The sequence below is a fragment of the Protopterus annectens genome, chromosome 8.part0 (genome assembly GCF_019279795.1).
Source record: "Protopterus annectens isolate FY-2018-M chromosome 8.part0, PAN1.0, whole genome shotgun sequence".
NCBI classification, from domain to species: domain Eukaryota; kingdom Metazoa; phylum Chordata; order Ceratodontiformes; family Protopteridae; genus Protopterus; species Protopterus annectens.
Genome location: NC_056741.1, coordinates 789,426,965 through 789,499,053, shown reverse-complemented (window position 1 = coordinate 789,499,053; position 72,089 = coordinate 789,426,965).

The window sequence follows — 72,089 nt, the reverse complement described above, 5'->3', positions numbered from 1 at the left end:
TACGTAGGACTTGAGATTATCATTTCCTAAGTACTCCATTAAACGGCCAAGACATTTCTGCTTGCTTCAAACCCTCATGGAGCATTACCAGGCCAGCAAACTTAGGCATTGATACTTTAGGTCCCCTTTCCACCTGCAGCTATGAAAATACATGCACTGTTCCCACTGCTACAGTTAATCACAGGTGTGATTCAAAAAGGTGCATGGATGCACCACCCATAGTGATCACACCATTCAGCACTGTGGGCTATACGTTCCCTCTCAATGACACTCCTAGTAGATGCAGGTTATGGGTATCCTACCAGAACAACAAAAACAACAGCAACAATAATGTATCATACTACAATATATATGTGTGTGTGTGTGTGTGTGTGTGTGTGTGTGTGTGTGTGTATATATATATATATATATATATATATATATATATATATATATATATGTATGTACACAATATATCATACTACAACTTATAAAGTGCAATATTCTAAGCAATCACAATGTGAAGTCACAGTCTTGCAATACCTGCTAGTATAATATTGTCTAATGTCTTCCTATCCAATTGTGGTAATCTATTGTGTTGTTAATATTTTAATTATTACTGTATGTGCATTAGTCTTACTTTCATTCAAACTATGCGTTTATTGTTATGTCTTGCACAAAGATCAAAGCAACGTAATTTCTTTTAGCTTGCACTGCTGTGTATATCTGATCGACAATAAAGTTTACTTTGACTTTGAAACTATATGTACTGTGTGACTGTCCTCTCAGCAGACAAAGCTATACTATGTAAATGCCTGCTGAGTTATGTCCACTAGACTGATGTAACCCTCCCTTGGAGAACACAATAGGATATATGGCAGCATATTCCAGATGCATACAATTATACCGAACTTAACACATAAGGGATATCAGCAGTCAGTTAATACACACAGTCCTCAGTCTTAAAGTGGGTGTAGGTGTCCCATGTAATACAACACATATCAAAACTTTCAGTGTGGTACTTAAACTTCTCATTACAGAATTTGCAAGTGTCTTACTATGTCACAGCCCCCTGTACATGTCTATATACCCCAGACAGAATTCACCTGTTGTAAGCTATACTCAGAAACCCAACCACTTCCCCAAAATTATTAAATATAGGTCAACAAGCAGCATATACCTACTGTACATGTACACATTTCCACAAGTATAAAGGCACTCTGCTGCTTGCTCAAGAGCAAATTCTGTCACACAACAAGCAAGCTAATAATCACAGCTGATTATTTCAAGGCTTCCAGCACAGTCATTATGCTAATGAGCCAATTTAGACCAAATACCTCTGAACTGCACTTTATCTGCAATGTACCCATGACCAAGGCTGTACAACTAGACTCATTTGACATCATGCATTTGTACGAGTACATACAAAGACCAATAAATATGCATGGGTTGTCAGTGACCTCAGAAGTAACACATTCACTACAGCTGAAAAGTTGACGTAATTTTTGGCAGAAATTAAGCAAATATATAATAAAAACATTGAAAACTAAAAGACAAGAATGGAAATAGAACTAAATGCTAAACCACAGTTAAGCTTGGAGAGATAGTACTACTACTTGTCTTTCGGCTTTTCCCGGTTAGGGGTCGCCACAGTGGAACTCCGGTCTGCTAATGATTGACAGTTTATTTTTACGTGCTGAGTTGCCAGCCCTAACGCACAACCTTCAACGAAGGTACGCCCATTCACACATATCTCCACGCAGAAGACGCTCTAGCTGAGAGTCGAACCGGTCAGCGTCTTACTGTGAGTGGGTGGTGTTAGCACAGTACAGGGTTTGATTCTGACCACTAGTAATTGGCTGGGCTTGTAATAATCTATAAGCTGATACCCTAGTATTTACTTATGAACCTATGAGCATAGGTGGTTGTAGCATGATGCATGTAGTCTGTGTTGTAACTGCTACTATATCTCTACGTTTAGACTAATACTGCTTGGCACTACTGTCCACAACTGACATTGTTATACCTTTAACTTACTACTCTTCCCCATAGGGTATTTTAACATAATACAACTTGAATAAGTTGTGTAACATTGACTTTAATACAGATATTCATATACTTACTCGTGCATATGCATGTTTACAGCTGTTTCACAACAAATACTTATATATAATATATTTCATTTCATCATGATACTGTGATTGTACCAGTGTGAATGCATACTTTTATTTGTTTATTTGTTATGCTTTTATGTAATGTGGATCAATTTACACAATGCTGTGTATCATTTTCTAATACTGCACTGTCAAAGATTTAATAATGTTTAATTTATTTATGCCAAATTACGTTGTATATTGCATTATATTGTAGCAATGACTCTTTTCCCCTAGACCTCCACTGAATGGGTTCCTACGCCCAGTATATAAGTTAGATAGTCTTAAGCCTAGCTACAGGTCTTTGCATATTATATGGCCCACATCTTTCTAGAATAAGTCAGAGTGAAGACCTCATGGAGGCTTGTAACTTTTTAAAATATTTACAGTAGTTGTGCTGTATATTGATGAATACCAGAATACTACATGGTGTCAGAAATGAAGAAGCATACTCAGTCTGGAGAGTTTTGTGGTTACAAGTGCAGTACTATAATTCACAGCTAGAAAAATGATCCACCTGCAACTGTTAAGAATTGTCTTGCCGCAAAGCAGTATAGCAGAAAACTAAAATGTTGGGATCCAGTTAGTTAATTTTTCCTCACTTTGAGTAGAATAGTCAAAAAGCCTGAAAAGATAAATTGTGCCACAGTTCTGCTTGCTGCTGGGGAATACATTTTGATGGTATTTAAGTAATTACCTTTCTACATGAGGAAGACAGAACAGGGTAATTACAGAGACGTTCAGGAATTATTGAAGCCTAGAAGTACCTTACTATTATTTAACCTTTTGGCCTTTACAGGCAGATATTTCTACAGAGATTATCGATGCTTATATGACTGACCTAAAAAAATCAGTCCAAAATCAGAATTTGGTGACTTGAATGATTCAGTAATAAGAGGCTGAATGTACTATAATATGGTATAAAGCAAATAACGGTCTAATTAACCTTTATTTTGGGAACTTTAACTATCTTTTAATAAACATGGACATCTATACCGCTAGTGTAGGAAATGTTACAAAATTTCTGGACTTAAGAAATAAAAATTCCCCTTGAGCAACTGGTAACTCAGCCTCATAGAAGACGTTCTTTATCTGATTCTTACAAATATGGCCGCCTGTTGCACTACTTCTCTGGTATCTCCTTCCCCAGTGAAGTCTGACCATAAACTTATGACATTCTCGTTTGAACTCCACAAAGTTCCTACAGCTAACCCCCACTGAATTTAAGGACTACAAACATGCTGACCTCAACCTAATATGTGATGATATATCACAATTCACTTATGACTTCACCCCCCTGACCTTAATACAGCAAACATATTCATTAAAGAATTGTACACCCATTTAGAAAAATGTAAAATGGTAGCAAGTCTTTACCAGAACCAAGTATCATGGGATATTCCAAACCAAACCACCCTGAAAAAAACTGGCAGATCCACTAAACGAGCTCATGAACTTAGGCTCTCCTCTTTAACCAAGGATAATAATAAATCCTTCTTTGGCTATATTCAAAAACAAACAAAAAATAGACTATCCTACACTGATCAGAACATATTCATAATCTGTCCTCCTATTTTGACCCAACTGACATTGCCAATATATCTGTGAATAAATTTAGTACCAACTTCATCCCTGAGACTTCTAGTCAAAGTTCCAAAATGTCTGAATCCCTAATTCTACCAATAGTTCCTAATGGCCATTTACTGAACGTGCTGACCAAGACCAAAAATATTTCCTCCACTGCTTAAGTAGTAATGTCTGGTTTAACACAGTTGATATGGACATACTTTGCTTTTTAAATTTATTTTAATTTTTTTTTTCATTCATTAAGTGGCTTACTGAACTGATCATCAATGACCCTTTTCTGCCACAACCTGGGCCTCAAACGCAAAGGTAAATGCAATATATATATATATATAACCTTAGTGCAGCCATACAACCAGCACCTACCCAGAGAAAATCCATATAGACACAGGGAGAGCATGCAATTTTACACAGGCAGTTACCAAGGATGAAGACTGAGCCCCAGACCTGAGTGCCATGAACTTACTAATTAGCCACCACTTTATGTTGTTTCATCATGTGGGACTAACATTTCTAAGTTTACTTGTGGCAGCAGCTATCATATCTGTAGTCTTATTAAGAGATGCTTCCACTTGCCTCTACAGCTCTCTGATACGTGTCTTTTCTTACTGTGAATTTTTCACATTTTTTTCTAAAAGGATATTCATAATGTCCTGTGGCTAGGTGATCACTTAACTGTTCATTGATGATGTGTTACATTCACAATTTTCCCTTTCAGTTTTCTGATCTAATTAAGAAATATGTGAATATTCTTTTCAACATTTGAGCTCAAACTCACCTCATAGTTAAGTCCGGATGATTTAAATAGAAAAGTAGTTTCTGTATTTTATTTGATATAGACTTGTTTTGTGGGTAGAGTGATGTCTGTAAGCTAAATAGAACCTCTTTTTTTCTATTGTATGTCTTCTTAATGTGAGTCAGCTTTACCTACCTGTATATCTGTGGTTTATAGAGCATGCATTCATGAATAGAGAAGTTACTGTCATAGTACACACTGCTAGCAACCCCGCAGATTCATCTGGGGCATTGAAGATACTATCCTAGTTTGTTTTTATAACTGTGCTATTTAGTATGTCATGGTTTCCACTGGTAAAGTGTAGGAAAGAATGTGTATTCTTAAAATACTTTTATTTTACTCTTAGATGAAAGCTGATGGTATCATTAGGTATGCTGATTATAGAGAATATGACACTAAACCCTCACCCTTGCTGCTTGACTTTGAGTCCTCTTTCTGCTGTAAACATCAACATTCATTGCCAGTACTTATAGGTTTCTGACACCATGGTTAATCTGGCATTCTGCATCCCTGTTACATGCTAGACAAAGTTTTTGGAGTTATGTATGTGTTAATTGAAGATGCTGTTTGTGATCATGTTAGGGACTATTGGTGTAACTACCTTGGATGGTTTTATTACTTTAAACTAACTACGCGAACCTAATCCCAGTGCATGTCTCAGGTTTAGCTAAAATAATGTAATTTTCTATGCACGCTAGTTAAAAATTATGTCGTTTTGTATTCACTCATAAAGTTGCTGGTCAGCTTCACTGTAATGGAATAGCACTGGCTATTTATTTCATCCCTGTTATCTTCAAGGCTTTGCTCTACTGTGGCTTTGCATGTGTATGTCTAGTATGTGTAATGCTAGGCATCACCAGCTCTTAACCCTAGTGGATTCTGTTCTTGTTAAAATGGAATAATATTATCTTCAGTTCTGAATTTGTAATTATCTCTCAGATATTACTGCTAATCCTTAAACCAATTTATTTCCTTACTTTTAGTGTCAGTCTTGCACTGTCCTGCTGTTACTGCTGGAGACAGACACCACCCCATTGTCCAGTCTTATGTAGTTCAGTCTGTTTCTTGCTAGTTGTATTTTTGGAAGTTTGCATTTGATATGGGTTGTCTGAATCATCACCTCCCTTTTTCCCATTTTTTACATGGAGTTATGGTGTCACATCAGCATTAGTCAATACAACCAAATCACCTACAGACAATATTTACACTAACAGGTGAATAGCCCTTTGGTGTAGGTGACAAATAAAGCAGGATGGAATCAGCTATTATCCAGCTGTTCTATCCCAAGAGAAGGTGTGAGGACTCGCTCTGGAACTCCGCATTTCTACTGAAGGTGAGAATAGAGGAGCACACCACCACTGTTCGAGTGATGCTACTGTATCAGTATCATGCAGATCCTGAAGTCAGAACCTTGTGTGGTAGTTTGTACCTGAGTGTCAAGCTTCTTGTTGAACTATCATGCAAGCACAGACTGAAGTTTGCACCCTGGATTTTAGTTGAGTTCTGGAAGGTCACAGCTAATTTTGGGGGCCTGAGTAAAAAAATGTATTGATATAAATAATATAAAATAAAATCTCTCAGTGGGACCTACGGCATGGGTCTCTGTAAGTTGCACTATTATGGAATCTGTTGTTAAGACCAAATTTTTACCATAAAAAAGAAAAAGTTTAACATCTACTGACAGAACGGTAATAGACAGGGATTATGCTTTATGGGATGTTGGATACTAAGTGAGCTATAACCACATGGTGAAAGGCATTTGCAGGACTGGTTACTGTGTTGTTTTTGAAGTTTTCTTTTTTTCTCTTGTTTTTTTAACGAGTGCTTGCATTTAAAATCAAGAATCAGTCTTCATAAACTAAATGTTTTAGAGGTTTGGAAAAACATACCTCCGTCTCACAGAAACATTATATCAATGCTTAAACTGTGTCTGCTTAAGCTGTTCAGAAGTACGTTACCCTCAGTACAATGTGACAAACTATACCCTCATACCCTCATGTCACAGAAACACCAGCAGCAATGTGTATTAGTGCTTCCTTCTTACTGTAAAAAGTAAAAGTGTTACCCTGGCTATAAGGTAAAAAAAGGTATAAAAAGAACAAACACCCCTGCTGGCGGTTACAGAAAGGACCCTGCAAGATTAAGTGGTGATGCAATGACTATGTGGTACAGTTTTGTACGAGTCTCCCCTGAAAAGGCTGCAGTTTGTAATCAGTGGCATCCAAAGTCGTGACTCCCCACCCAGCAGAAAAAGGAAAAGGAATTACAGTCCCCAGGCACATTGGTTGTGGCATTATCATTACCACAGAAATGTAGGAAACATTTTGCCGAAACATCAGACAGCTAATTTCACTATTAATTTGCTTGCCGGAGATGGAGGTTGAGATCAGTCCTATGGAGGTGAAAGAAAGAAAAAGATGTAGGTAATCTGTCTTTTTCTTAAATGGAAAGGGATTTAAGCCCATTGAAAGAGCTGAAGAAATTCCCTGACAATCCGGATATCTTGTGAACATATAAGCCATATAAATTCCTTTTAGCAAAGATGTGTAAGTTTAAAGACTATGAGTCCAGCCTTGTCTAATGTTGAAAATCTATCACTCTTCTTATGCGTCATTTATATGAAGCATTTGGAGAGCTGTCTGTGAAATCACTAAGTACAGTGTTACAACGGAGTGGAAAATGGAAAACGTATATTACAAATGAGGACCGAAGTGTGCAGGAGTACCAATAAAAATACTTGTGCATATCTGTGCGGAAGTGCTCATCTGAATAAACATGAGGTATACTTAGCTGATAGGCATGACTATGCAAAATGTAATGATCAGGAAGTCAGGAAAATACATACAAACTGTGCATGCCTACTTCATAAACTGCACAGTGTGTATTGATATAGTTCCCATTAAATATATTTAAAATGTAAAGAAGATCACTGATAAATGCCAGAGTGTGTGTGCATGTGTGTGTGTGTTTGTGTGTGTGTGTGTGTGTGTGTGTGTGTGTGTGTGTGTGTGTGTGTGTGTGTGTGTGTGTGTGTGAGTGTGTGTGTGTGAGTGTGAGTGCGTGTGTGCACATGTGTGTGTGTGTGTGTGTGTGTGTGTGTGTGTGCGCGCGCACATGTGTGTACATGTGTCTTAGTGGATCAAATGAAACAGAAAACAAAAACACACAATAGCACTTTTCTTGGCTGCCTTGGTGCAGCCTAATCCACTTCTCACCTATAATGGCTGTTGCACAAAGCCAGTTTATGTATCTGTTGCTTTTTTATTTTTTATATACATAATTTATTCACATCCAGAGCACTATGGTGGGATTACATCTGTCAAGTATTTTTCACATTTTTCTATTCAAAAGCTGCCTCTAGTCCTGTTGGTCTACAGACTATGATCACTTAACATTTGTTAAACTGTGTGTCAGCTGACAGGTGCTTGACTTTTCAAAAGACCTGCAGTCATGGCTGAACAGCTTGGGAAATAAATTCTAGAGTACCTTAATAGATTATCAATTGACTTTATAGATGACCATGATCAATATGTGTCAATAGTACTTTGGCATGGAAGTGTGACTTAAACAGTGAACTTTTGTCACAGTACTCATACCTTTTTCTGGGGGACCCACTCAACCTTGTTAATTCTAAATCCATGCATTAAAGCTATCTGTTTATTTCCTCTGCATTAAAGCTATCTGCTTTTCAGCACTCTTCAGAAATACAATCTGGACTTTCTTTACTTACTTCTCATTGGTCACTGATGATTTACTTGATATGAGTTAACCACCCATGTACATGAAAAATAGAATTTTCCAGAGGCTGTTAAGCAACAGTATGCAATATTACCACTTTGCAGTACAACGTCATTTGGAAATTCTTCAGAAGTTAGCATCCCATCAAGCCTTTACTGTACTGTCCCCTCATTTAAATTTCATAAATTACAGCAGGCAGGATCAGCCTTAAGCATACTAGTCACAAAGGGTGCCATGCAGCAACTGGGTGCATTTATTGCTTCTTTTTGTTTTAATTTTAGTCTTCGAATAGGACTGGGGTGATCTGTATTAAGTCATTCTGTCACTTATTGTTCCATTGCACCCTCACCACTGTGGTACTGTTAAATTATTTTTTCAGTTGTCACAAGCAGTAACTAATTCCAGTCCTCTAGCAACCAATTCAACAGGATATAGTCCAAAAAAATAATTTACCTTCTGCAGTCTGCATGCATTCCCCTCTCCCAACCAAGTAACGCAACTAGTCTCTGGCTTGTGTGCAGAAATGGGGATTAACTTCCAAAAGTGTAAGAGTGAATTATAAACAATATGACTGCTTCATTAGGCAGCAGACAGACCATCATAACGTAGGTACTCGTCTCTTTTTCCACTGTCACCAATATGTGATTACAGACTCTGTGATGGGAGTCATGAAAGCTGAGTTTGAGAAGTCAGAAATGAATACTGAGAAATAGATAGCTGTGTAGGTCTACTGATCACTGATAATTCTGCGATTGTGAAGTAATTTTCAACTTGCACCATTACAACAAACTTGCCGGTTCACCAGTATTCCATTTTTTGTATAACGTGCCATTTTCTGCATGTGTTTTGCATAGTTTCTTTTTATTTATTTATTTACTTATTTGACATTTGTATACCGGGGTGGTCTTAGTGGGTCTACAGAACCTGTTTTTAGCAGAGGCCCAGGGAGAAAAGCTCCACATACAGTAGAATACAAATACAGTATAATCCAATACAATACAAATTACATTAGAAATACTATACAAAAATAAGTTGAAAGAACAAACTATGTTACAAGATGTTGCAATATATTACTACATATCTAGACAATTTTATAGAGTTAAAACATTACACACAATAATAGTCACTCTCACCATACACAATGTAATAGTGTCCAAAAAATAGTACGTAGGTAGTGCAATATGTGACATTGACTGTTATAGTACATGAAAGATATAATGTTAGTTTCAGTTAGGAAAATAATAGTCAGAAACTTAGTGATGCAGAAAGATAGTGAGAGACAGTTAAGAAGAATAGAAGCAATAAAGCCTGAGCAGTAGCTTAAGGATATGGTATAGAAGCAGAGGAGGAGTTAGAAGAGCCTTAGCATCTTGCATCTGTGAGGGACTAAAATGTAACAGAAGAGGACGATGAGGCTAGTGTGGAAGAAGAGGAAGATCTGAGCATTAAGCAGGCTTTATGCAGGAGCAGAGCCATGTATTTTTGAGATGATTTTTTTAAAGAGCCTTTGAAATGAGTTAGGCCAGGCATAGACCTGGTAGCTGGAGGTAGTGAATTCCAATGTATAGAGACAGATTATGAATACAGAGACTGACCTGGTTTTCTTCTGGGTTTTGAGATAGCTAAGAGATTTTTGTCTTCTGACCGTAGGGATCGAGTTTTTGTGTAAGGTGTGACTAGATTGGCTAGTGCAGGGCAGGCAGTAGGCTTGAAAATAAGGTTGTGCAAGGTGAATAGCTGAATAAAGGCAAGCTGGTTGGGGAGTTCAAGCCAGTTTAATTCTGGGAGTGGTTTACAGTGGTATGTGTGATATTTAGAGTTTGTGGCAAACTTTGCAACTTTGTTGTAGCTCTGTTCCATCCTCCTTAGGGTAGAAGTTTGTAAGTTAGTTAAGATAGGGGCACCATAAAGAAGGGAGGGAAGTAAAAAATTTTTTGCAAGAGTAGTTTTGGTTGCTGCAGTAAAGAAATGTTTGTTTCTATATAAGAGTCCCAGTTTTTGATGAGTTTTCTTTACACTTTGCTGTATATGGCAGTCAAATGAAAGTTTATTGTTAATGATAACACCTAGAAGTTCGGTTTCCTGCACTATTTCTATGACAATATTGTCAGATGCAAGATGTTGAAATGATAAGTAACAGGGGAGGTGTTTTTGGGATGAAAGAGTACTAGTTTTGTCTTCTTTGGATTAGGAAAGAGTTGGGCATTTCTTAGCCAGGATTCGACTGCAGTAAAGGATTATTGAGTTTTTAAAAGTAGTTCTGGTACCGCTTGAGCAGTGCAGATTATGGTGGAATCATCAGCTTATTGAATGAGGGTCCCAGGGAGAAAGGCAGTGTGGAGGTTGTTTGTGAAAATGTTGAAGAGCAGGGGTCCTAGAATGGAGCCTTGAGGGACTCCAGTAGGGTTGTGGAGAAAGGGTGAGAGTTCATTGGACCATTTCACTGCTTGTTTATGATCCTTGAGGTAGCTCTGAAACCATTTTACTTTGTTATGTGAGAAGCCTAAGTTAGACAGTGTGTTCAAAAGTAAGGGATGAGACACTATGTCAAAGACCTTGGAGAGATCAAGGAATACTGAGGCTGTATAGCATCCTGCATCTTTGGCCTTGTTCACAGTGTCTGTAAAAGATAATAGGGCTGTACCTGTACTGTGACTAGGTCAGACGCCATGTTGTATTTTGGATAAAAGATTGTTTTGCAATAGATATTGCACTACCTGCTGATGGATACCTCTCTCAAGAATTCTGGATATGGGTGACAAGATGGATATAGGACAGAAATTGGATGGATCAAAAGAGTTGCCTCCTTTGTGGATGGGGGTGATGTGAGATTGTTTCCATATGGTAGGTACATTCTGACTCAGACAAAGACCAATTTATAAGGATACTGATTTGGTATGTTACTGAGTTTAAAGCCAGTTTGAGGTAGTGTGGTGGAAGATTGTCAGCTGAGGTAGAGCAGGGTTTTAGTTTTTGTAGCAGTTTCTTAATGGTGTCAGTGGGTATGGGATGAAATGAGAATGGGGTTTGTTTGACATTTTTTTGAGTGGGGAGGTAATAATGACAGGGTTAGAAGTAGTTGATGGTCTGGGGTTGGTGTCTGAATAGGTTGAAGGGCGTGGGGGGGGGGGGGCTCCAGCATTAGGAGTGTTAGTTAGTAGGTCCAAAATTGATTTTATGAAGGGCTTGTTAAAGTTTTCGGCTATTTGTGATGGAGGGGTATCATGTGATAGGGTGTGGTCTCCATTTCTTCCAGGGTTAAGTAGAGAAGATATACTGTGCCAAACTTTACTGGGGTTGATTTTATGCTGGAGTTGAAGCTGGGAATAATCTGACTTCTTATTTCTGTTGATTAGTTTTGTGACTTTGTTATGTCGTGTTTTGAAATTAACATGATTTTGTTCATTTTTGTTTTGTTTCCAGGTTGACCAGGCTAGGTCCCGTTGTTTCATCAGGTGTTTACATTCCTCAGAGAGCCATGGTGCTGAGTTCTTTTTGATTCTTTTCATTCGAATGGAAGCTGGTGTATTAAGTATGTGAAGGAAGGTGTTACTATAGCAATAACCCACGCCTGGGTGTGGGTAATGCGGGATTTAACCACGGTTGGCATGGTTTGGACCAAACAAAGACAACCGTGGTTAAATCCCGCATTACCCACACCCAGAAGTGGGTTATTGCTATTATACAATGACATTATTTAAGAAAATAAATAATTACTTTTCTTAAATAATGGCATTGTATAATGCCTCTTTGCTGCCCTTCCGCAGCTGTCTGGTATTCCGCAGCAGTTCTGATGTACTGCGCATTCCTACGCAGTACATCAGAGCTGTGGGCAAAAGCAACGGAGAACGCAAGATCTCCATTGCTTTTTACTGTTTTGCTATGTTAAATGGGTTTAACATAGCGAGACAGCTTTAAAATAAGCAACGGAGATCTCTGTTACTTATTTTAAAGCTGTCTCACTATGTTAAACCCATTTAATATAGCGAGACAGGTTTAAAAAAAAAAGCAACGGAGATCGCAAGATCTCCGTTGCTTTTTACACACTGTGTCGCTATGTTAAAGGAGTTTAACATAGCGAGACAGCTTTAAAAAAAGCAACGGAGATCTGCGTTGCTTTTTTTAAACCTGTGACGCTATGTTAAACTCTTTTAACATAGCGAGACAGTGTTTTATACTAACGGAAAAAGTCCGGGCGACCGGACCTTTTTCCGTTAGTATATTGAAGGATTTACAATGGGCACGCTGGTTGGGCTGGCCAATCAGCGTGCACGTTTTAGAGGAAGAATTGTATAATAAAGTATAGTACAGCATCATTAAGGGGTGTCCAGTCTATTTCCTGTAGGAGACTGTTGAATTTATGCTGACAAAAATTAGAAGCCTGCCCCGGATGGTTTATCACTATAAACAACCAGTGAGGTAGCATGTTCATGCATACAAAGACAAGGTGTCTGAAGTCTAAATACTTGACTCAGGTCACAGCATCTAATTTTATAGTTTGGGCTTTTCAATGTCTTTCCAGGGATATATTACACTGATAAGAGTGAAATATTCTGAGTGTTAATGTAGCTTTTCCTTCAGAGGTAAAATGCCTATGAGTGTGGGTGAGTAAGTGGGGGTGTGGATATCCTTCCAGCAGATTCAACACTACAAAACAATACACACTAGATTTAACAAATTAAGTTATTAGCTCAAGTCTTGGAAATTGTCTTACATAGATTTAACTCAGTGTGTTTGTTTCTTGTATACTTTTGACAACTGCAGGTTTAATTCAGCTGTGCAAGTTCTTTAGGTAGTGGGATGTGATAACTTTGCAGCAGCAGTCAGACTTACATATGCTTGTTTCAAGAGATTTAACTCAGTGTATTTGTTTCTTGTGCACTTTTGCCAACTGCAGGTGAAACTCAGCTGTGTAAGTTCTTTAGGTAGTGGGATATGATAACTTTGCAGCAGCAGTCAGACTTACATATGCTTGTTTTAATAGATTTAACTCAGTGTATTTGTTTCATGTGTACTTTTGCCAACTGCAGGTGAAACTCAGCTGTGCAAGTTCTTTAGGTAGTGGGATATGATAACTTTGCAGCAGCAGTCAGACTTACATATGTTTGTTTTAATAGATTTAACTCAGTGTATTTGTTTCTTGTGCACTTTTGCCAACTGCAGGTGAAACTCAGCTGTGCAAGTTCTTTAGGTAGTGGGATATGATAACTTTGCAGCAGCAGTCAGACTTACATATGCTTGTTTCAATAGATTTAACTCAGTGTATTTGTTTCTTGTGCACTTTTGCCAACTGCAGGTGAAACTCAGATGTGCATGTTCTTTAGGTAGTGGGATATGATAACTTTGCAGCAGCGGTCAGACTTACATATGCTTGTTTCAATAGATTTAACTCAGTGTATTTGTTTCTTGTGCACTTTTGCCAACTGCAGGTTTAATTCAGCTGTGCATGTTCTTTAGGTACAGATATGTATATATGTGTGTGTGTGTGTGTGTGTGTGTGTGTGTGTGTGTGTGTGTGTGTGTGTGTGTGTGTGTGTATGAGTGTATGAGTGTATGTCACTACATTCTACATTGTGCACTCATATATGAAAACTTCATAAGATCACCTAATAGAAAAACATTGAAAAAAACACAAAACAGTATTGTTTGCCAGTCCGGAGAGGGTTAAGTCCCCATGCAGCCCCATATGCCTTGCTAATTATATCTACCAGCTCTGAGATTGCTATAGAGTAGGGAAAGGGCAAACTGTCTGATCCTCACTGTTTATAATCAAGTGCAAAAACAGTCAGCAATGTTCAGTCACCTTGGCCATTTTCTTTTCAATGTAACCACCTCAGCGACACCCACTTTTATATGAAAAGGCTCACCCAGACTCTGCTACAGTTTGCTGTGAGGAAAAGGTTAGTTTGGTTTTTATTTGTTGTATTTTGTATTACTTTATTGCTTTTTTCTATTTTGTATACTGTGATTTGTTTTTTACACTGTTTTACTTGTATTCTGCTTTCAACTGCATATTAAAACTTGAAAAGAGACCACAGCTCTGTCTCTTGTGAGTCAGACAGAAATTAGAACAGGTCAGTTAAGGATTCACACATAAGTTAGAACAGGTCAGTTAAGGTTAATCATCTGTGAACTGAGGGGGTGGAGCTAGGGACTAAACCTTCTATTTAAGGGGTAAAACAAAACATTCCAGAGCTTTACTGGAAAGGCTCACCCAGACTCTGCTACAGTTTGCTGTGAGGAAAAGGTTAGTTTGCTTTTTATTTGTTGTATTTGTATTACTTTATTGCCTTTTTCTATTTTGTATACTGTGATTTGTTTTCTTTACACTGTGTTTTACTTGTATTCTGCTTTTAACTGCATATTAAAACTTGAAAAGAGACCACAGCTCTGTCTCTTGTGAGTCAGACACCACTTTCTTTCTAGTTGCCTGCCCCTTATGTTAATTTGATCATATATCTCATTTCCTCTCTGCTTTTACTGGCAGGTGTAAGTAAGCACAAAATTATCATTTTGTGAAATCACTCCCCTTCAACTATTTATGTTCATTGACCATCCTACTGTATTCCATAGTACCAGAATACAAAAGTGACCACCCCTTTCAATCTATCTTGCTGTTTTAAAAATAGTGACTCTCCACTAAAACTTAACTTTTTAGACAGGTAAAACTTAAGTTACCTACTTTCACATCTAACTCCTCTAGTGCACACTGCAGTGTTTAGGACAAACCATTTATTTTCATCTTACATTTAAGCATATATTGCAAGACCACCAGTTATTGGACAACCCACATTCTGCCTCTCAGTAGTTATCTTGGGATTAGTGCTTCTGTTTTTTCCTGGTGAAAGAAGGAGTACAGTTACATTATTTCCTGGAGACAGCTGATTACCAGAAAGCTTAATAAGTGCTTTATAGGTGACAGCTTGGAATATGTGCTTATATTCTGACCCTGGTGAGAGTAGGAGCAGAGGGGATTGATTCCTGACTCTTTCTGGTTTGAGAGTGAGTGTCTGCACTTAATGTACCTGATTGGTCTGGTTGCTATTCAAGGCATCTACCACAAAAAGGCTACAAGCCTGCAGAACTTTGCATCATATGGGACAAGACTGTGGATCATCAAACAGGCTGTGGCCTGCTTCTCTTCTTGGGATTGGTGCCAACAGTTTGCTTCTGGTGAGAGAAGAAGCAAAGGAGTATTGTATCCCAACAGAGTGAAGCTGTGCTGATACCAGCATTAGTAGTAGCCAGACAGTAGCCATTCACGTGACTCCCCTCTTTTCATAATTTTTGACAAGGTAATTATTTGTTTTCAGTAAGTACTGCTTGATTTCTTTCTAACTTCAGAATATCTGTCTAAATACTGCATTCTTAAATTTTCAGGGTCTACATATTAGTTTCCCCTCAAGTGTTTGGCAGTACACTGTACAGACTCAGACACATTGAGTGGCATTTTTCCTGTAAAAGGAATATATAAGGAAACAGCGCCAGTGCTTAGTAATAATGACCATCCCTCCTGGCATGTCTAAAGGTCAGTTCCCTGTGCTTTCTCCTATTAACCTGGTGAACGTGGGCATTCTGAGGCAGTGTAACAACTGCCTCATGTACACAGACAACCCTCTTCTCTTACCTCCCAACACTCAGACTTGTGAGAGATACACATATATCCAAATTGGAAGCCATGCACTCTTAAACCAAGAACAGAATAGCTGGTCAAGAGGAGAAGGTCAACACCTGCACCACACCACATGCAACACATAGCCCTCCAGAACACCCACCATCACAGCTCTCACATAAAAACACAAACCACACACCCACCTTCGCAGAGGCTTTCAATAGAAATCTATCCAAACAGCAGAGACCTCCAAGGCAGAAATGCATTCAACCACCACAACACAGCACAAACCACAAGACACATAGCTCACCTACACTGTGTGCCTCTCAACCTAAGCTCCTAAGGCAAAACAGCTTGCCCAATGCAGTAATCATAGGTGACTCGATAGTGAGGCGCAGTGATGTCCCACTCACTAGGTTGAATAAGGAGAAGGTAGCAATCAGCTGTTTATCAGATGCCAGAATCTGACACATAACACATGCACTCAGGACACTCCACAACAAGTACAAGTATGACTCTGTCACTGCCACTGTGGGTATGAATGACCTGAGACACACTTCCCTGGACTATATAAAAAGAGACATGGAGGAGCTCTTGGATTATGTGACCCAAGCAGGTATGACCCTAGCCCTAAGCAGCATCCTACCATCACCCAGAATGATACCGCAGCACAAGCAGAAAATTATTGACTTCAACAATTGGCTAAGTTTCTGGTGTCATTCTAAGGGGATCCAGTATCTGCCTGCTTGGGAAGACATGACTGACAGACCTCTATGCTTTGGCAGAGATGACCTGCATCTGTCACCCCTGGGTTTCCAGATACTGGCTAAGGCTCTTGCCACCCCTATAGTGCCTAACCAAATTACCACCGTAACAGCTATAAATAAATGCAATTTGAGGGTCATGCTGCTCAATGCTAGAAGTATAAATCTCAAGATGCACTTGCTGGAAGCACTCCTCAAAATAAAGAACACTGACATTTGTGCTATAACGGAGACCTGGTTTAAAGCAGCAGAAAGCACCCCTGCACTATCAGGCTATAACTCATCCCACACCTTTTGGTCCCAGAACATGGACCGAAGCTCCAAAGGTGGTGGTGTCTCCATATTCATAAAGGATATGCACACCTCCAGACTAGTAGCCCAGCATAACACATCTGAGATACTTCAGGTACAACTAACACTGGGAAAGATGGCGATTCAGGTTGTAGCCTGCTATAGGTCCCCAACCATGTCCCAAGACACTCACTCCACATTCCTAAGCACTCTGGAAACTATTAGGGTCCAATCCAACATTCTCATACTAGGTGACTTCAACTACCCCTCCATCAACTGGGAAAAATACCCATGCACCAGTGCATTGGCCCAACGCTTCCTGGAATTCATCATTTCCGATGCCCTGGACCAGCTCATTCTTACCCCCACTAGAGGAAGCAACATCCTTCACCTAGTTATTACTAACATGGGCAACCGTTGCTCTACACCAATAGTCAGTTCCTCCATGGTTAGATCCAACCAAAAACTAATAACCATGGAAATCCACATCTCACCCACACACCCCTGCAAAGGTATCCACCATGAAAAACTTCTCCAAAGCTGACTTTGGACTCCTAAAATCAGTGGTGGCTAACTTCACGGCACCCATGCCAATAGAAAACAGATGCATGACTGCCGAATCATACACCAGTGCACTGTACGAGCACATACATAAATGCATGAAACTAGCCATACCCAACAGAACCAAGATACTCTCCTCCAAAAAAAGGAAGCCAATCTGGTGGTCCCCTGCCATTAATAAACTCTACAACAGAAGGAAGAAACTGTTGCAGAAAAAAGTGAAGTCCCAAGACTGGAAAAACTCCCTTATTAGCCTCAACAAAAAGTTGAGAGCCCACAGCAAAACCTCTAAAGCCAGCTATGAAGGCAGAATTGTGGCAGACAGTAAAAATAACCACAAAGCCTTCTATAGTTATATCAAGAATCTCCACGGCAATACCCAGGTTTGCTCTGAGTTACTGCACAATGGTACCTCCTATACTGAGTCAACAGATATTGCCAACATACTGGCCGGCAGATTCAGTGCCAGCTTTAACCCTCTCTCCCCGCTAAAGGACCAATCACAATACCAGGGGAATGCCAGGCACTCAGCATTACTGCAGCACAGGTTAAAGCTGCATTGTCCAAGGCCAAGAACACAGCTTCCATGGGACCCGACAATATCCCTGGATGTGTCCTACATAAACTACAAAGTGAACTGGCACCACATCTGTGTGCCCTGTTCAATCATAGCCTCACCTCAGGCTTTGTCCCTACCAAGTGGCGCACTGCTACAGTCATCCCTCTCCATAAAGGGGGAGCGACAACAGACCCAGGGAATTATTGCACCATTAGCCTGACGAGTCTGATATGTAAGGCTATGGACCTAATTAACAAGGATATAGGGGATTTCCAAACTCTAGATCCCATGCAATTTGGTTTTGTGAAAGGTAGATCATGCCTGCTCAACCTGGTTCACTTCTTTGAATCAGTCCCCAGAGCTGTGGATGAAGGCAAGGCAGTTTGCCTTTGATACCATTCCCCACTCAGGAATTATTGATAAACTCAGCAAACTAGGCATCAATCCCTATATCACTAGGTGGGTTGCAAACTGGCTCACAGATAGAACCCACAGTGTGAAAGTAGCGGACTCCAAGTCAGACTGCCGACCAGTCACAAGTGGAGTCCCACAGGGATTGGTCCTGGGTCCTCTCCTGTTTGGCATCTACTTCTCAGAAGACAAGGACAACATGGAGGGACTCTGGATGACCACATTCGCAGATGACTGCAAACTGGGAGCCATTATTAACTCCCCAAGTGATGTAGACATCTTATAGAAAGGCCTCACTGAGACCAATGACTGGTGTCAGCACCATGGTCTTAAGCTTAATGCCAAAAAATGTGTTCTCATCCCTTTGGGAAAAACTCAGTTCCCACTAATTACCACATCGACAGGAGCCCACTGAACACTGAAGGTGTTATAAGAGATTTGGGGACAAAGGTTGACAGCAACCTCTCCTTCGACCACCACATTGCCACTGTGGTCAGACAGTCCTTCTATGTTGCAAATCGTATTACCAAGGGTTTTGCATCCAGGAAGAAAGAGGTCATCATCTCTCTCTACTCTTCCCTCATTAGGCCAGTCATTGAGTATAATGCCCTATTTGGCATGTACCTCACTAGACACATGCAACAGCTGGAAAGGCCACAAAAGTACCTCACAACAAGGATCCTAGGCCTTAAATACATGTCCTATATGGACAGACTCAAAAAACTCCAGCTATTCTCTGTCTCATATCGTGTATTAAGAGGTGATCTCTGCTTGACTTACAAAACCATGTCTGACCCAGCTCTGCTAGAAATGTTACCTCTAAAGAAATCCCAATCGCTCTGTACCACACACTCTACAGACCTCAGCCTCATTACCACAATCAACAGAACATGTTGAAGAGACAGATTCATAACCTAGAGACTGCCCATGCCCTGGAATAGACTTCCTATACATGTTAAGCAGAGCACCTCACTGGCCCTCTTCAAGAGAAAACTTGATGAGGGGATGGGAAATAGCAAGTTCACCTCGAAGATCACTCCAGTGGCTCTACTTGATAGAGACATTGGGAACTAATGTCGGGCAGCATGATGCCAGGGCACTTCTATGGGCTAGGATTGTAAAGGCTCCAGGGTCATTAGCCTAGTGCACACCTATGAACTTATAAATATATGTGTATATATATATATATATATATATATATATATATATATATATATATATATATATATATATATATACATATGTATATACGCATACACACATTTTTATTTTTTTATTTGTGGTGGTGTTACAAATAACTTTCTTAGCAATGCAGCTACTTGAGCACTGTAGAAGCAGGAAGCAGCTGACAATTTTTTTGGTAACATGGTCTAAAAAGTCACTGCCTTGATCCATATATTAGTCTAGTACAGTTGCACCTGATAAGGCCAAATTTGGGGAGCGCTGTATAGAACAATCAAGAAGACAGTGAGTAGAGGGTCTGTAGGCTGGGGGATTGGCAGAAGGTAAACCAAGAGCAATAAGACTGCTAGGTATCTTGGTCTGTGGGTTGTGGTAGGCAGTTTGAAATGGGGACTTCAAGAGACTGGAGAATGGATGCCAATGAGATATTTGCTATTTCACCTAAGGATGACGGTGGCTGACACTCAGTGGCAGTTCATTTCATCAGACACAAGAGTCAAGCATACAAAAATAGAAATTAGAACTCCCAGTTCAGGAATAACCAGGTAAGTTTTTAACAGTCTACTAATGTAAATGTATTTTATTTAGTAAGATTTAGGTCTACTGTTCATCATCTTACTCTTACAGATACTGTCATATCCCTCAGACAGCCAGTAAATAGGTCAGCTGATTGTCTCTCTACTTCATTTGTTAACCCACAGTTATAGCTCATGTAGGACAACCCGTTTTTGGGAAATGCACCAGAAAATTTAATACAATCAAATATTTTTAAACACAACTGCCAATATTCAATATACTTCGTTCTTCATCACTGCAGACAGGGAAGAACTTAATAACAGCCAGCTGAAAAAAAAGGCATATTCAGCCCAAGACAAGCTCAGTGCCACAAATCTCCGAGATAATAAAAGTAGACTTTTTGGAAACATGCAGGATACTGTTCTATTTAAGCTCCAGATAAATTCCATATCTTCATTTCATGATAAAACTAGTCTTAAAATAAATGCTTCATTTCATGATAAAACTAGTCAAACCAAATGCTTCGTTTCATGACAAAACTAGTCTTAAACTAAATGCTTCATTTCATGACAAATCTTGTCTTAAACTAAATGATTCATTTCATGATAAAATAGTCTTAAACTAAATGCTTAATTTCATGATAAAACTAGTCTTAAACTAAATGCTTCATTTCATGATAAAACTAGTCTTAAACTAAATGTTTCATTTCATGATAAAACTAGTCTTAAACTAAATGCTTCATTTCATGACAAAACTAGTCTTAAACTAAATGCTTTATTTCATGATAAAAATAGTCTTAAACTAAATGCTTCATTTTGTGACAAAACTAGTCTTAAACTAAATGCTTAATTTCATGACAAAACTAGTCTTAAACTAAATGCTTCATTTCATGATAAAACTAGTCTTACATTAAATGCTTCATTTCATGATAAAACTAGTCTTAAACTAAATGCCTCATTTCATGATAAAACTAGTCATAAACTAAATGCTTCATTTCATGACAAAACTAGTCTTAAACTAAATGCTTCATTTCATGATAAAATAGTCTTAAACTAAATGCTTCATTTCATGACAAAACTAGTCAAACTAAATACTTAAATTTCATGATAAAACTAGTCTTAAACTAAATGCTTTATTTCATGACAAAAATAGTCAAACTAAATGCTTCATTTCATGACAAAACTAGTCTTAAACTAAATGTTTAATTACTGACTCATTTTGTCAAAATATGATAGCTTTGAAATCCTAAATAAATAACAGGTGACTTTTATTAGTGAAGTATCGAAAAGAAAACAAATGCAGTGTATGGTGATTTGTAATCCGATGGAGAAGAACTCACTGTTATGATCATTTCTCTGTGGCATGGTGTTAAAGAACTTTAGTTTACCAGTTACGCTGTGATCAGTTGAAAGTCAAACTGCACACTGAAATCTTAAGCGCGGAAGAAAAACTTCTTGAGGTGAAGAAATTAGTTAAAGAATATCCATTAGATCTGTCTGCAGAGGTAATTTCTGATAAAAATCATTTGTTTCATTGGTCCTGCAAAGGCAAGATGTGATTTTTTTCCACCATGTCAAGCATCACTCTACAAAATGAACAATCTCAAGGGACCTCTCTACGTGTCGGTTTTGCAATGCACCTTGACCTACTGTTGATGACAACTAACCACTTAAATGAGCACTCCATCAGAAAAATGGGCTTCATCAAAAACAAACTCTGCTCCACAGTATTTGATGAGCACTTGAGTATTTGCACTTGCTGTTCCAAGGATTGAATGAGTTATCTCCTGACAAATCAAATGTTACATATTTACTGACAAGTTTGTAGTTGCTACAGCAAGCAAAAATCTTCAGTAACTCTTCACAATATATCATTTCTTCCACAGAAAAGAACTGAGAAACTGTGACATACAGTGATAAGCATTCATTTTACGAAATGTAATGCTGCATGAAAGCTGAGTCTGTCCAGAAGTGGCAAGCACACAAATTTGCTGTTTTTTTATTATTTGAATTACAATTTTCCCTCAAAATGTCAGGGCTCATAGGATCAGGTTTCACACTTACGATAAGGAACTAATTTTACCCTAGACTCAAGACAATTGAAAATGAAGTTAGAATTATGTTAAAAAGGAGAGTGTGTCTTTAAAAATAATAAAATAAAATAACACTAATTATTTGTTTATATTTATTGCATTTGTTTAACTGGATAGTCTGACTGGGTAGAGAAACTTACCCATATTAAGAGGAGGCTGGGGAAGAAAGGCTCCATATACTCATAAATTCACTAAAATTTCCATTTGACTGAGTACATTAGACAGCATCGATACTTATAATTAAAGCACAGAATAAAAGTATTAACAATTATAATCAGATAGTTGATTGAGTACATTTGACAGATGCAATAATTAAATTCTGACTAAGTACATTTGTTAGATATGATTATTATAATTATATTACAGAGCAGGGGAAAGATTTTATATGAGGGAGAAAGTCCTTAGAGGAGAGAAAGCCAAAAGGAAGAAGAAGGATGGAGAAGTAAAGGGAGGGTGAGTAACTAAAAACTGGAAATGCTTTATAGGTATCGTTGGTAATAAAAGAAGAGAGGAATACAGAATTTAGAGAGGAGACAGAGAGAGAAGTAAGGGGTGAACTAGCTGAGGCAGGCAAACGGGTAGATTCATTGCTCCAAAAAGTGCTGCTTTGTTTGCAGTTTGAAGGACTTTGTGTTTTGTAATGCTCTAAGAGTGAAATGAATGGAATTGTAGATCTTGGAGTGATATGAGGAGAATACCCAGACAAGTTGTTTGGTTAGTAATTTTTTGTCTGTTGAGCAATGCGGTCTACTGGGTGCAAAGAATTGGAAAGTATTATTTAAGCTTGGGCATTTACCTGGCTTGTGCATGACTTTCTGGGCAGTGGCTATCTGTGAGTGAGTGAGGAAGTGTTTTAAATCCAGCAATTCAAGCTGCTTAAGGGCATGGCAATGAGGGGTTGTGTAATGTTGATTAGTTACAAATTTGGCTATTTAGTTGTAGCATTGAGCTAATAGAGAGAGAGTTGGATGGCTTGAAGATTGACTATAATGGGGGATGAAGAAGGCCGTAGCAGTACACTTCCTAACATACTGTGTGAGATATGCCTCAAGCCTGTATAAGGCTCCTAGGTTTTAATGAGTTTTCTTTACAGCCTGTTGTACATGAAAAGCTACCTTTGTGTAATGGCAGGATATAAAATTGTTTCCATCAGGAAGGGAAAAGGAATTAATTTATAATTCTTTTTATTAGTATAGAGACAGGGTAGGCAGTTGCATCAGCAGCTTGTCTGAGGTATTTTTCATGGAGATTGTCTGGGGCTAGAGTAGTTGACTTTAGTCTAGTGAGACATCGCTTTATCATGGATGTGGGTGTAAGCTGGTGAGGAAAGGAGTTATAGCTGTTAGCAGGTGGAGATTTGCTTGGTGTGAATAAATTGGAGTTGAGTTTAGTAAGGGTTGTGACTGCATTAATGAAACAGATATTAAAAATACAGGCTATGTTGAAGTCAGTTTTTGCAGACAGTGGTTGGGCTGGCTGGGTTTCTCAAGTTTCAGTAAGCCGAGTAATGGCTGAACATTAGATTTTAGGAGTTTTATAATGTAGGCCTGATGTCTGGTATAGTATTTTTTGTTTAAGGTGACTTGGGATTTTGTTATATTTTGCAGGTGACAATAGGACTGGCAGCTGGCAGAAGTTTTGTTAGCTTACCAGGCACTACAAGCTTTATCTCTGCATTTCATTAATTGTTTGGTTGTGAGTGCTAGACAGAGACAGGATTAGATTTAGCTATTTTCTTCCCGAGTGGGGATTTCTGATTTAGGATGTTTAGAAATGTGTCATTCAGTTCAGATTTTATTGATACTAGATGTTATTTAAAGGAAGATACTTTAATATGCTCCTGTTGCAGAGTTTGAGAGTGTTAATAGTGGCCATCTCTGCTAATGAAATTGTATAAGACGGGTTTGGAGCATTTACTAAGTGTATGTTTGGCATATATAAGATGTTGGCCAATAAAAGAGCCATGTAGAATTCCAGACTAGGCTATATTTTATGGGTTAGCAGTTATGATCCATTCCCAAATTCACTGAGCTCATAGAACATATTTACTGACAAGTTTGTAGTTGCTACAGCAAGCAAAAATCTTCAGTAACTATTCACAATATATCATTTCTTACACAGAAAAGAAATGAGAAACTGTGACATACAGTGATAAGCATTCATTTTATGAAATGTAATGCTGCATGAAAGCTGAGTCTGTCCAGAGGTGGTAAGCGCACAAATTCGCTGTTTTTTTTTATTATTTGAATTACAATTTTCCCTCAAAATGTCAGGGCTCATAGGAGAATACTAGGCTAGTGACACTAAAGAGCCCTTTTAAGCTTAGCTATGCTTCCCAGTAATGCAGCTTTTGAGTAATTATGTGATGAACTCACCTGTGCATCCGAAACAAACCTAATAAATTATGGAAAAGACACTAGGAGGTATTCCTCTGTTGGGTACTTTCTTACAGTTTAACTATAGTGCTGCCTATTTGTAGGGACAGGAAGCCTTCTAAATTGTGGAAAATGCACTAGCAGATGTTTCTCTGTTGAGTATATTTCTGCAGTTCAGATACAGTGCCACCTATCTTTGATGACTGGAAGACTTCTAAATTATGGGAAAGACACTAGCATGTGCTCCACTGCTGAGTACATCCATGCAGAGCCATCTATCTTTGGGAACCACAAGCCTTCTATGTTATGGAAAAACAGTAGCAAGTGTCCCTCTGTTGAATATATTCATACAATTCAGTTACACCATCATTAAAATAAATTAAACCAAATTCATATATTGCTTTATATGTGACACCTGTCAGGTTACCAGTGCTTATCTCCTACTACTATTAGAATGCTTCCTGCCTTCCTGACATCTGTACTTGCACTTCAGTTTGACTAACCTAGCCATCCCTCCCGGTCCACATGGACTGCCTGTTTTGCTCTGGCTTGCCCTTCTTGCTGCTTGTAGGCCATCTCTACCAATTTTCTCCACTTCTCCTGGACTACCTGACTCTGCTTTACTACCCTTTCTTTCCTTCTTCCTGCACTTCTAAAATAGCTCCTCTTTCCATTCCCCTCTCATCATGTCATCCTGTTTTTGTCTTATTGCATTTCTTCATTTAACCTTCCCCTCTCTAATCCTCATTCTTTCTGCTATTTCACTAACCTCTTCATTCTTCCCACTGCTATGGTCCTCAGTCATTTGTTTCCTATTTCCTTTCACTGCTTTTGTTTGTGTCCTCACCTTCTCTCTCTTTCTTCTCACTGCTTTCCCCCTTTGCTGTACTTTGCCTCTTTCTTTTCCCAATATCTTACCCTCTATGCAATGGCTGTATCCAAACTTCAATTTCTAGTGATGCCAACCTCCTGAGTACATTAGAGCCTGTCCTGAGACACAGTATTGACAAGAACTCAATGCATGTAAAGTCTCTCTCTGTCTCTCTCTCACTCACTCACTCACTCACTCACTCACTCACTCACTCACTCACTCACTCACTCACTCTCAGTGTTTTATTAGTCTCTGGTTCCTTGCAGTCCTTAATTCAATAATTTTTTTTTGGTTTCTTTCACTGTTTTCTTATTTGGATCTCTGCTAGCCTGTTTCTCTGATTGTCTGCCTCTCTCTTTCCCATTCTCTTAGCTTGTTGATTAAATCATTTGGATGTTAAGAGCAGTAATGTAAATTTAAGAGTTGTAGTTTACTTGGACTTGAGTCATATTATCAAATGATTCTTCATTATTAAGGCCTTATGCTTAGTGTGGTGTCTAATTTACTAACATCTTTAACAGGCATTAAGTGTGGAAGACCTAGCAAGGTGATAAAAGTCAGACAACTTCCAACATAGTGTCAGAAGTAAAAGAATTGGTGCCACAGTGAAGATTCAATTGAACTGTTGAAAGGAAGAAACAGATGGCAGAATAGTACATTTCTTCATTTGGACCTTGCAGATGCCAGTTACACATGTTTTTCTTAATTTGTTTTGTTTTGAATGAATTTTGCTTTTACTGATAAGTATATTGCAGTTATTGAGTGTTAAAAGAATTTTTTATCACATTGCCCCCACTGCCTGCCAATTATCAGCTCCCTCTCACCCAGTTTGCCCATTCATTCCTTATCACTGGGGTTGACTACTAGGGCCACTATTCACACAGCTGTCAAGGATGGTTGTTGATTTTTCCTTTAACCAGCCCTAACTCTCCCAGAAACACTTGGTGTTAGCAAGAGGGAAGGGTATGTGTATGTAATGGACTTACAGGGGATGATGTCTTCTCACTTCTACAAGAAGCAAAAGACATCCTTACACTCTTCTCTCCTCCCTGCCTGGTTCTTTCAGTGTTGGCACTGCTAATCAAACCCAAATGCTTGAGTTGCAGCAGGGCTCTATCCCTCTGAACAACACAGACAGGCATCTGTTATAGCCATTTTATTTTATTTTTGCTAACAGTATTCATTATGATATTCTTTTTGCCCTTCAACAAGCCTCTAGCTTACAAAACAGTGATACTGTATACTTTCATTGCAGCTGTATGCATAACATGTCCATTTCTTCAATTTGTTTGGAAAGATTTTCTTCAGTTTTTGACTCAGAATACTAACAGTCCAACAGGATCATAGGGAGGGCTAGGAGCCAGTTGCCTCAGGAGAAATTTGTTAGAGGGAATAATTGGCAATGCAACTGATTGTCAAATGGGAAGGAGTGCAGTACCAGCATTCACTTAAACAGTCACTGTCAGGCAACATGTTTAAGTGTATGTGTGTGTGTGTGTGTGTGTGTGTGTGTGTGTGTGTGTGTGTGTGTGTGCGTGTGCGTGTGTGTGCATACGTGTTAATGGCTGTACTTGTGACAAAGAGTTGGCTTAAGCTCTTTGCTGCAGTGTGAAGTACGAGGGGACCTTTAGTTTTGGTTCTCAGTTTTTTTCTAAACTTTGAGTTGGGGGGGCAACATTTTTTGAACTGTCTATGGTGCCATTTTACCTAGCTTTTTGCAACTCAACGTCCAGCAGCTCTGAAACTGCAGGGAATCCTGTCAGAAGACTGGAAGTCCTGGTTGCAAAGATGTGAGCACTATGTCTCTATGAGTGGCCACAGTGAGAACCTAGAGACAGTCAAGACTGACATGCTCCTTATCTCGCATGCATAAAAGCCATTAAGGTAGTTAATATTTTTGTTCTAAGGAGAAAAAAAAGCAGCTTTGTGGTACTGAAGCTAAATCTGAAGTATATTGTGAGCCAAAGAAGAACATGTAGCACTACATACTTCACTAATCAGAAATAAGGTTGTTTCTGGTATAAATAATAGCAATGCAGGAGATAGGCTATTAAGGGAATTGATCCTAATGTTTGACAAAGCCACTAGTATGTCCTGCGAGCAAACTGTGTAATATACAGTTAAAATAATTGACTGATGGTACAACTGACATTGAACTGAATATGAAAAGAAAACTATGCCAAAATACTGTAAAAATAATAAAAATGAATGGGATTGTATGTGGAAGCAAACCAAGTTTTAAAAGAAGGCATCTAATTGTAAATGGGTAGCAAAGATCCATGCCTTATGTATGCATTGTGGCAGCAAGTATGAAAAGAGGCAATGTAAATCAGAAGATGAAGTCTGTAGGGTGAATGGTGCAATGGGTCATTATGTAAGAATGTGTTATAACAGAGAAAAATCAAACAGAAACAACAAAAAATTAAATTGCTAGACACTGACAGTGATGTGAAATTTGAAGTGCTTGTGAATATTCTGGAAATTATTTCTGTCGGTACATTGCAGTGTACAATCAGAAACAAGGATAACAAAGTAATAAAGTATGACTAAAATGTTGACAATGAGACTAAAAGAAAGTATTGTCAGAGAAGCCGTGTATAAATAAACCTATTGTATTTACGCTTGACAGTGGATGCATGTGCCGCATAATATCTCTGGTATGCTCAGAAGTGCAGTATTAAACTACAAGCTAAATGAGTCTTATTGTTTACCGTTGTCTTACTCTGGGCATAGACTGAAACGTGGGTCAAATCTATCTGAATTCTGCTTATAAAGGTAAGACCGCTGTTTCATCTAAGTAACTCTGCAATCCTATTTTAAGCAAGGCAGTATATTTGGTAGAAATATGTGTGTGTCTGTGGGCATGGGTTAAGCAAATTCACACTACAGAAATGGAAACAGTGGAAGTGAGCTAAACAAGCTGTACAGTGAGGATATGCAAATTAAGCAATTACACACTCACAAAATGCATCCAATATAATCAGCATATTCATGAAGCTGTCCATTATAATTCACATATGTGCAAAGACAGCCTTAAAATTCGCACATTCTCACTGGTAGTCAGAACACTAAAGTAGATAATGCATAAGTCAGTGTACTGAGCTAAAAATAGAATAGAAACAGTCAGAAAAATAAGCAGAAAAGCATTTCAGTTTGAATGAAAATGTAGAATATTGCAAAATGTTTGTTTTGTCAGTGTCACTGCAAATACAGAAGCATAATATGCAATATACTGCAACTGACTAATCCCCTTTTGCAATCTTCTGATGGGAGTAACTTGTTTACGATTCTGATGAAGTAACTTGTTTATGAAAGTACTTAATCCTGATCTGGATTAAATTTATTTGCTCCTACATCTGCCTTCGTTTTTTTTCTCTGGGAATGCTCTACTGTTCGTGTTTTGGATTTTTGTCTTCAGTGTTTTGGTTATTGGCCCTTATGCAATCTCCTAGCAACCATGTAACACATATTTATACCTACAGCAGTATAAATATCCCCTCACCCTTGTGTCAAAAATATCAACGTTTAACAGGACTCTTTAGGTACCTGGATTCAAAAAGGCAATCCTGATATTTCAGGAATCACTGAGGCATGGATAAAACAAAAAATAACTGCCCATTTATATGTTTGCAAACTAAGTACCACCTATTCCAGAATAACAGATCAGGATTTGAAAGTAGAGGAAGAACTGTGCTCCTAATCAAATCAAATCATAGCTGCATAATTACTGCCATTAAGTCAAAGTTCACTTAACATGAAACATGAGGCTCCCCAAACTGGACACTGACACAGGACAAAATTCGCAACAGAACATAAAGGATTATGATTGGGTCTTTAATTGCAACATGCTTATAATGTGTTTGAGACATGGATGCCACGAAATTCACCTCAAGAGTGAAGCTTGAGAGCTGAATCTTGGCAGCTATGTCAAGAACACATAATAAGTTATGATTGGATATCTTATCATAATTCTTTGTAGAGCATAGAGATTTGTTTGCTCCATGCACTACTATTTACAGAAAAGTAAAAAAAAAAAAAAAAAACAAACAAAGTGTTGTGTCAGTTTGGAAAGCCAGTAGCCATTCATGCGACTCCCCTCTTTTCATCATTCTTGACAAGCTAATTCTTTATTTTCAGTAAGTACTGCTTGATTTCTTCCTAACTTTAGAATATCTGCCTAAATACTTCATCCTTAAACTTTCAGGGTCTATGTATTGATTTCCCCTCGAGTGTTTGGCAGTGCTCTGTACAGACTCAGACACTTTGAGTGACATTTTTCCTGTAAAAGGCTTCCGTACTTAATACAGTGAGCTCATATCCAGGCATGTCTAAAGGTAGTTCTCTGTACTTTCTCCTGTCAACCTGGTGAACTTGGGCATCCTGAGGCAGTGTAGCAACTGCCTCATGTACTCAGACAACCCTCTCCTCTTACCTCCCAACACTATGACTTGTGAGAGATGCACATATATAGCCACATTGGAAGCCAAGCACTCTCCAGCCAAGACTGGATTAGCCAGTCAAGAGGAGAAGGATAACACCCGCACCACACCACATTCACACATAGCCCTCCAGAACATGCACCACCACAACTCTCACATAGTAACACAAAACACACACCTACTTTCGCGGAGAATCTCAATAAAAATCTGCCCAAATAACAGAGACATCCAAGGCAGAAACACAAACAACCAGCACATCCTAGCACAAACCATGAGACACATGGCTCACATAAACAGTGTGCCACTCAACCAAAGCCCATAAGGCAAAACAACTTACCCAATACACTAGTCATAAGTGACTCAATAGTAAGGCACACTGATGTCCCACTCACTAGGTTGAATAAGGAGAAAGTTAAGATCAGCTGCCTGTTGGGTGCCAGGATCCGTCACATAACGCAAGCACTTAAGTCACTCCACAACAGGTAGAAATATGACTCTGTCATTGTCTATGTTGGTGTGAACGACCTGAGACATACCTCCCTAGACTACATGAAAAGAGACATAGAGGAGCTCTCTGATCTTGTAGCCCAGGCAGGTATGACCCTAACTCTGAGTAGCTTCCTACCGTCACCCAGAATGATACAACAGTACAAGCAGAAAATCATTGACTTCAACAATTGGCTAAGTTTCTGGTGTCATTCTAAGGGGATCCAGTATCTGTCTACCTGGGATGACATGATCAACAGACCTCAGTGCTTTGCCAGACATGGCCTGCACCTGTCACCCCAGGGATTCCAGATACTGGCCAAGGCTCTTGCCACCTCTATAGTGCCTTTTTTAGGCAATGTCCTAAAGACAAAATTACCACCATAACAGCTACAGGCAAATGAAATTTGAGGGTTATGCTACTCAACGCTAGAAGTCTAAATCTCATAATGCACTCGCTTGAAGCACTCCTTAAAATGGAGAACATCGACATCTGCACAGTGACCGAGACCTGGTTCAAGGCTCTGGAGAGTACCCCGCTATAATTCACCAGGCTATAATTCATACCACACCATTCAGCCCCTAAACCTTGACCGAAGCACTAAAGGTGGTGGTGTCTCCATTTTCATAAAGGATATGCACACCTCCAGACTAGTAGCCCAACATAACGCATCAGAGATACTTCAGGTACAACTAACACTGGGTAAAACTGCAATCCAGGTTGTCGCCTGCTATAGATCCCCCACCATGTCCCAAGACTCCCACTCCACATTCCTAAACACACTGGAAAATATTAGGATACAACCCAATACCCTTATACAGGGAGACTTTAACTACACCTCCATTAACTGGGAAAATTACTCATGTGCCAACACACTTGCTCAATGTTTTCTGGAATTCATTAATTCCAATGCCCTGGACCAACTCATTCTTACCCTCACCAGTGGTAGAAACATCCTTGACGTGGTCATTACTAACATGGGTGAATATTGCTCTACACCAGCAATAAACTCCTCCCTGGTCAGATCTGACCACAAGCTAATCACCATGGATATCCACATCCCACCCTCACCCCCCTAAAGAAAACCACCATAAAAAACTTCTCCAAAGCCAGTTTGGGCTTCTAAAAACAGAGGTAGCTAACTTCATGACACCCATGCAAATGGAAAATAGGTGCATGACTACTGAATCATACACCAATGCACTGTATGAGAACATACACAAGTGCATGGAATGGGCCATACCAAACAGAACCAAGACACTCTCCTCCAAAAAAAGGAAGCCAATCTGGTGATCCCCCACCATAAACAAACTCTACAACATGAGGAAAAAACTGTTGCAGAAAAGGTTGAAGTCCCAAGACTGGAAAAACTCCTTTGTTAGCCTCAGCAAAAAACTGAGATTCCCTCATCAAATCCTCTAACGCTAGCTATGAAAACAAAATTCCTGCAGATTCTAAAGACAACCACAAGGCATTCTACAGTTATGTCAAGAATCTACATGGCAATACTCAGATCTGCTCTGAGTTACAGCACAATGGCAATACATATACAGAACCAACTGATATTGCTAACATATTGGCTAACAGATTCAGTGTGAACTTACCACCTTTTCACCCCCTAAAGGGCCTATCACAATGCCTGAGGAATGCCAAGTCCCTATTATAATGACTACACAGGTAAAAACCACACTGTCCAAAGCTAAGAATACAGCTTCCATGGGACCTGATAATATCCCTGGCTGTGTTCTACATGAATTACAAAGTGAACTGACACCACACCTGAGTACCCTGTTCAATCACAGCCTCATTTCAGGCTATGTTCCTACCAAATGGTGCACTGCTACGGTCATCCCTCTCCACAAAGGGGGAACGAAAACAGACCATGGGAACTACCACCCCATTAGCCTGATGAGTCTGATATGTAAGGCTATGGAGCGCATCATCATGGACCTTATAAATAAGGACATAGGGAATCTCCAAACTTTGGACCCCATGCAGTATGGGTTTGTGAAAGGTAGACCATGCCTACTCAACCTGATAGATTTCTTCGAGTCTGTCACCAGAACTGTGGATGAGGGCAAGGTAGTTCACACAGCCTACCTAGATCTTGCCAAGGCCTTTGACACCATCTCTCACTCAGAAATCATAGATAGACTCACTAAACTAGGCATAAACTCCTAAGTAATAAGATGAGTTGCCAACTGGCTCACTGATAGAACCCACACTGTGAAAGTAGCAGACTCCAAAGCTGACTACCAACCAGTTACAAGTGGTGTCCCACAGGGATCGGTCCTAGGTCCTCTCCTGCTTGGCATCTACTTCTCTGAAGTTCAAGCCAATGCAAAGGAACTCTGGCTGACCAAGTTCACAGATTATTGCAAACTGGGATCCATTATTGATTCTCCAACTGATGTAGACATTCTACAAAAAGGCTTCACTGACACCACTGACTGGTGCCAGAACCATGGCCTTAAGCTCAATGCCAAAAAGTGCATTGTCATTCCCTTTGGGAAAAATTGGGTGCCCATGAACTACCCCATAGGCAGTAGTCAACTAAACACTGAAGGTGTGATAATAGACCTGGGGACACAGGTTGACAACAACATCTCCTTTGATGTGTCCTTCTATGTGGCACATCTCATTACAAAAGGTTTCTCATCCAGGAAGAAAGAGGTCATAATCTCTCTCTACTCGTCCCTCATTAGACCTGTTATAGAACACAACGCCCCATTTGGTATGTACCTCACTAGACACCTACAACAACTGGAAAAGACACAAAAATACCTCACGAAGAGGATCTTAGGCCTTAGACACATGCCCTATACGGACAGACTCAAAAACTCCAGCTATACTCTGTCTCTTATCGCCTACTTAGAGGTGATCTCTGCTTGACCTACAATGCCATGTCTAACCCAGAGCTGCTAGATATGCTACACCTAAAGAAATCCCAATCCCTTCGTGCCACACGCTCCGGGGACCTTAACCTCATTACCACAATAAACAGAACATGCTGGAGGTACAGGTTCCTAACCCAGAGACTTCCCATACACTGAAACAAACTTCCTATCCTATTCATGTTAAGCAGAGCACTTCACTGGCCCTCTTTAAGAAAAATCTTGACGAGTGGGTGGGCAATAGGAAGTTCACCCCGGGATCACTTCAGTGGCCTTGCTTGATAGGGGCACTGGGAACTAACTTTGGGCGGCATTAATCTTCTTGAGATAGGCTTGTATAGGCAGCAGGGCCATTAGCCTAGTACACACCTATGAACCTATGAACCTATAAACCAGTGTTAAAGGGGTTTACATCTTTTCATATTCCCTGTCTAAGGGAAGCAATTTGTTCTGAAATAGTGTCTGTAATGTATTTGAGAGCAGGCAGAAACAGAGTTGAAATGAAGCTGTTTCATGTTCTGCTGCTGCCTTTTACTGCCGGCACTGTCAGTTGTTAGTGCCAGACATGATTTTAACAGCATGCAGGGGGTGTCTAACATTTGTTAAATACCCTTCTAAGCATTGGTTAAGATTGGGCCTCCTGCTAGACTGGTGCTGAGCAAAGATGTCATTTAACTGTTATTAGCATGTAATCATGGCATTTCATGCACTACAAAGCTGTTTACAGATGCTCCTTACATCCTCCTCCTTCTAGCTTTAACCAGCTAACAAAGACAGTAGATAAAATTCTAGTGGATTCACCTTCGTACATATCATAGTAGCAAGCAATTTTTAATATAGACTTTCCATGCTCTAAAAAGGTACAAGCACCATGGAAACACATACTCAGTAACGTGTCTGAGATAACTTCCTAACCAACTAGACAGAAGCCACAAACAAACAAACAAACAAACAAAGTATAAACTGCTGGACCACCAAATAACAAGTATGTTACATAGATCCAAACAAATTTCCTGCTTCCCAAATTCCATAAGTGACTACAACCCAATAGGTGTCATCTTCTCTTTCAAAATTTAAAGATTTCTGCAGAAATCATAAAAGCAAAAGCATATTCAAAGCTAAGAAATTTGATGCTACTAGTAGAACTCCAGCTTCTAGACTTGTTCCAGCTATACTAAAAATCCAGCCATACAAAAACATTTTAACTCCCTTCTTAAAACAGCTATAAATCCCCAACTACTTCAAAAGATCTGACCAAAAAATTTGCCCTTGGCTTAAAGCAAGCCTGAAGGCACTAATCAGAAGTTGGAACAAAGCATACATACAAATAAAGAATGTTGTTGTGTCTTTCGGCTTTTCCCGGTTAGGGGTCGCCACAGCGGAACTCCGGTCTGCTAATGATTGGCAGTTGATTTTTACATGCCGAGTTGCCAGCCCTGATGCACAACCTTCAACGAAGGTACACCCATTCACGCATGTCTACACGCAGAAGACGCTCTAGCTGAGAATCGAACCAGACAGCATACAAATAAAGAATAAAATAAGCAAATCCTCATAACTCTGGACTAAACAGGAATACATGAGATCAAAGCATATACTCTTTTGACAGGTAATCAGAGACATGCCATATCACAAAGAAGCTTCCGTTATGACATTTCAACTACAAAAATGTTGGTTCCCTTATCTGAACTCCCTAAAATTACAACAGCTTTTGAAAGCATAGCATCCATTCCTCAAACTCTCTTCTCTGCCTTCTAATTCAAATCTACTTTTCTAAAACAGTAAGGCAACATACTGAAAAAAATAGAAAATAAACCTAAGTCCGATCCAACTGTATTCACCCTTTTTCCATATGGAAGCAGCCAAAATAACCATGACCCTCAGCCACATTCTTAATGTCTCCTTAACTAGACGTACTGTTCAATAGCAATTTAAGCATACTTTGATTATATCCATCATCAAATCCTTTACCCTAATTATATTCATCTCTAAAATATCTTATGCTTCCACTCTCCAAGACTTCAGACCCATCTCAATCCTTTACCCAATTACAAAAGTAAAAGAAAAATGTCCTTCTCACTGACTTCCAACATGGATTCAGTGTAGGCAGTAAAACTCTGAAAGTTGCCAAAAAATAAAGTATGGATCACAAGTATAGTCTTCACAGACCTGAAAAAGTATTTGAATGAGAAGACCATCTTCTTCTACTAAACAATCTTAAACAACTTGATTTTATTCCAGATGTTCTCAGTTGAGTAGGTGGTTACCTTTCTGATAGAACTTTCAATATCCAAAGTGGTTGCCATACTTTGTAAAAAAGTACAAGTACTAAAGTCTTCAGGAGTCAGTGGTAGGGCTGATGCTCTTTTCTTGCTATATGAACAATATAATAACCTACCTTCTTAGAACTTTAATCACTCCTTATATAGACAATATTCTCAGATGTATCTATAGCCAAAGTCCTCAACAATGGGAAAACAGTTCCAGAGAAACATAAATACCCTCTGTAGTTGGTCCTGGAACAGCAATTTGACATTTAATAATTCCAAACCTGGAAGTTTGTTTTTTGATAGTCAAAAACTAATCAATGCCACCCATTTAAAAATTACAAACTCTTACAACAATAATACATGGAAATGTCTGGGTCTTGTATTAGACCTATTGCTTTTTCCACACTCCATACAAAACACATTATAGACAAAGAATACCTTCAAGTATATCAAACCATCTCTTCAGTGTAAGATAACACTGATCTGAGTGGAATATGCCTTCTTTATCCTAGCTCTGTATTCTGGTGCCAATAATAAAATAATAAACACTACCTTAAAAATAATTTCATCCACATAGTCCAAAGGAATGCATACTGGTGCTCTTAAAAAAAAGCAAATTGTCTTCTAGTACAATTCAGGTATTTTCTCCTCTTCCTCCTCTTATTAACACTTTCAGGTTTATATACAACCATAACCGCCCCCTTATATTCCACAGGCTGAACATAAAATCATTCCCTTCTTACCATGGACATAGCTTCATTTCTTTACAAAGTCCTAGATTTGGCTAGTTGATCAGTGAAAAGAGGTTCAGCGAAATAGTTACAGCCAAACAGAACCATTTACCACAAGAAGTTAGACAAGAAACTATTACCTTGAATTCAGGAAAAAATTAACCCTTCTAATAGTAGTGCCCCTTCATCTCTGCAATCTTTACAATACAGTTTTACTTGTACTGATTTACTTGTCTGACATCTCAAAATTATCATATATATATATATATATATATATATATATATATATATATATATATATATATGGGTTCACTTTATAACATCGAAATACTGAAATGTCGAATTTCAGTATCTCAAAGCTATAAAGTCGAATGTTAAAAATAGCGAACGTTCATAATCGAATTTGGCGTATGTGAAAATATGTCAATTCACGGTTATGAAGTTGCACTATGTAATGTCGGGTTTGTGTTTTGTTGGTGCGGTGCCGTGTTTGGATGTAGGTGTTATGTCAGGTAAGTGAGTGTTTTGTAAGGGTTTTGAGTGGGAGTTAGAGTGTGTGTGAGGGATTGGAGAATGTGCGTGTGTGAGTGAGCTTTTGTGGTTGTGTGATCTCGGAGTTAGTATATATAAGTAGGGGGGGTGTGGGGGGCGCAGAGGGGATTGCCCCCCTGCTTATGTGTGTGTGAGTTGTGTATGTGTGTTGCTTTTTTGTTTATGTTGTGATGTGGGTGTTGTGTTGTATGTTTAGTGTAGTGTGTGCGGTGTTTTCGGTTATGTGGTTTTGCGGTTTTTGTTTGTCGGTGTTTTGTGGATTCGGTTTTATAGTCTCGAGATACTGAAATTCGATATTTCAGCATTTCGAGGTTATAAAGTGAATCCATATATATATATATATATATATATATATATATATGTGTATAAATGTGTGTGCGCAATAGATATCTATAAATGTGTGTGCGTAAGACACCAATCCCCAACAACCCTTACTAAGAAATGTCAGAAATAAAAAAAAAATTTGGCTCAGCCAAATTCCAGCAAGAATTAAATTCTTGCAATTGGTCTATCCTAAAACTTCTCCCCTTAGAAGAAGCAGTCTTGTATTTTAACAAAAAATTCCTTGCGATTCTTGACTTTTACGCACCCACTCGCTCAAAGAAGACTAAGGCAAAAGCTACACCTTGGATTTCAAGAGACCAGGCTCAAAATTAATCTCAGAAATAAAGCTTGGGCATTATGGCAAACTACTAAACTCCCTCATGATCAAATTAAATGCAGGCAACTTAGGAATGAAACTTAAAAAACATATACTACTAGACAAAACAATGCTACTGCAAATTACAAACAGATAATCAAAATAACCCTCAGAAGTTCTGGGCAGGGTTGAATAATCTACTACACCCTGGTCATACTACTACCCCTGTCCCAGCTGCCTCCACTGATAAACCCCCAGAAGCAGTCTCTGACAGTTTTAACCGATTCTTTACCAAGACAATCCAAGCCCTAGCCAGCCAACTTCCTCTTAGCTCCCACAGCCTAGATAGTTCCACCCCTAAAAACCTACCCTTATTTAGCTTTCAACCTGTTGCCACATCACTTATCCGTACCTTAATCAGAAAACTAAAACCCACCACACTCTCGACTGACCAACTTCCAGCTGAATACCTACAAAAATCAGCTGATGACATTGCCTACTCAGTGCCATTACTTATCAATCGCACCATAGTAGAAGCAAAAATTCCTGATATCTGGAAGATATCCTATGTGATCCCTCTTCATAAAGGAGGTAGTTCTACTGAACTGTCCTATAGCTATACTCTCTCCTCTAGCAAAGATAACGGAAAAATGTATTCAAAAACAGTTCATACTCCACCTAATAAATAACCACCTCATGGCAGATACCCAGCATGGCTTCAGACCTCACCATAGAACTACCTCAGCCCTACTAGTCTTTTCCAATACCATACACCTCAATCGTAATAATAACCATATTTCTTCAGCTCTATTTTTGGATCTGTCCAAAGCTTTTGATATGGTGGATCACCAACTATTAATCCATACCCTGTAACCACTTTGTCCAGATCCCAAAGCCTTTCAATGGTTTAATTCCTACCTAAGTGGTAGACAGCAGGCTGTACTTTAGCAGACCAAACTCTCTACCCTGCTACCTAACACCCTGGGAGTACCACAAGGTTCTATACTGGGCCCACTGTTATTCTCCATCTTCATCAATGATTTGAACACTGTCATACCTAAAGTCAGCTGTATCCAGTATGCAGATGACTCTACACTGATTTGCTCAGCAACATCCCTTACAGAGTTACAGTTAGCTACCCAGACTACCTTTAACAGAATAGAAAACTGGCTTACCAATCGTCGTCTGATACTGAATCCTAAAAAGACTAAAATGCTGTTATTCCCACCACCACAAAGGTCTAGCGCCATTAACTTTACAATTAAAGCAAAGGATGGCACAATAGTGACCACTCTACAAAACTACTAGGTGTCACTATCGACAACTTAAAATTCGACCTACATGTTAACCAATTGATCAAAACCATCAATAAAAAACTAGGCTCATTGTATAGAATAAAAAGCTTCCTGACTCCTCCAGCCAAGGTTGCCATTGCTCGATCTCACCTTCTCTCTACCCTCTGGTATACATCCCCTCTTCTCCGTAATACTAGTAAGACTGCCCTGAACAAAATCACTATCTGTTATAATCACATTGCCAGGTTTGCCACTGGGCTGCCTTTCAGGACATATTATTGCATCAATCTAATTCAGCTTGGATGGCTTAAACTACCTAGTCTAATATTATATAACCAACTGGTTATGGCCCACAAAATTATATACAACCCTGAAAACACCCCTGCACTCAAAAATCTGGTCACCTTGTATAACAACCCTAGACCATTGCGTTCTTCCAGCAGACTCCTTATCCAGACATGTAAAACTAATAACCTAGCCGGCGACTCTCTCTTTACTAACTCTGTAGGCAGATCATGGAACCTTCTACCTCCTGAGATTACCTCACTCTCTTCTATAGGTCATTTCAAAGCTAAGCTCAAACAATGCCTGGGATCAAAATGGACATGCTATTGTATCAAGCCTGGATAATCTTTTCTGCAGATTGTGTACAGCTGTTATGTAACTTTCAGATTTATCTACTCTGAACTTAACAACTGTTCTTAATGAAACTATTAAAAATGGTAGTTCATTGATTTAATGTAAAAAAAAAAATTCTATATGTCATTTCTGTATGGGTTGTCTCTATGTTCTCTGTAAATATTCTATTATGCTAGCCGTGATATGTGATATGTAATGATATTTTTGTTACTGTTTGGAGCTTTTCTCCCTGGGCCTCCACTGAAAATGGACATATATCCAGTTGGACTATCCCGGTTAACAAATGTAAAATAAAATAAAAAAAAAAAATATATATATATATATATATATATATATATATATATATATATATATATAAATATATAGGTATACTGAAATTAAGTTAAACACTCAAATATTAACATTTACAAAGTCGAAAACAGAAGCTGACACACTACTATATATGCACCAATTGACAATCTCAGCACATGCAAAACTTCAAATTTAAAAATGATAATAAACCACCCCCACAGCCCCTGCTAATTATATATACTAACACAAGATTGCACAATCTCAGTGAAAGGGCATATTTCCCTTCCCCAAGGATTGCGTAATCTTGCACAACTGTCGACCATCTGTTTAGTCGACTACATTTTGTCAGCTAAACAGATGTCGACCAATGGTAGAATCAACAAATTTCAGTCGCTTTATGTATATATATATATAATATGTATGCATGTGTTTATTTTTTCAGATTAAATTTCTATGTCTAGTCTGTACTTGCTTAAAACAGTGCTCAGGATCAATGGTGAGAGTGCGGAGAGGGTTAAGAGTATGAAATTTCTGGGTGTACACATATCAGTGCCTCTCTCATGGTTGGGAAACACCAGTCAACTGGTCAAGAAAGTGCACCAATGCCTCCAGTTTTTAAGAAGGCTGAAAAAAGCTAAGCTTCCTCCTCATATTCTCTCCACCTTCTACAGAGGTGCAATAGAGAGCATCCTCACCTGCAACTTCACAGTGTGGTTTGGAAGCTGCACAGTTACAGAAAGGAAGGTACTACAAAGAGTGTTGTTGGTTGCAGAGAAGGTAACAGGTTCCAGTCTTCCATCGATACAACAACTTTATTTTGCAAGAAGCATCTGAAAGGCCACCAAAATAATACAGGACACCATGCATCCTGTGCATGGACTGTTTAAGCATCTGGAATCAGGCAGGAGATATAGCAGCATGCCCTGCAGGACTATAAGATTCAATAACAGTTTCTACCCTGCAGTGATTAATCTTTTGAACTCAGACACTAGTCCAAGGGGTCTGGACACGTAATAAGTCAATTTTTATTTATTTTTGCGATATATACTTATGTATATTCCAAGTAAGTGCAATATTTATTTATTATATCCATAGTCAAGTATTATTTAACCCACTCAAGTGCAATATTAGACAAATAACCTAGGCATTGGTCAGTCTGTAATGTGTTTTGTATTACTTTAAATAGGGTAGTTAATTTAACTCAGGGAGGGTATTCTTTTCATATATGAGTGTTGGTAAATGTCTCTGCTCTTTCTTGTGTGTATCGGGAGTAGTATTGTATGTGTTAGTTATGTTTATTGCTCTACTTGTATGTGTTATTTCACTTTCCTTTGGAATCTCAAGAACTGAGCTGATGCATGAAATTTAATTTAGGCTACACGTGTGTAGTTCTACATGACAATAAAGTTTACTCTGACTTTCGACTTTGACTAAATTACGTTTACTGTAGAATATGAAAACTATTTCAACACTCTAATGTCTTCTTATATTGGTACCCATGTTAGGATTTTTTAAATATTACCATGTTTTTGCATCTTAGAAAAGTTGGACTCATGGATTCTTGCACAAAGTGTTTGGTCTATTTCTTTCCCGAAAGTAATTAAATTTATAGCTTGCATTATTCTGATAGATACCCTGTTCTAAATGCATGCTACCCTTTGAGGAAAGATTTTTTTAATTACTTTATTACAATGATTAATCTTGATTATTAAATTATTCCTAGTAAACAGTAAATGGGAGTAAAAAGTTACCCCAATTAGTACTGCTAAGCTTTTATTATGCAAGCACATATAGGCAAGTATTCAATCACTGCTGCTAAATCTTCATGATATTGAAAGAAATTTGAGTTTGACTAGCCCATAAGTGGAAATGAAATTCCTTTTTAAGCCATTGTTCTTCTGGTAAGAGTACTTTCTATGTGCTCTAGTTTTCTGGCAGAGGTTTTAGTATATGCACGTATGCTGCGAGAGTTGAATGTGGTCAGAGGTTTTAGTATATGCACGTATGCTGCGAGAGTTGAATGTGGTCAGAGGTTTTAGTATATGCACGTATGCTGCGAGAGTTGAATGTGGTCAGAGGTTTTAGTATATGCACGTATGCTGCGAGAGTTGAATGTGGTCAGAGGTTTTAGTATATGCACGTATGCTGCGAGAGTTGAATGTGGTCAGAGGTTTTAGTATATGCACGTATGCTGCGAGAGTTGAATGTGGTCAGAGGTTTTAGTATATGCACGTATGCTGCGGGAGTTGAATGTGGTCAGAGGTTTTAGTATATGCACGTATGCTGCGAGAGTTGAATGTGGTCAGAGGTTTTAGTATATGCACGTATGCTGCGAGAGTTGAATGTGGTCAGAGGTTTTAGTATATGCACGTATGCTGCGAGAGTTGAATGTGGTCAGAGGTTTTAGTATATGCACGTATGCTGCGAGAGTTGAATGTGGTCAGAGGTTTTAGTATATGCACGTATGCTGCGAGAGTTGAATGTGGTCAGAGGTTTTAGTATATGCACGTATGCTGCGAGAGTTGAATGTGGTCAGAGGTTTTAGTATATGCACGTATGCTGCGAGAGTTGAATGTGGTCAGAGGTTTTAGTATATGCACGTATGCTGCGAGAGTTGAATGTGGTCAGAGGTTTTAGTATATGCACGTATGCTGCGAGAGTTGAATGTGGGCAGAGGTTTTAGTATATGCACGTATGCTGCGAGAGTTGAATGTGGGCAGAGGTTTTAGTATATGCACGTATGCTGCGAGAGTTGAATGTGGTCAGAGGTTTTAGTATATGCACGTATGCTGCGAGAGTTGAATGTGGTCAGAGGTTTTAGTATATGCACGTATGCTGCGAGAGTTGAATGTGGTCAGAGGTTTTAGTATATGCACGTATGCTGCGAGAGTTGAATGTGGTCAGAGGTTTTAGTATATGCACGTATGCTGCGAGAGTTGAATGTGGTCAGAGGTTTTAGTATATGCACGTATGCTGCGAGAGTTGAATGTGGTCAGAGGTTTTAGTATATGCACGTATGCTGCGAGAGTTGAATGTGGTCAGAGGTTTTAGTATATGCACGTATGCTGCGAGAGTTGAATGTGGTCAGAGGTTTTAGTATATGCACGTATGCTGCGAGAGTTGAATGTGGTCAGAGGTTTTAGTATATGCACGTATGCTGCGAGAGTTGAATGTGGTCAGAGGTTTTAGTATATGCACGTATGCTGCGAGAGTTGAATGTGGTCAGAGGTTTTAGTATATGCACGTATGCTGCGAGAGTTGAATGTGGTCAGAGGTTTTAGTATATGCACGTATGCTGCGAGAGTTGAATGTGGTCAGAGGTTTTAGTATATGCACGTATGCTGCGAGAGTTGAATGTGGTCAGAGGTTTTAGTATATGCACGTATGCTGCGAGAGTTGAATGTGGTCAGAGGTTTTAGTATATGCACGTATGCTGCGAGAGTTGAATGTGGTCAGAGGTTTTAGTATATGCACGTATGCTGCGAGAGTTGAATGTGGTCAGAGGTTTTAGTATATGCACGTATGCTGCGAGAGTTGAATGTGGTCAGAGGTTTTAGTATATGCACGTATGCTGCGAGAGTTGAATGTGGTCAGAGGTTTTAGTATATGCACGTATGCTGCGAGAGTTGAATGTGGTCAGAGGTTTTAGTATATGCACGTATGCTGCGAGAGTTGAATGTGGTCAGAGGTTTTAGTATATGCACGTATGCTGCGAGAGTTGAATGTGGTCAGAGGTTTTAGTATATGCACGTATGCTGCGAGAGTTGAATGTGGTCAGAGGTTTTAGTATATGCACGTATGCTGCGAGAGTTGAATGTGGTCAGAGGTTTTAGTATATGCACGTATGCTGCGAGAGTTGAATGTGGTCAGAGGTTTTAGTATATGCACGTATGCTGCGAGAGTTGAATGTGGTCAGAGGTTTTAGTATATGCACGTATGCTGCGAGAGTTGAATGTGGTCAGAGGTTTTAGTATATGCACGTATGCTGCGAGAGTTGAATGTGGTCAGAGGTTTTAGTATATGCACGTATGCTGCGAGAGTTGAATGTGGTCAGAGGTTTTAGTATATGCACGTATGCTGCGAGAGTTGAATGTGGTCAGAGGTTTTAGTATATGCACGTATGCTGCGAGAGTTGAATGTGGTCAGAGGTTTTAGTATATGCACGTATGCTGCGAGAGTTGAATGTGGTCAGAGGTTTTAGTATATGCACGTATGCTGCGAGAGTTGAATGTGGTCAGAGGTTTTAGTATATGCACGTATGCTGCGAGAGTTGAATGTGGTCAGAGGTTTTAGTATATGCACGTATGCTGCGAGAGTTGAATGTGGTCAGAGGTTTTAGTATATGCACGTATGCTGCGAGAGTTGAATGTGGTCAGAGGTTTTAGTATATGCACGTATGCTGCGAGAGTTGAATGTGGTCAGAGGTTTTAGTATATGCACGTATGCTGCGAGAGTTGAATGTGGTCAGAGGTTTTAGTATATGCACGTATGCTGCGAGAGTTGAATGTGGTCAGAGGTTTTAGTATATGCACGTATGCTGCGAGAGTTGAATGTGGTCAGAGGTTTTAGTATATGCACGTATGCTGCGAGAGTTGAATGTGGTCAGAGGTTTTAGTATATGCACGTATGCTGCGAGAGTTGAATGTGGTCAGAGGTTTTAGTATATGCACGTATGCTGCGAGAGTTGAATGTGGTCAGAGGTTTTAGTATATGCACGTATGCTGCGAGAGTTGAATGTGGTCAGAGGTTTTAGTATATGCACGTATGCTGCGAGAGTTGAATGTGGTCAGAGGTTTTAGTATATGCACGTATGCTGCGAGAGTTGAATGTGGTCAGAGGTTTTAGTATATGCACGTATGCTGCGAGAGTTGAATGTGGTCAGAGGTTTTAGTATATGCACGTATGCTGCGAGAGTTGAATGTGGTCAGAGGTTTTAGTATATGCACGTATGCTGCGAGAGTTGAATGTGGTCAGAGGTTTTAGTATATGCACGTATGCTGCGAGAGTTGAATGTGGTCAGAGGTTTTAGTATATGCCGTATGCTGCGAGAGTTGAATGTGGTCAGAGGTTTTAGTATATGCACGTATGCTGCGAGAGTTGAATGTGGTCAGAGGTTTTAGTATATGCACGTATGCTGCGAGAGTTGAATGTGGTCAGAGGTTTTAGTATATGCACGTATGCTGCGAGAGTTGAATGTGGTCAGAGGTTTTAGTATATGCACGTATGCTGCGAGAGTTGAATGTGGTCAGAGGTTTTAGTATATGCACGTATGCTGCGAGAGTTGAATGTGGTCAGAGGTTTTAGTATATGCACGTATGCTGCGAGAGTTGAATGTGGTCAGAGGTTTTAGTATATGCACGTATGCTGCGAGAGTTGAATGTGGTCAGAGGTTTTAGTATATGCACGTATGCTGCGAGAGTTGAATGTGGTCAGAGGTTTTAGTATATGCACGTATGCTGCGAGAGTTGAATGTGGTCAGAGGTTTTAGTATATGCACGTATGCTGCGAGAGTTGAATGTGGTCAGAGGTTTTAGTATATGCAACGTATGCTGCGAGAGTTGAATGTGGTCAGAGGTTTTAGTATATGCACGTATGCTGCGAGAGTTGAATGTGGTCAGAGGTTTTAGTATATGCACGTATGCTGCGAGAGTTGAATGTGGTCAGAGGTTTTAGTATATGCACGTATGCTGCGAGAGTTGAATGTGGTCAGAGGTTTTAGTATATGCACGTATGCTGCGAGAGTTGAATGTGGTCAGAGGTTTTAGTATATGCACGTATGCTGCGAGAGTTGAATGTGGTCAGAGGTTTTAGTATATGCACGTATGCTGCGAGAGTTGAATGTGGTCAGAGGTTTTAGTATATGCACGTATGCTGCGAGAGTTGAATGTGGTCAGAGGTTTTAGTATATGCACGTATGCTGCGAGAGTTGAATGTGGTCAGAGGTTTTAGTATATGCACGTATGCTGCGAGAGTTGAATGTGGTCAGAGGTTTTAGTATATGCACGTATGCTGCGAGAGTTGAATGTGGTCAGAGGTTTTAGTATATGCACGTATGCTGCGAGAGTTGAATGTGGTCAGAGGTTTTAGTATATGCACGTATGCTGCGAGAGTTGAATGTGGTCAGAGGTTTTAGTATATGCACGTATGCTGCGAGAGTTGAATGTGGTCAGAGGTTTTAGTATATGCACGTATGCTGCGAGAGTTGAATGTGGTCAGAGGTTTTAGTATATGCACGTATGCTGCGAGAGTTGAATGTGGTCAGAGGTTTTAGTATATGCACGTATGCTGCGAGAGTTGAATGTGGTCAGAGGTTTTAGTATATGCACGTATGCTGCGACAGTTGAATGTGGTCAGAGGTTTTAGTATATGCACGTATGCTGCGAGAGTTGAATGTGGTCAGAGGTTTTAGTATATGCACGTATGCTGCGAGAGTTGAATGTGGTCAGAGGTTTTAGTATATGCACGTATGCTGCGAGAGTTGAATGTGGTCAGAGGTTTTAGTATATGCACGTATGCTGCGAGAGTTGAATGTGGTCAGAGGTTTTAGTATATGCACGTATGCTGCGAGAGTTGAATGTGGTCAGAGGTTTTAGTATATGCACGTATGCTGCGAGAGTTGAATGTGGTCAGAGGTTTTAGTATATGCACGTATGCTGCGAGAGTTGAATGTGGTCAGAGGTTTTAGTATATGCACGTATGCTGCGAGAGTTGAATGTGGTCAGAGGTTTTAGTATATGCACGTATGCTGCGAGAGTTGAATGTGGTCAGAGGTTTTAGTATATGCACGTATGCTGCGAGAGTTGAATGTGGTCAGAGGTTTTAGTATATGCACGTATGCTGCGAGAGTTGAATGTGGTCAGAGGTTTTAGTATATGCACGTATGCTGCGAGAGTTGAATGTGGTCAGAGGTTTTAGTATATGCACGTATGCTGCGAGAGTTGAATGTGGTCAGAGGTTTTAGTATATGCACGTATGCTGCGAGAGTTGAATGTGGTCAGAGGTTTTAGTATATGCACGTATGCTGCGAGAGTTGAATGTGGTCAGAGGTTTTAGTATATGCACGTATGCTGCAAGAGTTGAATGTGGTCAGAGGTTTTAGTATATGCACGTATGCTGCGAGAGTTGAATGTGGTCAGAGGTTTTAGTATATGCACGTATGCTGCGGGAGTTGAATGTGTAGCCTGATCAAAGACTAAACAATCTCAGTATGATTGTTCTCAAGATATCCCTTATTATGTTGTAACACTTACTGCTGTTATTTGTTATATATGCATCAAACCTCTGCTGGTAGTTGAAGGTCACCTCAAGGTCTTTCATATAACTTAAGATAGGAATAATCTGGTTATATATATATCATACGGATATTCTTTATTAATAGTCTTGCAATTAATAACAGTATATTATTAGCACTAAAACTGCTTTGTTCTTTACAGATTGGATAATTCTGTAGCTTTCCATGTTCAGAGAGGTTTATGATTACACTGCCTATCTTAGTGTTGCTAGCATATTTACCTAACTGTGCAGTGCCACATTCAGGAAATGTGCCCATGAAGATATTAAATAGGAAGGACCCTAACAGCAAACCTTGAGGGGGCTCCTTTATTAACAATTCTTTGTGTGCAGTATGAGTTGCCAGCTGTAACACAACACTTGCCAGTGACCAACCAGATTGAAATCCAGCATACTACTGAATGGTTTACCTAAAGCTTCTAGAATGGGTGGGGAGTTTGGTGCAAATTCAAAAGCCTTAGCTAAGTCAGCTGAAACACCATCATCTAACATATCTAGCAGGTTTAGATAGAAATACAGCAAGTTTCCTTGACATTAATGGCCATTCAGGAGCCCATGTTGGTGGGCATTTATAAGTTGTGTAAGTTAGAGACTAGACCCAGAAACTCTCTTTCATAACATTTGCCTTTTGGGCTTATTGAGATAAAAGGTCTATAGTCCCCAACTTTAATTGGGCCTCCACACTTAGAGATAGCCACCAAAAGTGCTTCATTCCAGGTTGCAGATACATATCTATTTGCAAGATCATTTGAAAAAAGAAAAGTTTGCCAAAATGCAAAATGTTTATTAATGTTCCTGAAAAACAGCCATTATGTTGATTGGGTTCAACTGTACCATCTGCTTTTTTAGCTTTTAGTCCATTGAGAACTACTTCCTCTGTAATCTTTGGAGAATTTTGAGTGTCATCTGCAGATTGACATATGCAAAATGACATTAATACCTAAATTATCAAAAACAGCTTGCGCACAACAATTTCTACTTGGACTTCTTTGTCTGTAATAACTTTTCTGCCTGTCATTGTCCCTGCTCCATGCATCACAACCTGCAGACATTGAAAATAGGAAAAAAGGCAGTTTTAAAGTAGGAACATCCAGCTAAGAATCTGGACATTGAACTAGCATAACATTTGAATACCAAATAGCACATAAATAGGAATGTGGGAAATTACTTAGAAACATGTTTGAAACAGAGAATTACAAATATGATGAAAAAATATAAGCACATTGTCAAAAAGACAATGTAAAGTCTGGAGGTGAATTGCATTGCAAAATTGTATCACACAAGGCCATTATTTTCACTTCAGAGAAGTGGTGGTGTGACATTAGATTTGTGTCCTCTTTCTTTAAATTATTATTGCTGGTCATTTTATGGGTTTTTTGGTGTACTAGACAGCTTCAAAAATCACATGTGAAGACAAGGATTCAGAAAATTTTGTGAAAGGGTCAATCAAGCCTGAAAATAGGGACGCACCTCCAAAAATGGGGATATACTGTGTAGGGGAAATTCTGGCCTGAAAACAGGAAAATCCCTGCAAAATAGGGACAGTTTAGATGTCTGTCCCATACTACTAAAGTTATCCCTGCTGTATAACCTTAAGTCCGTAGAAGATGCCTTTCTGTTGTTCATTCTATATGTAGCTAGCTTTCTTTTGTACTCTAATTTTGTCTTCTTCAATTATTTTCATTAAACTTAACTGGAATATTAAATATCTTTTAAGATTTTAATTGAAGGAGAAGTTCTTATATATAGCCCAGCAGTTTTTTACTTTGTTGCCCAAATGCATTAAGGTTATTTTCCATGTTCTAAATGCACCTTCTCAAAATTCAGGTATTTTCACTCAACAGATTGATTTATTGATAAATCTGCTCCCGGTAGTTCTAGATATTAAATAAGGTCAGAGACACTTGCCAGTTCTATTTCTATAATTCAGTAATAATACACTTATAGTCAGCCATATAAAAAACACTTGGCTGGAACAGTATCAGGAGATGATTTTTTTCCTTTTTCTGGAGATTTCTTAATTGACGCTGAGGTGCTATGCATTACCATTCTCTAGAACAGTACTGTAGGGGTACATTGAACTATTTGACCTGACCCATATTATCTTATGTATATTATGTAGTCAAGTGGATGAATTCACAATCTATGTATGGCCAATACTAATGCTAATATTCACAATATCTTTTATAAATTACCTAGGAGAAGTCAGTGTCTCCCAACATATTTATTGGATATTCAGATTAATGTGTGTAATGCAATACATGTAAAATTCTGGTCAAAACATTTTCTCAACTGGTAGGTGAATCTAAGGTTCTTGATAGGGTTCACCCTGGGAAATGTATTAAAAGCAGCTCCCTCTTGAAATATTGGCATGCTGAGTATTGAAACACTGACAAAAAGACCAAAACTCCAGAGAAGAGTGAATCTCAACAATTGTTCTTCTCCTTTTAACTTTTATCAGGGGTGACCAAGCCCCTCCTGCACCCCCCATGTGCAGGGGAAGCCCTTCACATTTACACTAACTATGAGCTCACCGTACCTCGGAGAAAAGGAAATATTTCAAGAAATGGCATATCAGACTTTGTATACACAAGTCAGTCTTTCAGCCATTCAATATCTGCATTTCAGGAGTGATTGTAGTGGGTTTCAACATTTCAAATAGTTACCATAAAAAGCTGCTACATCCTAGTTAACCTGGTTTTGTGAGGCACTTACTCCAAGGATCTCACTATCACTGCTGATAAACTTAATATTGGAGGAGGTTCATTGTCAGTTACTAGGAAATGGAACAGTTAAGCCTGTTGAAGCATAACCACTGCAGTCCCACTGGTACTCACAGCTAGTTACACCCTTATCCTTGCCATATTGGAGGCTAGGTCTGGATTAAATTTGTAGGTTCTCATCCATTTGTCTGTTAGATTTGAAAATAATAAAAAACATACTTTACTTTACAGAAGACAGTTTATTCCAGAAATAGGGGATTTTTGGGAGAGAAACCTGTCATGCCAACAGACATTTCTCTTGTCGAATAGGTTCAACATTTTGATCTTGTATTTGTGATACTAGTAGGCTTGCAGATATGCAATATAATCTAGCAGGATTGTCTTATTTATAGCTGTAGATGATATGTATAAATCGGAACATAAGAGTCTGTAGGAGACAGAAGAAGCAGGCATTCAGATGCTCTGGGTAAGATAGAGATTTCATATCAGAGATTTTACTTGGTTTGAAACATCTGTATTTTTTCAAAACTGGTTAGGTGTTTAAAGAAGTACATGCCAATTTTCTAGTATTGGCCTGATGAGGAATATATAGAGAGAAGAATGATGACCCATTTTGACTGAGCAGAGATTCTTTATGAAACAATTATTTTCATGATTTTTTATGATTAGAAGGATCGACATAAGATCTAGTTCTTGAATAGTATCCACAATATGAACCCCATTTTCAACAAGTATGCATGAGTTAAAAATAGTAATTGCAACTAATAAACAGACCATATAGGTCATCGGGCATATATACATACATAAACAAAAAAATACCCTGGGACACTCATAAGCAAATGTGTTTAAAACATGTTTTGAAATTATGTGTATTTAATTATTTAAGTTTGTTGCTTTTCCAGCAACGCTAGTTGTATATGACAAGCTGAGAAGCTAACATCTAAGGGGTCCGACTTTCATCACAAGAATTTGCTGTGCAATGCAAGGTCCGAGTTTAACTCGTATTTTTAATGTTTTGCATATAGTCCATGTTTATTATATAACATTGGAAGCACTTTTTAGTATATTTTATATTGTATATTTTATATTTCAAGTCTAAGCAAACTTCTAAGCTTTTGTATTGTATCAAGCAATCTTTATAGAACACGATTCAGTGTTCCTTATAAATAACGTAATTTATTTCTTTAAGGTTACCATAGCTACATTTAATTTAACAAATGCACTTGTTTCTGATTGGTATTAACTACATGTCAGTAATATAAAACATTTTTCATTGTACATTCTGCTGTTTGTCTGATGAAGGCTGAACACTGGTTTGGCCAAAAGCGCAAACTTTACTTGGATCTAATAAATTATTTTATATCATAAAGCCATCTCTGATCGTGTTCCTGCTTGCTGGTTCATGGTTTTGTGGAGTTTATTAGTTTTTTCGTTTGTTTGTTGCAGTCGCAGATGGCGAGCGGAACCGGAGAGGCTTCACCTGTTCTTTTTACACAGCAGAATGGCAGTGATGAAGTAACGGACAATTCGAATGTCAACTTGACAGCCTTGGTGGAACTACTCTTGGGAAGGGTAGACGCTCTTACTCAAAAAGTTGATGCAATGTCAGCCCTTCCTTTAGCACAGAGGAGCGGACCTTCAATACCGAGGCTTTCTCGGCACAACGACAGCGATTCTTCAATACCTAATGGGCAGCAATCTCCGGCAGCTGAGAGAGTAGTTACCGAGTTTGTAGCAGGGGACACAGTATCAACGACTGTTACAGAACAACATCGTTCCATTCCATCAGTGTCCGGAATCCTACAAACAGGTAACATTCCTGCTAATTCCCGGACATGTGTGAATAGTGATGGGACCCCCAATAACCAGGGGATTCCCATTATGGCTAACTTTTTGGTGAATAACAATTTTTTTAGCCAAGGATTTAACTTACACACTGAACCTAACATTTCACAGGTTGGCAGTAATAGCACTCTAGGCGATAAAATTGATGAATTTGACAACAAACTTTACAAGTGTAAGAAATTGCAACTGGAAGTTTCGTATTTAAGTGAATGTGTAAAAAACAAGATAATTCCAAAGGGACTACGCCAGTGGCGTTTTCCAGCTGGCTTACTGGACAATTCTCCTTTTTACCAAGAACTGATCGATTTATTCGACCGACAAGGTATAGAGTTTTTGCAAGCTCTTATTGAGTTTTACGCTAAGGACATAGTTTTCTTGTCAGCTGAATTAGAGTCCCTGGAAAAGGTTATTATATCTGATAAAGAATTTTTTCGTTACAAATATGACTATTGTCGAATTTTTTCCAGCATAGAGGCTAGCATGGAAAAATTGTTATTTACAAAGAAAAAGAAACTTAACAGGGACTTAACAGACTATTCCAATAAATGTGCTTACCCTAGGCCTTCTCGTAAGGCACATATGCCTCACAGTGAGGACAGTAACTATGTTGAACCAACTAGTGAAACCAACTCTATGAATAATAACAGTAATGGTAACAACCAAAACAACTTTACAGAACAAAGACAGGGTACAAGGAGGAGTCCTAGGTTTAATAACAATAATGCCGGTGCTAATAATTTAGATCAGGGCAATGTATCGGGGTTTACACCGAGGGATAACAACCAAACACAAAGTCGCACCACAGACAATACGAACCAACAGAATGGCCAGGATTTTTATCAGGCCAACAACTCTCGAGTCAACAACCGTCCTCGTGTTCAGACAATGAACAACACGAGGAACAAGAGACGGGGAAGGAGGAGATGATCCAAATTCCTAATTTTGGCCTTGAACCAAGAATACTAGCTAGTTCTTACAGTGATTTTACTGTTTACAATTATACACTCATTGATATACAGCAGAACATGGTGGACTTTTTTGCCAAGGACCTTTCCTTTGTTCCAGAGCAACACATGGACATAGGGAGGACACTCATTGACTTAAAAATATATGTGAGGAAACTCAATTTGAATTCTTTACTTGGTAACGACACTCCAATACTTAACACCTTAAGGGTTTCTAGTTCATACAATCCACCCCTTCACCCCATCCTAGCTGTTTTTGAAAAAAATTGTGAAATTGACCTTTGGGCAATAAAGAATCAAGTCATTTATAGTAACCAAAGATATTCCAATAACATCACCATGCTAGAATGGAACTTTCTCCAGTTGTTGAAGGATTGTAGCATCCGGGTCATGAAACCGGACAAGGGTGGGGGGGTGGTCTTACTGGACCATTATAAATATGTGGAATATATGATGGACCACTTGAACACACCAGTATACAAGGAAGTATCTCTCAATGAAATACATGGAGCCTATAGAAAGATCAATAACACCTTGTATGATCTCCTTATTGAAGGTTTCATTGATTCTGACACATACAAATATTTACAGATGGCGGCTCCAAGAATTTCGGCTTTTTTTGGCACACCCAAGTTGCATAAACGATTACACGCACCCCCATTTAGACCAATCGTAGATGGGAGGGGTTCGGTTACCTATGCATGTGCTAAACTTGTAGACAGTATTATAAAACCTCTTCTAGAAAAAGAGTTGCACATTTGCAAAGATTCTTGGTCCTTTTTGAATGACATTAGTAAAGTAAGATATACTATTGATTCAGACTTTCTGACAATAGATATCAAAGATCTCTATACTGTCATACCACAAGGGATAGGACTTACCTGGGTGAGAGAATTTATGGTTGCCAAAAAAGTGGAGGAAAACACTATTTATTTAACTGAAACACTTTTGGAGTTAGTTTTAGCAAATAATTTTTTCACTTTTGAGAATAGCTTCTACCTCCAAACATCAGATGTTGCCATGGGTTCTCCCTGTGGTGGTTCATTTGCTAATGCCGTACTGGCATATTGGGAAGTTGAACTGTTATTTAAGGATGAGTTATTCCAACAACATGTTTCCTGGTACACTAGGTACCAGGACGACATTTTTTGTATCTGGAAGGGTGGGAAGGAACTTATCCCTTCATTTATTGAAAGGATCACTAATAAGACGAACTTTTTACAGTTCACTTTCAACATAGCTGATACAGAAATAAACTACCTTGACATACTACTTACAAAGGATACAACTAATCAAAGATTTAAGAGTACTATTTATAGAAAACCCACGTATTCAAATTCTTTATTGCATTTTTCTAGTAGTCACCCTTACCATCAAAAAAGATCAGTCATAAAAGGCCAGATGGTAAGGGCAGCACGTATGGTTACTGACGACTACGATTTTCAGATTGAATGCAATAAATTAAAAAATATGTTTGTATCTAGAGGGTACCCACTTAATTTAATTAACAACATCATTTTGGAGGTATCTAGTAAACGTAATGAAGGTCATTTTGTCCCTCTTCTTTCCAGTTATAACAACAATGAAGAGAATATAAACACACAGAACTTATCAACACTAGTAGGGCTCCCTAGTCACAACCGGCTGGAAAACAACAATTATTGTACTTCTTTTTTACACACCTTTTCCTTAGATTTTCAAAAAATTAGGGAAATTGTCAACAAAAACTGGGACGTGATAAAACACGACAGTACTCTTTCTAATACATTGGGTGAAAAACCAAAATTAACTTATAGGAGGGGACATAACTTGAAAGCTATTCTAGAGAGATCAAAGAAAAAGTCCACCTCTAATCAGCCACATGGCATGTATAAGTGTGGTGCATGTGCGCAGTGCAAATTCCTTAAAGTTGGAACACAATTTACTATCAATGACAAGGTATATAAAGTGAATAATTACTTTAACTGTGACTCTAAATCGGTGGTTTATGCTGCTCTGTGTAACCACTGTAAAGTTTTTTACATTGGTAAAACGGAGCGCAGGATAAAAACCAGGATTTATGAACACATGTACGCTGTCAGTAGACAGGATGAAAACAACGCTTTAGCTAAGCATATTCTACATAACAGTGGGCACTCATTCACCTTTGTTGTATTGCAACAAAGGACCCCAGATATAAGAGGGGGCCCATGGCAAATAAGATTAGAGATTGATGAACTCATGTGGCAGATTAGAACTAGAGCCCACCTTACACCAGGAATTAATGATAATCTCTCTATAAAATGCGTCCTCAAGTGGCTATCCTACAATAGATAATTAAATTGAACAACTTAGAATTAGTCTTGTTGATTGCTAACAGTAAATCACAATCTTTAAAAAATCTTTTCAAAAAAATCTTTTCACAAAAGATGTAATATGATCAATTACAATATCAATTTTGAGTGTAATACTATTCATTCATTATTTATTTACCAACTTTTTGTACCTATATAAGGGTGATTCATAAGGGGTCCATAAGAACTATATACCAAATTCTTTATGAAACAATTATTTTCATGATTTTTTATGATTAGAAGTATCGACATAAGATCTAGTTCTTGAATAGTATCCACAATATGAACCCCATTTTCAACAAGTATGCATGAGTTAAAAATAGTAATTGCAACTAATAAACAGACCATATAGGTCACCGGGCATATATACATACATAAACAAAAAAATACCCTGGGACACTCATAAGCAAATGTGTTTAAAACATGTTTTGAAATTATGTGTATTTAATTATTTAAGTTTGTTGCTTTTCCAGCAACGCTAGTTGTATATGACAAGCTGAGAAGCTAACATCTAAGGGGTCCGACTTTCATCACAAGAATTTGCTGTGCAATGCAAGGTCCGAGTTTAACTCGTATTTTTAATGTTTTGCATATAGTCCATGTTTATTATATAACATTGGAAGCACTTTTTAGTATATTTTATATTGTATATTTTATATTTCAAGTCTAAGCAAACTTCTAAGCTTTTGTATTGTATCAAGCAATCTTTATAGAACACGATTCAGTGTTCCTTATAAATAACGTAATTTATTTCTTTAAGGTTACCATAGCTACATTTAATTTAACAAATGCACTTGTTTCTGATTGGTATTAACTACATGTCAGTAATATAAAACATTTTTCATTGTACATTCTGCTGTTTGTCTGATGAAGGCTGAACATTGGTTTGGCCGAAAGCGCTAACTTTACTTGGATCTAATGAATTATTTTATATCATAAAGCCGTCTCTGATCGTGTTCCTGCTTGCTGGTTCGTGGTTTTGTTGAGCAGAGATGCTCTTAGTAATTAGTTGAGTGAGGTAGATGTCTTTGCTAATGACACTAGATCCATTGTAGTCAAAAGAGAGTTTATGTCTATGAAGGTGCCTAGTCTTTAATGACAGTGCTTGTTTTAAGGAGGGTGTCATTTATGCAGAAGGTGTATGTGAGAGTTCCTGTTTTCCAAAATACAGAAAGCTGCATATTTTGGCATTCAGCTTCAGACTATGACTCTGACAGCAACAGTTTGTACGAGTTTGGCTGTCTTGGAGGATTTCAGTGTCTCGTCTCCAGGTGAGTTGAAAACAGCTTCAAATTTGAAATCATCCATGAACCTGGTTAAGCAGAGACCTTTAATGCCAAATCTAACATAAGAAAATAGATACCTAATAGAAGTGGTCCCAGACTAGAGCCATGGGGTATGCCATTGATGGCATTTCTCTTGGAGCATATTGTGCCATCAACTCTAATACAGTGGTGTCTATAAATGGCCAGTTGGTACTCTAATGGGTTACATGGGGATTTATATTAAGTTTCATCAGTTTATTGAGGATGCTAGAATGGTGTATAGTGTCTAAAGCCTCATCTAGCGGAAAGTCAGATGTGTGCATAAAATTACCTTGATATAGTGTTTCTGCGACAATGTTAAAGATGTCAGCTAGGTTTAATAGGCATGCTTTTTCTTCCACAAAATGGTTAGGATCTAGTGATCTTAAGCTCCTTATATTTTTGTTTATGAAACACAAGATAATATGTTCCATTATTTTGTAAATAATGCTTGTGAAACTAATAGATGTATGGTTGTCAGGGTCTGTGATGGGGCCTTCATTGTGGAAGTAACTTCTACAGGCTTCTGGTATATGTCCAGTGGAAAGAATGTAGTCGAATAGGGTGTTTCATACTGACAAGGAAGCAGTCCAGAATGTTATCTGGACCCATAGAACTGGTGCTTTTGTTTCTGGAAAGCACATTTAGTATCTGTTCAGAGGTGATTACAGGATAGGGTATGGCCTGAATACTTTGCAATGGAAAGTATGGAGGTAAGTAAGAGTAGACGCGGGTGATGAATCTATCTGCAAGGAAGTTAGCTTTATCACCAGGGTTTGAATTTGTGATGCTATTAGAAATAAAGTCAGTTCAATGCTGGTTATTATTATTGAGGTTTTATACATAATTACATAATGCCTTGTAGTTATCATTTGTTGCTCTACCAGTTGTTAGTTTGTGGATAGCTCTGTAGGAATTGTTTTTCTCCTGAGTTCTCCGTTATCCCTTTTTTTTGTTTTAAAAAACTATTCAATTATCACTTAAGGTATAGGGAAGCATACATTAATATAAAATATAGTTTCTATATAATTTGCACTTCTGCTTTTCTAAAGATCACACTATCATATATTTTATCACTGTTACAATATCCAATACTTCAAATACAGTTGGTCTAGACTTTGATTGCCATTTTGTACTAATTGCTTTTTTGGCAGCCACCAGAATTAAACTTAACAGGACGTTTGCTATGTCTTGATGTTTCAGATCCTGTGTCCCAGCTGAAAAGAATAATTTCCTTAGTTATATCCATTTGCTCACCCAGTATTTCTGACAGAGTATTATGTAGGGAATGTTAAAATTTGCCAATTCATTACACATCAAAATATATGTTCTCATTTACATATGTCTTCCCATCACAACTCCAGCATTTGCAATCTACCTAAGGAAAAAATATCTGAAGTCTGCTTTGGGTATAAAACTATCTAAGCAAATACTGCCAAGAAAAATCCTAAACCTTCTGGACTTTGTTGCATACTTGGGAGCCATACATATGTCCTTGCTTTGTTCCCTTGTAAATTGCTTATCCAGTCTCTCTTCCCAATATTGTTATCCTCTTATGATTGATTCTTACAGTTATGATGCAGTATCTTATATGCCCTACTAATGATCCCTTTTTATCAGTATCTTCTATTCTAGGTTCAACTACAAATAATATCAGAGCAGGTTTTTCACTTAGGATTCCTCTATCGCCTTCTCTTTGCCTATATTCCAAAACCAGTCCCTGATAGGTAAGGCAGTCTCTAGCCTACAGTCCAAATGTCTTCTTAGCCTCATTCCATTTTATTACCTTTCTCTTTCTTTAGTTATTTGCTTTCAATACCTTGGTTTCTTTGTCAGTTTTCTCCAGTAAATTCCAGCCCCCACCTTGTCTATTCTCTGTACCTCTACATGTGGTCATTCCTACTGGCAAAATCTCTTTTCTCCATTCATGTGTTGATTTTGGTCTTAGTATACTTTCTGCTACTTCATGAATATAATATTTTCTATGGCTGTTATTATTCTCATTAAGAATCTGCATCCAAAATCTTACTCTCTTCTTATTTCTTGAATTTTCCAACTTCATTATCCATTTCCACTGTGAATTATAACCTTCTGCTTGTGTTATATATATGAGCCTTAACCATGTAGCTCTAAAATATCCATTCAAATCAGGTAATCCTAAACTACCTTGTTCTATTGGAAGGATCAATTTATCCCACTTAACTCTTGCCCTCTTCCCCTCCCAGATAAATTCCCTCAACTATGTTAATTACTATCCACAACTTCTTCTCTAGTTGATAAAATGTGACTGACTGTGTATAAAACTAAAGGGGCTAAAACGTATTCACTGCCTGTATCTTTCCATATCCATAAATAAGAGCTTCCAGTTTGTCAGTTTTTGTATTATCTTTTGTTTAGTCTCTTTTCACATATCCTTAGCTGTCATAGCAGAAGCATTTTTAATCCATGCTCATCAATACTTGTTATGTTCTCATAAAGATGGGGATTGCTTAAACAATTCAAGTGTGGGTACATAATTTACGAATATAACCTTTGTTTTATATTTAGTAATTTTATATCCTGAAAAGATTTGAAGCTATCTCAGAATATTCCACAACACTGAGCTGTCCTTTTCTGGATTTATCAGGTACAAAATAAAATAATATCATCTGTAAATAAAGTCAACTTTTTTTTTATTACCATACTAATTATATCCTTGAATTTCTGAGGCCCATATCCTCTTTGCCAATGCTCTAAAATAAAGCATATAACAAAGGGAAAAATAAGACACTCCTGCCTAATTCTTCCATTCACGCAACTTATTAGAGAGAAAGCCTTCCACTTTAATTATTGCCTCAAATACTTCATAGCGAATGAAATTTTTTCCATTGCCCTACTCATAAAACTCGAGCTTCCTCTGTCAAAGGGATTATAAGCATCAAGATCCACCAAGAATGGCAGCAGTATTTTCTTGCATTCTGCTTCCTCTAGATCACCATTGTTTTATTGATGTTATCATATGTTTGCCTCCCCTCCACAAAACCACACTGGTCCACATCTATCAATTTTGGCAACACATTTGGCATTATTTTCGCTATTAAAGACATAAACGCTTCATAATCATAGTTTAAAATTGAAATGGGTCCATCTGTATGAAACTGAATCTGATAGATATTAACTGTCTTTAGATAATATAGCCACCACAGCTTTCTTCCAGGATGTTGGTATTTCCTCTCCTTTTAAAAAACTTTAAATATAACCTTCCGTATCTTTAGTATTTTCGTCCCTCTTACCTTCCAAACTTGTAAAAGAACAGCATCTGTTACTGGAGACTTTCTGGTAGATTGATTAATAATCACTATTTTTGTCTCATCTTCTCCCATCTTAACTGTTAATTGTTGAGGCTCATCTACCTGTAAACTTGGCATAATTATGTCCTCCATCAATATTTTTATATGTCTTCTTTCTTGATTTCCACATTTCTCTGCTTTATTCAAATTTTCATAAATTTTCCAAAATATCTCTAAGACCTCTACAGGATCTCTGGCTATTTTTTCTTATTATAGGCTCCCTAAGTTTGTCGACAGCCATTTCATTTCTTTCTGTTGCCTAAGTCATTGTGCTGAAAGTTTTTGTACTCTGTAGGTATTATGAAAAATAGTAACTTAACACCAATATTTCTAAACTCTTTCATATTATTCAGGTATTCCCTTATTTTCTGTTTAGTACTCTGCAGTTGCACCTTCCCATTATTCTGCAGTACTTTAGCCTTTGTCAGCCCCACCAAATAATTGGTATTTCTTTTTCACCATAACTCTTTCTCTTTTATTTCTACAAAATGTTTAAACTCCCCATGGGTACCCACTTATGCTGATTGGTGCCTGTTCTTTTCTTATTCCTACATTTTCCCCATTCCTCTACCAGATGTATAAAAACAACTTGTGTGCTTTCAGAAAAAAATTAACTTTTAGACCTAAGAAAAAAAAGCATGGCTATCTTTAAATAAAACTACATTATACATCGTTCTATTAAACACATTAAAGTATTAAGGCTGCTATCTCTTATTCACTTCCAGTAATTTTGAATTTTATTTTTCATTGAACTACTTGCTCTTGTACCTTTAAATGTTACCTTTCCCTCAACAAATTATAGTCAGAACTCTGAAGATTAATTGCTTGCATAAGCAGATAACTTGTCTACATGGAAACATAGTTAGCGATGGAAAAAATAGCTAACAATTCTGCATATGCATGAAGGAATTTTTGTCAATTTCACCCAGCACATAACAGATTGTACAACTGCTTTCTGCTGCAGACATTTTGCCTCCTGCTGAGCATTTGCTAATGGCAAAAAAAACAAGCTAATATCATTACATATGCAAGCAATTTGGCACTTGTCATGTTTTTTTTATAAATTTGTCTTAGTTTTCAAGCCTACATACTTACAAAAGCACTTGGTTAGAGATTAAGCTATGGCATTATTCCAGGCATCACCTTTGCAAAAAAAGAGAAAACATCTCAACTCTACATATAGTATAATAAGTACATCCCACCCCCCAACCCAGTAGTCCAAGATTACAGCATTTTAACTGAAAATTGTTTTTGTTCAACCTTTCTTCTCTTGTCACATTGTAATTTCTTACAGCTAAAAAAATAACTTCTTTACTTTACTATCTTTATTACATACAAAAATCACTGAAAAGACTTCCCATCTCCCATTTAAAAGGCCCCTGTCTGCATACTTCACAAAACTGCTTTACTATATAACACATAGTTTATATCATAAAATGTTTCTTACAAATACTATTAAGAAGAAAAATTTGTTTTATTTACAGTTACTTTTTTCATTTTAGTGTCTTTCTAAAAATTTGTTACGTAAAGTGGGGTATATGCTTTACAGTCCACCCAAAAGTCTAACAAAGTAAACAGAAGTCCAATCTTTCTCAGCCACTTTTTCTTGCAAAACCATATTTCACAAATGTGATATATGCTTTATAATCTCACATCTATTCACTAATTCAGTGTTGTTGATCTTCTTCCTGTTCATCTCCGTCTCCCAATACCAGACTCTGTTTCAAGTAAAAAGTAGTCCTGATTCTTCTAGTCAACTCCTGTACTTTTTTATGTCTCTCAAATATTTTCCTTTGGAACATTGGAAAAGGTTTCACTGGGAAAGTCTCTCTATGAGTTTACTTGGCAGAAAATGACAAGCAGAGTCCTGTTCTGTTTGATGGCTCACTTTTTGTTGAATAAACTTTTGTATTTCCTTCTTAGCCTGTTCTGCATCAAAATATGTCTTTGATCCTTCAGGAAGAATATTCTGAAGACAAATGGATATAGCAGCCTGAAGCTCACACCTGCTTCTCAACATTCCCTGATTACTATAATAACTTTTCCTTCTACCTGGTGTACAGTGAATAATCATTGTCCACAAGCACTCTGCTGTCTCTAAGTTTTAATACTTTTCCCTTCTGTCACAGTTTTGTCAGGAGGAACTCTTTCTGCTGGTATGAGTGCATCTTTACTAAGGCAGGTCTTGGCTACTTTCTCATGGCCAGGATTATAGCTTACACTCTATGTGCCATTTCAATTAATAAATCCTGCTCTTGAATGACAGTTTAGTTGCTTATTTGTGCTTTCATAAAATTCATATTTATTTTACTTATTTATTTATTTTATTTTACATTTGTTGACCGGGAAAGTCCGACTGGATATATGTCCATTTTCAGCGGAGGCCCGGGGAGAAAAGCTCCATCAATACATACAGAAATTACAATTAAATTGTTTGACTTAGCTTATTAACAATGATAGAAAATAATTTACAATCAACAACACAGTTCAAAAGTAAGGTGCAATTGAACAGTAGCCTTGGATTACAAACAACTAGATGAAAAATAACATATACAATTTGGGGAGGTACAAATACTGCAATGAACTAAATAATATGACTGTTAAGTAGACCATTGGAAAGAATAAAAAAGTAAGTTAACTAGAAGAGTAATAGGTGAACAGAAGTAGAGGGGCAAGAAATGGTGGGGCCAAGGGTAAAGTTATGTAGGATTAGAGAGTTTTTTTCGAGGCCTATAGAGAGATGTAATGAGGTAATTGGTTTCAGAACAGTGAAGCAGAGAAGTCAGTCTGGTTTAGAGCAAGGACATAGCCAATGTGTGGTAAGATACTCTTTGACTCTTTTTTTTTTAATTTGGTTAGTGAGGGATCTCAGGTTAGGTCATCGGGGAGTGAGTTCCAAATTCTACCCACATAGTTAGAAAATAGTGAGTCCCCAGCTGAGTTGTTAGATTTGAGTGTTTGAATAAGGAGTTTGTTGGATGAACACAGTGACCTGAGATTATTATGTGAATTAATAATGTTTTTTAGTCCAGGAGTTTTGTCAGGTTGATTGAGGACTTTGTAAGCAACTATTAGCTGGTTAGAATGAAGTAAATTGGGGAATTCTAGCCACCCTAGGTCAATAAGGTTTAGGCAGTGATGAGTGCAATATGCTGACCCAGTTGTGAATCTGGCAATGTGGTTGTAGCAGCTTGAAAGTTTGAACAGATTAGATTTATTTAGGTGGGTTAGAATGGGAAAGGCATATAGAAGGGTAGAGAGTAGGTGAGTATGGGCGATGACACACCTTGCTAATGGGGTTAGGAATTGTTTACTTTTATACAGAGAGCCAATTTTTTTTATTAATGTTTTTGATAGTTTGGTTGACTTGCATATCATATTTGAGCTGGTTATCTACTACTACTCCTAAGAGTTTGGTATGGGTATCGGGGGAAATAATAGTGCCATTATTGGATTTTATAGTAAAGGAGAGTTGAGTGGATCTATGGGTTTGGGAGAAGAGTAATAGCTTGGTTTTGTTGGGATTTAGTATCAAGTGATGGTTAGAGAGACAATGAATTGAATGTTTTCTGGATTAAACTAGCCAAGTTGAATGAGGAGGAGGCTGAGCAGATCAGAGTAGAGTCATCAGCGTATTGGATACATGTTGCTTCTGGAATGATGGTGCAGAGATTATTAATAAAGCTAGAGAATAGAAGGGGCCCTAAAATGGAGCCCTGGAGAACTCCTAAGGTGACAGGTAGTAGAGTGGATAGTTTGTTCTGCCACAGGACGGTTTGACACCTACCACTGAGCTAGGAGCTGAACCACTAAAGAGCTTGGTTATCCAATGAAATGGTTTTCAGAGTATGGATGAGTAGCTGGTGATTAACCATATCAAATGCTTTTGACAGGTCGAGAAAGAGGGCTGAGGATAAATTATTATTATTTCTGTTGAGGTTTGTGGTGTTAGAGAAAGAGAGGAGAGCAGAGGTGGTACTGTGAAATGGCCTAAAGCCATGTAGATTGTTCTGGATAAGATAGTGCAAAAGTTGTTTATGGATGCACTTCTCCATTATTTTGGCCAGAGGGAAAATAATGGCTATTGGTCTGTAATTAGTTAGTTCAGTGTAGTTGCCCCCTTTATGGAGTGGGATAACATGGGATGTTTTCCAGATGGATGGAATGGAGTTTTCTGTGAGGGTTCTGTTAATCAATATGGAGACTGGGTATAGGATAGCATCTGCTGCTTTTTCTAGGTATTCTGCAGGGAGGTGGTCATATAGTCTATTCCTTCCAGTTTCTCTGGTTCAGGAGAAAATCTGCAGTTTTCTCTAAGCGCTCTGCCCTGTAACTCTACCATTTTTAGAAACAGCTCTTTGAGAAGTCTCATACTCAGCCAGCCTTTTCTTCATTTCAGCCTGTGATTTTTGCAGTTTTATCAGTTTGAATATTTGGTTAAAGCTACATCTATTTATTTCCAGCTTTTTGTTATTTGAGTTGATTTATTCCTTCAGTGTTTCATTTATTTTAATCATCTCAGAGTACATTTGATTTATTTTTACTCTAAATTGCTGGAAGACATCTGTTGTACCAAAACTGAAATTTGGACTGCTTTTTGTTGAGCAGCTGCAGGATTCTTTCCAGTCAGTGTTTTTTCTTCACATTTTCTAGTTGATTTATTTTATAGCTGAGCTCAACCAGAGGGGTTTGTTTAAAAAACTTGGCAGTATATTTGTGATGGCACAGCTTATGAACCTCTGCAAGAAATGAGATAGGAGTATGAACTTTGGGTGTATGTAGGGGAATATTGGAATTTTGAACCATCTCAACTCATCATCAAGTGCAAGGAAAGGAGCCTTCAAGAAGTCTGTAAAAATGGCTGGATTGGTCTTTTATCAGTACTGGGACAGTATAGTAAAGAAACCAGCTTGGACATCAAAGTCAACCTGTGAATGTATGACAGTAGATAAGAAGCAGATATGGGCTGTGCTAGTGAGCAGAGCTGGAGGATGGTAGTATATTTGACTGAAGGGGCTTGCACTGAAAATTCAAGGCAGTTCAAGGATATTTGTTTTTAGAGGTCTAGGTGTGTGAGTTTATGAAGGAGTAAAGTCTCTTTGGAAGATTGGATTTTGATTAATGGAGAGGGTTGTTGGTGCTTCAGATAAAGACAAACATTCCACCACCAGCACTGGTGTTATTGCTATCCAAACTTTCAGCCTAAATGAGTATTAGGTAGAAAATCCAGGTAAGGAGGGAGTGCTGTGACTGCTCTGGAGCCAGGTTACAGTGACAATACAAACATTCATGTTTTCCAGAGCTAGAAAGGTCTTGAAAGAAAGCATTATTTTAATAGGCTTCTAGCATTTATATTTACATGATTGGTAACAGGATTTCTTTATATATGAATATATATATATATATATATATATATATATATATATATATATATATATATATATACATGGACTCACTTCAGAATCTCAAAAATCTGAAACATCGAATTTCATATGATCGAGACCATATGATCGATGTTTCGGAATACTGAAATTCTGAACCAAATCAAAAAAAAAAAAAAACAACTTAAATGTTTCTGCAGGGGAGCTTTGCACCCCCACACCCCCGATACTTAAATATTCCAACTCCGAGATCACACTACAGGGAGGAAAAGGGAAATCTCCCATTCTGCCCTGTATGCAGATATCCATTCACAATGTCAGGATTCCAAAAGTTCACTCATATGGTCTCAGCCATATGAAATTCAGTCTTTCAGGATTTGGGCAATGTGACGTGTTCCTATATATATATATATATATATATATATATATATATATATATATATATATATATATATATATGTGTGTGTGTGTGTGTGCACACACACACACACACACACACACACACACCTTTTTAATTTCTCCAAGTCTTTTGGGTTTCTAACACCATGATAAGAATAAAGTCTATTCCTAAGTCAAAGTACGATTAAAGTTTATGAAATTAGTATTGTTTCAGTCTTTGATGTCAGCCAAAAGTGCTCTTCGCAGCACCCTCAATGTGCCCAGTAATGACTGCTTCTGCAATTCGTATGGGGTTACATGTATTGGTAGCATATCTAAACATGATTGTAGATTCTTTTTTATAAGACCCGTTGCTCCTTCTACTATTGCAATTGTCTGGGTATCTTTCTTCCACATTGCTCTCGTTTCTGCCTGCAGATTATATTTTATAATTTTGTGTCTCTCTGTACGCAAGACACTGTAGTCACTGGGTGTGGTGAGTTCAGTGATCAATGCTACTTTTGTCTTCTTTTCATGGACCACTATCTCTGGTTTTCGAGCATATATCTTTACAACTGCTGGTAATGGATGATCCCATGTGACGTAAACTTTATCATTTTCACTAATGTTTTGTGGCTCATATTTCCAGTGTTTTTCAGACAATTAAATACCATAATGTTTGCACAAACCCCAATGCAACAGTGTTGCCACATTATTATGTCTTTCAGTATACAGTTCTTCTGCCATTAGTATGTCACAACCAGCAACGATGTGTGTGAATATTTCCAGTTTGGTTTTACAAAACATACATTTGTCTGTTTCTCCCACATGTTCAATGGACTTTGTAAACCAGCATGTATGTAGCCCACTATTTTGAGCCACCAATATTAACTTTTCATCTCTTGGTTTGAATTTGCCTCTCCTTAACCATTCCTGCATTCATTTCTGATCAACACGAGGTTCTTCCAGAAGTTTTCTATACTTGCAACTATATTTATGCATTTTCCACATTTCTTCCTTTTCATCTGGTCCTTCACCTTATATTCTTTATTTTGTTTTTTGGCACATTCAATTGCGGCCTGATTTTTATCTGCTTCTGGTTTGATTTCCATTCCTGCTTGATGCCAATTCTGCTAGATTAAGCAGAGAAGTCATCTTAGATGTATTCTCCTCATGTTTCAAAACTTTCACCATGTTTGGGTCTTGTGAGGTCGTCAGATATGTGTGGAGTTACACGATTGCAGATCTATACATGTAATCAATTTCAAGAAGGCCCATCCCTCCTTCGGAAAGGACAATATATACTCTTGGTATGCACTGATTTTTATAAATCATTTGGTGAGCATGAAGTATTCTTCTTGTTTTCCTATCTAATCTATACAACACATTTTGGGGCCAGTCAATCACTCCAAAACTGCAAGTAGGACAGGAAGAGCAAATTGGTTTATAGATTGGATTTTGTTCCTAGATGTCAACGCTGTTTTCAGGATTAATTTAAGTCTTCTAAAGTATTCTTTACCAAGATTTATTTGCATTTGTTCATGTTTTAATTTTTGATCCTTCATCAATACCCAAATATTTATACACTCCCTCTTGCTCAAGTTCTTTTATATTACATTCTTGTCCCAAACTGATGTTTTCCTGGTCTGCTTTAAAAGTTGCTTTTGCACATTTATCAAGACCAAATGACATTCTTATATCATATAAAAAAGGTTTGACAACTCACAGTTGTGCTTTCAGTTCCTCAGCTGATGAACTATACAGTTTTAGATCATCAACAAAGAGAAGATGAGAAGTCTTTACACTTTGTTGTTTTCTAGGAGCCAAATTATAGCCATAGCCTAAACTGTTAAGTAGACAGGTTAATGGGTTAAGGGCAAGGCAGAATAGCAGTGGTGACAGAGAGTCACCCTGGAATATCTCCCTTTGAATTTTTATCCCTGGGATAATAATTTGTCCTTTATCATGGCACTGTTTCATGATCACTGTAATGTAGTCGATCAGTGTAGGTGTCTTTTATACATTTTTAAGCACTCTTTTATCCATGAATGTGGGATACTATCAAATGCTTTTTTTGTATTCAGTCCATGCCATACTTAGATTCTTCCCCTTTTTACAGTTCTCCACTATGACTTTAACAACAAATGATCCTTTGTACCATATGACTTTCTTTTATTGCCCTTTTGTTCTACTGCCATAATTGAGTTTCTTTCTAAATGACTATAAACACTGTTGGCATCAATTTTATTGTATAGTTTATACGTTGTAAGAAGGCAAGTTATTGGTCTATAATTTTTAGGGTAGCTTGCAGGTTCACTCTTAAACAAAAAAACGAAAATTTCACAAACTGGTAAAACAAAAAGACCAAGTCGAACTGGAGCCAAATAAAAACAATTTAATGTAAGCGCTTTCGGAACAGACAATACTCTTCCTTCATCAGACAAACATAAAACGTTTCAGTATAATTTTATAGTAGAAAGCTACATGCCAATTAATCAATTAGTACAAAGCTTATTAAGCTTTAAAGTAACAAAATGTTACATAAAAACGTAAACAGTATCAATGTTAAGAACATTGATAAAACCATATTAAAACAACTTGCAACAATACCCTAGTCAAAATGCCTTTGATTACTCCATGTGTATATCAAAAATCATATAAATACTAAACTGCAATAAACAATACAGTAATACAAAGAACACTAATAAAAAATGTTGTAAAAAAGGTAAGCCTAAAGCTCACTGCATAAGAAATCAAATAGTCATGTTCTAAAAAGATACTAATATGAAAGTCATCTTTTTAAGGCTAGAAGTTTAAGGAAGCATTTAACTGAAACAGTTTCATTAAGGCCTGGAGGCAAATAAGCTGCAGTTTTAATTTGCCAAAACAATTCTTCAATTTCAAGTTTAATTTGCCATGGGCCTCCTCTCTCATCTACCCCCATTTGTTTTAGTATAGTGAACTTGAAACTATGATCCGGAAATTCATTAATGTGCCTAGCTAATGTGTTGGTCTTATCTCTCCTACAAATAGCATACTGGTGCTCATATATACGTTGCTTGAGCTTCCTTTCGGTCTTTCCAATGTAGAAGGCTTTACAGTCTTGACAACAAGCGGAATAAACTACTCCTTTGGTGTCACATGAATATTTGCCCTGAATTTTGTAAAATGCATCCTTAATTTTAAATTGGTAGGCAGTATTTATGTGTAAAAAAGTAAGAAGGTGCACCATAAGCCACGAAAGCTAAAATCAAAAATTCTCTCTCCAATGGATAAAAACCAGGTTTAATAAAACGACACAAATAGGTAGACTGCAGTAGGGTTAGCGCTTTCACATTGGATTCAACGCTTCATCAGACATACAGGCAGTCACATCACATCCATTTAAATATACATGACAACAACACTGTCTATTCAAATCAACAAATCAAAATGATGCAATTAACATAACATTAGATAAACAGAGAACACAATAAAATAAAATAAAATAACCAATGGAACATCATTATGCACCATAGCTAATGCCTAAGCGGTCTGCTAACTAAAAAAGGCTTAAGTGCTAATCTATCATTTAGCCCAAACCTATGGGCTTGTAATTTTAGTATCCATTTACCCTCCCTTTCTTCAATACAGTTTCTGATATTGCCCAGTCTGCCATTTTTAAAAACTAACTCCAATACCTGAAACTTGAAACTATGAGCATGTCCTTGTTCTATTACATGTTTAGCTAGGGCATTGGTGGCATTACCCTTTTCAATGGCATAAACATGTTCCCTGATACGTTCACGTAAGGTTCTTGTTGTCATTCCAACATAGAAGACCTTGCATAATTGGCACTCAGCTAGGTAGACCAAACTATCAGATCTACAATCAGCATAGCGCTTAAAAATGTAGGTACGTTTTGTTTCAGGGTGTATAAAGCAATCAGAATTGGATATATATTGACACTGATTGCAGGAATGACAAGCAAATGTACCTGTCCTGTTGGAAATCTTAACATTCTGATGGCCCCTATCATAGCAACAGATCATACTCTCATGTACGCTCTAATAAGAACAGTAGCGTACCGACTGTCAACAGGATCGTTATTCCATTCACCAACAGAAATCAACACATCATAGATGTCCTCAATAAGAACTGGAGACTTTTGATGGTGGATGAAAGGATTAAGAACCTAGTTGATGAGAGACCTCGTGTTGCCTATAGGAACATGTTGTCTCTCAACAGACTCCTTTGCTATGATAGGGGCCATCAGAATGTTAAGATTTCCAACAGGACAGGCACATTTGCTTGTCATTCCTGCAATCAGTGTCAATATATATCCAATTCTGATTGCTTTATACACCCTGAAACAAAACGTACCTACATTTTTAAGCGCTATGCTGATTGTAGATCTGATCGTTTGGTCTACATAGGTGAGTGCCAATTATGCAAGGTCTTCTATGTTGGAATGACAACAAGAACCTTACGTGAATGTATCAGGGAACATGTTTATGCCATTGAAAAGGGTAATGCCACCAATGCCCTAGCTAAACATGTAATAGAACAAGGACATGCTCATAGTTTCAAGTTTCAGGTATTGGAGTTAGTTTTTAAAAATGGCAGACTGGGCAATATCAGAAACTGTATTGAAGAAAGGGAGGGTAAATGGATACTAAAATTACAAGCCCATAGGTTTGGGCTAAATGATAGATTAGCACTTAAGCCTTTTTTAGTTAGCAGACCGCTTAGGCATTAGCTATGGTGCATAATGATGTTCCATTGGTTATTTTATTTTATTTTATTGTGTTCTCTGTTTATCTAATGTTATGTTAATTGCATCATTTTGATTTGTTGATTTGAATAGACAGTGTTGTTGTCATGTATATTTAAATGGATGTGATGTGACTGCCTGTATGTCTGATGAAGTGTTGAATCCAACGTGAAAGCGCTAACCCTACTGCAGTCTACCTATTTGTGTCGTTTTATTAAACCTGGTTTTTATCCATTGGAGAGAGAGAATTTTTGATTTTAGCTTTTGTGGCTTATGGTGCACCTTCTTACTTTTTTACATGTGCTTCTGTTTTCGTTTTTGAGGGTGCTTTACCTAGCAAGAAGTGCTTATATACTCTTTGAGGCAGTATTTATGTGTCTACATTGGTGGCATGCTCCACATTTAAACATGCCCTTGTTCTTAATATCTAAAGGCTTGTTAGAATATTCTTATATTGCCTTCAAATTACGCCCTCGTCTATAAGTGATTTTTGGTCTGTTACCAAATAGCTTATTCAAACTACTATCCTCAACGATAAGCGTCCAGTTTTTATTAAGGGTCTCCCTAATAAATGAATGATCTAAATTGTAAGTACATAAAAAACTAGTTGTAAAACATTGGGTTTCATTATTTGGGGGACACTGGACCTCATCTCCGAATGTTTCTTGTTCACCCAAAATACCCATGGATAGTAAAGGCCTAAAGTATCCGATATGCCTTTTAGTAATAACTTCAGTAGAAATACTAGAAACTAAAGTTGAGGGGTATCCTCTATTGAGGAACATACTTTCCAACAAATGGCATTCCTCAATAAAATCAAACTCGTCAGAAATCATTCTAGCTGCCCTAACCATCTGACCCTTAACTCTTTTCTGGTGGTAAGGGTGGCAGCTAGAAAAATGAAGGAATGAATTAGAATATGTGGGCTTTCTATATTGTGCTTTTAAACCTACCATTGTCAGGGTCTTTATGAATGTGGATGTCAAGAAAATTAATGATGTCACTTTGCAAGTTAAAAGTGAACTCCAAAAAATTAGTTAAAGAAGTTATTGTGGTAATAAATATGTGCACTACTTCAGTGGGGCCTTTCCTTAATACAAACATGTCGTCTTGGTATCGAGTATACCAAGCGACATTGTTCTGGAAAATGGGGTTCTTAAAAAGTAAATTTGTCTCCCAGTGCGCCATAATGCAGTTGGCGAAACTACCACCACAGGGAGACCCCATAGCGACCCCAGTCTTTTGAAGGAAAATTCTTCCTTCAAACCACATAAAGTTGTTAGTAAGTACTACCTCAAGGAGAGTTTCTACAACATAAATTGTGTTTTTGTTCACTTTCCTTAATTGCAAAAAGTCCCTAATCCACTCCAACCCCAAAGTTTGGGGGATAACTGTATACAAATCCTTTACATCTACTGTCAAAAATTGGTAATCTTGATGGAAAGGAATTTTACTAAGCTCCTCAAGGAAACTTCAAGAATCTCTACATATTTGGTGTTTCTGCTTTACTAGAGGCCTGAGGATGCTATCAACGTACTTAGCGCATCCATAAGTAATGGATCCACGTCCGTCGACAATAGGTCTAAACGGTGGATCAACAATCCTCTTGTGGATCTTAGGTATGCCAAACAGTGATGCCATCCTTGGAGCTGGCATAATTAAAAAATTGTAAAGCTCTAAGTCAATAGCCTTTTCTATAAAAAGTTCATCAGCTATATACTTAATTTTTTTTTTTGCCATATTAACTTCATTCAAACTTACTAGTTGGTATATTTTAGTATCTAGATGTTCAATCATACTGGAAGTGTATGTATTATGATCCATACAGACCAGCCCACCCCCCCTTATCTGGTTTCATCACCCTAATCTTGCAGTCCTTCAAAGGTTTAATAAAATCATGTTCCTTTTCATTAATGTTTAAATGTGCTTTTCTATTCTTTGGTCCCATGCTATTAAAAGATCTAAGATCAATTTTGCACATTTTTTCGAAGGCAAAAATATTAGGGTGTAGGGATGGGTTAAACAAGCTAGAAACTCTGAGTGAATTAGTAAAAGTAGAACTTGTA